This window comes from Equus przewalskii, chromosome X (genome assembly GCF_037783145.1).
Source record: "Equus przewalskii isolate Varuska chromosome X, EquPr2, whole genome shotgun sequence".
NCBI lineage: Eukaryota > Metazoa > Chordata > Mammalia > Perissodactyla > Equidae > Equus > Equus przewalskii.
This window is the reverse complement of record NC_091863.1, coordinates 83,921,540-83,984,922: the sequence shown is the minus strand read 5'-3', so window position 1 is coordinate 83,984,922 and position 63,383 is coordinate 83,921,540. Positions and strand designations below refer to the sequence as shown.

The following is a 63,383-nucleotide window of genomic DNA, read 5'->3' as shown; positions in this document are numbered from 1 at the left end:
AATGAAGTTTACTTATTCTTCAAGTATTGATTGATTCTATGTGCTTTTTGTTCTATGCATTGTCTGTCCTCTTCCCCACAGTTGGGATTATACTTTATCAAATAATTGTGCTTATAAAGAGTTGTCTATTCTGTTCTTTAGATTTGATTTTATCTTATTTTAACTCGGTTAAAATCCAGGCTGAGATCAATTGTGCCCTATAGTAGGAGATGTGTGGTTCTAAGTTAATTTTTTCTGTCTTGCTATCCAGTTGTTCCAAAGTGCTGATTTAATATAAAGGACTTTGCTCATTGTTTTATGGTGCGTATTTGACATCTGTTAATGTTATATAGGCTAAAAGCTATTTCCAACCTCTGTTTCTTTGATAAATATCTCACTTTTCAGCCAGCATCACAGCCTTAAGGATTATTGCTTTGTAGCTTGCTCTAAAGTGTGGTGAAACGAATCTTTACTTATTTTTTTAGACTATTCTTTTGTTTTCTTGCTTATTTTTCCCTTTTGATAGAAATTGTGTCAAAATTAGAAATTGACAAATTGAAGAGCAAATTGTTGTATTTACAAATATGCTGTCTTCCCATTCAAGAGGTGGTCGATAGCGGGCCATTTTACAAATAACACATGAATCTTACAGTATTGTTGAAATCCCACAACTATCCCTAATTTATTCTCTTTTTAGTAACAAGGGCCAATTCTCTTTGTAACATTCAGTAGCTGTGGTAAGCAGAATAAGTCCTCCAAGGATATCCCTGTCGTATTCCACGGAACTGGTGAATATGCCATGTTACATGGCAAAGGAAAATTACAGCAGAAGATAGAATTAAGTTTGTTAATCAGCGGATTTTAAAATAGGGAGATGATCTGGATTATCTGGGTGGGCCCAATGTAAGCACAAAGGTCCTTAAAAGTAAACAAGAGAGGCAGAAGCGTAGGTCAGAGTGATGAGATGTGAAAAGGACTCGAATGGCCATTGCTGGATTTGAAGATGGAGGAAGGGGACCATGAGTCAAAGAATCTAGGCTGGAAAAGACAAAGAAACACGTTAGTCCCCAGAGCCCCCAGAAAGGATTGTAGCCGTGCTGACACCTTGTTATTTTTTTTTAAACTAGTTTAAGCTAGTCAGTGTTTTTGGTTTTTTGTTTGTTTGTTTTTTGGAAGATTGGCCCTGAGCTAACATTTGTTGCCAATCTTCCTCTTTCTTTTCCTCCCCAAAGCCCCCCAGTACATAGTTGTATATTCTAGTTGTAGGTCCCTCTGGTTGTGCTATTGGGACACCGCCTCAGCGTGGCCTGATGACCGGTGCTAGATCTGCACCCAGGATCTGAACTGGTGGAACCCTGGGCCACCGAAGCTGAACACATGAACTTGAACCACTCAGCCACGGGGCTGGCCCCTGCCAACTTGCGCTTAACCTAGTGAGACCCATGTTGGACTTCTAATCTACAGAGCTGCAAGATAATAATTCTGTGTTCTAAGCCGCTGAGTTTGTGATAATACCTTATAGCAGCCATAGGAAACTAATAATACATTAGCTCAGTGAAAGCTGTACAAGGATTCTCCTTACACTGACTCTCGTGCTCTCTATCCTTAACCTTTCCCTGAGACCAGTAAAAGTTACAGGCCCGATCTTGGCCCCTGCCTTTTCTGGCTCCCAGAACATAGGAGACATCTTTCTAGAAATTAGTTACTTCTGCTTGGTACGTTCTGTACCACTTTGTTTAGTCCCGCCAGCCCACTTTTGTACTTCTACCTTCATCCCTAAATCACCTGGGAATCTGTAGGTGCTCAGAAATGGGGGAAAGGGAGCTGGGGAGCTTGAAATCACACTTCCATTATATAGCGCCCCCCCCCCGGGGTTGATCAGATTTGTAAAATTTTCACACCATCTCAAGACTTTCTCAAACACTCATTTTTCCCTTAAAAGAAAAGAAAATATTTGCCAGAATCACTTGGCACTAGTTTTCAAGATTCTGGTAAGTTAGCTCTTAGGATGAAAAGCCAAGATGCCATCCAGCTTGTGGCAAACTGGATTTGGAATTTCCACATCATACCCATTCTGCCTTCACCAATTAAAAGCTTTAGAATTAGAATTAGAGTACTCTTTCATTTCAAAGTAAAGTGTACTTTCATTTTATTTCATGCACCAAAATGTATGGAAACACCAATCATGAACCACATATTGCTAGGATAATGTAAGATGGGCCTCATCTAAGGAGCTGGGCAGAGATGGAATAAAATTTCCTTTTGCTGGGGCACATTGATGGAGATAGTATTATTATAAACCATCCCCCTTTTGGTACCTTTTATTTATTGAGCCTTTACTCTGTGCCAAGTGATATGCTAAATAATTTAAATAGATGATCCCATTTGATCCTGACATTAACCCTAAGACTTAGGTACTGTTATCCCCACTTAAAGATGAGGAAGATGTTGCCCCCAGTCACAAAGTGAATAAAAGCTAGGATTCGAAGTCAAGCCTGTCTGACCCCAAAACCCTTGCTCTGTCGAGTTTAATACAGTGGGAAAGCACTAGGATGCTACTGCTGGAGTGATCTGGCTTCCAATCTCAGCTCTGCCGGTTGTTTGTTCCAGCTGTTTTTACTTGGGCAAGTTCCCTAACCTCGATGTCTTCTGCATCCTTGTCTATAAGATTGGAATAATAGAGAACTGATGAGAGGATAAATAATATAACATAACTTCTGTACCTATACAACCCCTAGCCACAGAGTAAGCACTCAGGAGACGTTCGCTCCTGTTACTCCCTACTGTCTCCTATCATCATGTTATCACCTGTCATGCCACCTTTCATATGTGGCACAACAGAAAAAGGCCTGACTGGGAGTCAGGTGGTCTGGGTTTTTCTCACCACTCTTTTGCTATCTCTGTAATTTGAATAAGCCACTTAACTCACTGTATCTATGTTGTTTTATATAAAATTGTGAAAGCAAAACCCTGCCCCATGTATACAAAGTGGTTCTAGGGACCAAGTGAAATCAGACATATTTCCAAAAAAAATCAGAAAAGTATAAAGAGATAAAGGTGTTATACAGACATAAGGAATCATTCCATCTATTACTTTCTAGGGATCAGAATAGCCTATTCATATTTCTACTTTCTTCCCCCTCTCCCAGACCAATCCTTCCCATTCTTATTTCTCCCCAAAGAAAGAGAAAGGAAAACAGATGAGGCAAATAACATGGAGAAGAATTAAAAAGTTAGCAGAGTGGATATGTGATAATAATAAATAATTGCCATGTTTTGGTCATGTCTTGGCTGTGATGATGATACTATGGTTCTGTTTATAAAAAGGGCCTATCTTTTGGAGACCCACACTGACGTATTTACTGATAAAATGATATGATGTCTGGATTTGCTTCAAAATAATCCAGGGTGGGGGGTAGGGTTTTTGCAGAATGGGTGAGAGCATTGATGTAACAAAATTGGTGATGAATGACAATTGTTGAAAGTGGGTGATACATGCATGAAGGTTCATCTCTCTCCTTTTTTTTTTTTTTTTTTTTGGTGAGGAAGATTGGCCCTGAGCTAACATCTATTGCCAATCTTCCTCTTTTTGCTTGAGGAAGATTGTCCCTGAGCTAACATCCATGCCAATCTTCCTCTATTTTGTATGTGGGATACCTTCACAGCATGGCTTGATGAGCGGCCTATAGGTCTTCGCTCAGGATCTGGACCCGCAAACACAGGCTGCCAAAGGGGAGTGTGCCAACTTAACCACTACGCCGTTGGGCCGGCCCATGATTCTCTCTACTTTTGTATATGTTTGATATCTTCCATAATTAAACTTAAAAATAATATCAAAGGTTGCAAACTCAAATGCCTACGGAGCCAGGAAGAGAACACAAACGAGGGAAGCAAACCGTCTGGGGACTGTGGAGAACTGAGAAAGAATATGCCTCATCCACAGGGGACGGCCGTACTCAGCTCCAGCTGACTGTTGCTAGGTGGGAATGTGGGGCTGGGCTGCCAGATTGTCCAGTTTTTCAAGAGAAGCCAAAAAAAATTTATATGAAATCTTCCAATCCTTAAGGGTCAACTAATTCAAATATGTTTTATCAACACTATGCTGGCCAACTAAAATGAGTCTGAGGACCAGATTAAACCTGCAACTGCCAGTTTCTAACCTCCGCCTAAAAGGCTAATTTTAGGCAATTTCACTACTTAGCAGCAGTGGAAAGTAATGGAAAGCCCTTCTAAAATCAACAAAATTTGAATGCCATCGTTCTGCCCTGATATTCCTCATTACAAGTTCTGCTCCTTCCTACGTATGCTTTCTTCTCCACCCTCCATCCCTACCTGTGAGTTTCTCTAACTTTATCTTTTATTCTTATTACCTGGTTCTGAGCTCAGATCCCTGACCACTGAGGACCAAGACACCATGAGGTTTCAAGACAAGAGGCCTCCCAATAACAAACCAAGCTTTAGCACCCCCTCCCCGACCTGACCCTTCTTTCTGGCACATTTTACTGCTCTTCTTAATGATAAGCAGGTAACTTGGGAGAGTCTTAAGAAACATTATGCCCCAAGGGGCAAGGGAATAGGCTGGAAAGTGCAGGGCATCCTAGGGAAGGAGCAGCTCTTGTGTTATCCTTGAAAACCAAGGTAGTCACTCTTGACAGACAGCCCATGGGGCAGGCACTTAGTGTGTGTTTCCTAGTCATGGAGGTGGAGGGAGAGGGTGGGTCTGTGCTGAGACCTCCCTTCTCCCTTGTTCACTCCTTCCCCACGATTGTGAGATGTCTGGTAGGCTGCTAAACATATAGTTTTTCTCTGAGAGGTCAGGGCAGGCTTCCTTGAGAAGTGATGTTTTAAGCTAAGAAGAGAAGGATGAGTAGGAGTTAACCAGATGGAGAATGGTTGAAAAAGCATTTCAGCCAGAGAAAACAGTGTAGGCAAAAGCCCTAAGGTAGGAAATCACTAGGTACTTTTGAAGAATTGACAGAAAGCCGGTATAGCTGCAGAAAGGAGGAGAGTGGCTAGAGATATGGCTAAGATTGCAGGGAAGGACTAGATGAGGCAGAGCCTTGTCAGACCTGAAATGGAAAGCCTGGTCAGTCCATGACACTGCACTGGGCACTATAGAGGCTATAGACACACCCTGCAGACCTGATCCCTGCCCTCCACCAGCAGACAGTAGCCAGCGGGATATTAGGCAAGTGCCACCAGGGTTGCTAAAGAATGTTATTGGAGGGGCTGGCCCAATGGCAGTGCAGCAGTTGAGTTCATATGTTCCACTTTGGCAGCCTGGGGTTCACTGTTTCGGATCACGGGTGTGGACCTATGGACCACTTGTCAAGCCATGCTGTGGCAGGCGTCCCACATATAAAGTAGAGGAAGATAGACACGGATGTTAACTCAGGACGAGTCTTCCTCAGCAAAAAAAAAAAAAAAAAAAAAAGAGTTGGATTGGTCGCAGATGTTAGCTCAGGGCTAATCTTCCTCAAAAAAAAAAAAAAAAAAAGAATGTTATTGGAAGGTACTGAGGAGGAAGCAGTTACTTTTGAACAGAGGGATTGGGAGAGGCTTTGGAGAAGAGGTGACCATTACTTGAACCTTGAAGGATGAATGGTATTTCAACTGATAGAGAAGGTGGGCAGAGAATTGCGGGCAGCAGGAGCAGCGTGCATGAAGGAACAGAGGCAAGGCAATTCAGAGCATGTGTGGAAGGAAAGAAAGGCAAAGTTGGGGGTGGGAACAGCGTTTGAGAAATGACACTATCATCCAGTCTGACTTTGGGGAGGCCTTGAATGCCTAGCTAAGAAATTTTGTCTTCATTCTGTTGGTAACGGAGAGTTCCTGCAGGCTTTCGAGTAGAGGAGGCCTGTGTTTCAAGAAACTCTCTCTGGCAGCAGCATGGACAGGGAGGGAGGCCAGAGCATCAGGGCTTTTCTAGCAAAGTAACAATCCTGGACGTGGCTGGCAACAGGGAATAAGAACTACTGATAAGAGGTCTAGATCTAATGGCACTTTCGGGGAAAATAATACTTTTTGTGACTGTTTGTGATGGTTCAGTTTGGGGATAGTTTACAAATAATGAAATGTGGTGACAGGAACACAGTCTATTCTGTATAAATGACGGTATTTTTTTTGAGGGGGAGAGACTGGAGAGAGAATGAGAGCCTTATTTTACCCTCTGTCACAAAAAAGAATAATTTGCCTGACTTTTCACAGGAACATCTGCCCTGGCTGGGAGATGGGGTTAGATGATCTCAGAGGGGCCTCTCCCAACTCCAGGATTCTCTGAATGTGAAATGGGCAGTGGGACCAGTGATATGAGAGTAGAGCAAATGCTAGAAAACATACAGGAGAACTGAAGCCGGCTCTTCCAACAATTGAGCTGAGCTAACGTGGTCCTTTTGGAGGAGGGAGGAGAGTTGATAGTGAGGAAACGAGCTCCCAAAGGTACCAAAGACGGGAGCATCCTATCAAGCACGCCTGAGAGGAAGCCAGAGGCTCGTGTGTGGCCAGCAGACTTGATCAAGGGAGGTTTGGAGGGCTCCTCCCGCCAGAGACAGACTCCGTCTTGCCAGCTCTCCAGGCCAGTCAAGCACTAGAGAACCACTGGCTGTCCTTCCTTTCAGAGATGGCATGTAGTACAGAACTTGACTATCTCCAAGCATTAGCCTAACCATGTTAAGCTCACCTAAGGGTTAGGGGTTAGGTTTGAACCCCCTCTTTACTCTTTTAGTTTCTTTAGAGACAATAACAGTTCCTCCAATGAAGCGATTGTTGGCTCCTATAGTAAGTCAATGTCTAGGATAAAGTGATGGACGTTCCTCCAGGGCCCTGTGCAGCCACCTTCAGTGGAAGAAGCTGGCAGAGGAAATGAACCTGGAGGGTAGTGTAGTCTCATCTGGAGCCCCATAAGCGTGCAGTATAACATCTCCAGATTCCTGTTAGCCCCGGGCTTCTGGAAAGTGACTTGTGGCCTTCCTTTTTGGCAGTTTCTTGTTGGTACTGGCAGATACCCAGCCAACATGTACCTACTTCCTGTGGGATTATTATTTTCATTGATGTTTATGTTGCAGCCTTTTTGTTTTTCTAGAAGAAAGGTATACTTTAGTAAGACCATCTTTTTTTTTTTTTTTTAAAGATTGGCACCTGAGCTAACAACTGTTGCCAGTCTTTTTTGTTTTGTTTTGTTTTTGTTTTTCTGCTTATCTCCCCAAACCCCCCCTGTACATAGTTGTATATCTTAGTTGCAGGTTCTTCTAGTTGTGGGATGTGGGACGCCGCCTCAGCGTGGCCTGATGAGCGGTGCCATGTCCGCGCCCAGGATCCGAACCCTGGGCCGCCACAGCAGAGCACACGAACTTAACCACTCGGCCACAGAGCTGGCCCCTATGTTTCAGCCTTAATACATGCAATCCACCTGTCCACTTGTAAAGGACAAGCCCATCTGCCAGTGGCTGGCTTGGTTCTGCCCAAAGGAAGATGGAAAACACTTAGAGCTCCTAAAGCTGTTAGAGCTAGTGGTTATAATGTGAGATATGAAGAATATACACACTCCAACCTAAACAGCAACGAATTCTACCTTTCTCTGTCTAGCAAGGTGATCGATGCAAGTTTATAAAGCTTAAATGCCTCACGAATACACTATAACTATAATTGGCTCATTATTTTATTTATTCTGCTAAGCAAAAATCAGAAGTAACTTTATGTTTCCATTACTAATAGGACTCTTTCCAAGTATATTGACATTTCAGTTGGTTTTGAATGGCTCTAAAGTATTCATCACCTTAGACTGATATGCATATGTATACAACATATATACATAAGCATAACATACTCATATATGTATATAAATACACATGCCTGAAAACACACCTACATGCAATCATACACATGTATACACATGCACACATTCCTATGCAAACACACAGGCAGATAGATAAATAGATCTAAATGTAGGTACACACATATAGAATACAGATGCATATACACAAAGACGTACGCACCTAAAACCAATACTGTGAGGAATGCTAATTGTATAGGAAGGAGTAATTAGCAAATTCATTTATTTTCTTGTTTATCTTGACAAATAAATCTTTTCTCTATGGTTAGAATTTTGTGAGGGCCAGCCCATGGCCAAGTGGTTAAAGTTGCATTCTGCTTCGGCGGCCCGGGTTTGGATCCGGGCGTGGACCTGCTCCATTGGTCAGCCATGCTGTGAAGGCCTCACATGTACAAAACGGAGGAAGATTGGCACAGATGTTGGCTCAGGGCTGATCTTCCTCAAGCAAAAGAAGAGGAAGATTGGCAATGGATCTTGGCTCAGAGCGAATCTTCCTCACCAGAAAAAAACAATTGTTACATGTCATTAGTGATAATAATGAATCCATTGTGAATTTTTCAGGTCTTCTTGAATTTCACGAGTCAAATTCAGGTCAAAATGTGTTAAGATGAATGTTCAAGTAAGTTAACGAATATTTCTCTTTGGGAGTTGAAGTATAAGGCAAAGGTTAATTAATCTATTTTAAAATACTTTTTCTATTGTGAGATTATCCAACATAATATTAAGTCCAATTTTTAAAACAAAACCTTTCCCATTCAGTCCCAAATGTATGAACTGATTTAGATATAAAAATATAGGGACCGGCCCCATGGCCGAGTGGTTAAATTTGCGTGCTCCGCTTCAGCAGCCCAGGGTTTGCCAGTTCGGATCCTGGGCACAGACCTAGCAAGCCATGTTGAGGTGGCATCCCACATAGCACAGCCAGAAGGACCTACAACTAGAATATACAACTAGGTACTGGGGGGCTTTCGGGAGAAGAAGAAGAAAAAAAAAGAAGATTGGCAACAGATGTTAGCTCAGGTGCCAATCTTTAAAAAAAGAAAAAAAAATATATATATATATAATTGTTCCGATAAGAAAGTTGGCTGCTTTCTTTAAAAACAGGAGGGAAATGTGTGAGTGAATATACGGGCAGTAAGTGAGGGGCTGTGTTCAGAAGGTGTTAGGATCAATTATCTATGTGCTATATTTCCCCCCAAATGGAATACACTCTGAACGAATTGCTCTCTAATCTTTATGCTATAATGTGAAAGTTGTAAAAATAATGGCAAATATATTTTCTCCTGCTCAAACAAAGTAGCCCAGGAATACCCCGTAAAATCTACATGCATACCATCTAACTTGTTTTAAGTGCTGCAACCTGGAAACAGGGTTTCCTAAATGCCAGTTTTTTCTTGTGCATGATGCTTTAAAATAATGCTGAGTTCAACCAAACAGATTCCAAAATTGTTTGTGTATTTTCCTACCGCAGATGATCATGACTTACTATTTTCTTATAGAATTGATTTTTACATAACTTAAAATTATACTCTATTGTCAAAAGTTAGAAAATACAGATAACCCAAATGTAGACTTTAAAAATTACATATAATTCTACAACCAAGAGATAATGACTATGAACATTTTGGTGTATATTTTTCCAGTCTTCTAATCTAAATATATATATATATATATATATATATATACATATATATATAATTTTAAATAAAAATTAGATCATATTATAAGTTTTGTTTTGTAATATCATTTTTCCTTAATAATATATCATGAACATACTCATTTGGTGACAATAAAAATACATCTAAATCATTACAATTTTAGCGGCTTCATAGAATTCTAGTATATGAGTTGCCATAATTTATCTAACCAGTATCCTATTGTTGGACATTTCAGTTATCCTCATCATAATCAACACTGTGATGAACATCTTTATATTACATTGAACCATATATAATTGTCACTGTTGTAGGCCAAAAATGGTCAAATATTGGCAATTTCGTACTATTCAACTTAATACATGTGTATCTATGCCAAACTCTGATTATTTCATTAGGATAAATTTCTAGAAGTGGAATTTCTGGATCAGAAGACATGCACGTTTCCAAAGCTTGAAACATATTACCAGATTCAAAATTGATCTTCATTACCTTTTTTTTTATTGAGTTAATGATAGGTTACAATCTTGTGAAATTTCAGTTGTACATTAATGTTTGTCAGTCATGTTGTAGGTGCACCACTTCACCCTTTGTGCCCACCCCCCACCCCACCTTTCCTTTGGTATCCACTAAACTGTTCTTAGTCCACATTTTTAAATTCCTCATATGCGTGGAGTCATACACAGATTATCCTTCTCTAGCTGGCTTATTTCACTTAACATAATTCCCTCAAGGTCCATCCATGTTATTGCAAATGGAATGATTTTGTTCTGTTTTGCAGCTGAGTAGTATTCCGTTGTATATTTGTACCACATCGTCTTTATCCATTAGAAAATTGATCTTCATTACCTTTTACATCTGAAGCATCTCTTCCTTGTTACTGGGGTTTCTCATGATATTGTAGCGAGAAATACAGATTAACTAATGTAAGAAGTGTTCACGTAATGTTTGGACAATAGCTTACTATGACAAAAACAAAGCATATATGTTTTATAAAGTAAAAATAAACTCTTATGAAAAGATGTTGTCTCATACACTTATTTCCAAAAGAATACCATTTTCACCAAAATCTCACTGCAGCCAAACAGTCTTGGTTGCCCTGGAATCTACTCTTACTGTCTAGCAAGGGTACTTACATTCTTTATTTGAAGCATCAGATGAAAGTCCCAGTTGAACTATTACAGTGAGAAATACTGGAGTCAGCCAACTTGTCCTAAATATTGTGTAGCAGGCAACTTTCACCTGTTTTCATTTCTTGAAAACCGGTACTGGAGGATGTGTCTTGAGAACATGATCCTTTTTAAAAATGAAAATTTTAGACCATTTTAGCCAGGTGTTGCAGAGAAAATCCAAGTATGCAAAAATAATATCCAAATAAAAAAATTAAATTAGCATAGATCTTTATGCAATCTTTAAAAGGGAAGGGAAAAGATGTAAAGTTATCTAAGTGTTGTTTTCAGGTATGTGCACTGAATATCACAGTACAGTAACAGTAATGGCCAGTTGTTCTAAGGTCTTTGAATTAGCCCTAGAACATGAATAAATGTGAATTAGAAGAAAAGGAGGAAAGCTTAGGGAGTGTAGTAGGTTAAACTATTGACACAAATTCTTTACTCACCTTGCATCCACGTCCTTTGCCCTGTGATTTTGCAGTTCCTCCTAGTAAAGAGCAAGTGTACTTCCCCACCTCTTGACTTTGGGCTCAGCCATATGATTTGCTTTGGCCAACGGAATACAGACAGAAGTGACAGTGTGCCCGTTCTGAGCCTCGACTTCAAAAAGCAGTGTGTATTTCTGTGTGTGTTTACATTTTTATTGAGATATAATTCACATAACATGCAATTCACCCGTGTAAAGTATACAATTCAATTAACTCAAGGATGTTTAGTAAAACACAGTTGTGCAATGATCACCATAATTAATTTTGGAATATTTTCAACACCCCAAAAAGAAACCCCATATTTTATTTATCCATTCATCAGTTGATGGACATTTAGATTGTTTTTGTATTTCCATGGCTATAGTGAATAATGCCGCTATGAACATTTGTGTAGATTTTGTGTGGACATGTGTTTTCAAGTCGCTTGGGTATATATCTAGGAGTGGAATCGCTGGGTCATATAGCAAATCTCTGTGTAACCATTTAAGGAACTGCCAAACTGTTTTCTAAGGTGGCCACACCGTTTTACATTCTGACCAGCAGTGTACCATTTTTTCACATCCTCGTCAACACTTGTTATCATCTAACTTTTTGATTATAGCAATCCTAGTGTGCGTGAGGAGGTATCTCACTGTAGTTTGGATTTGCATTTCCCTAATGACTAATGATGTTGAGCAGCTTTTCATGTCCTTGTTGACGATTAGTATATCGTCTTTGGAGAAATGTCTATGCAGATCCTTTGTCCACTTACCCCTTGTGCCTCTGCCATGGATGGAAGAGCTTGCCTTGGGGAGCCAGTGCACTTTCATTCTGAGCCCCAGAATGAACACACCTGGAGCAGATCAGAACCAACCAGCAGCGCTGAGCCAATCCCAGTAAGACCGCTAGCTTGAAGCATAGCCTCCCAACCCAGCTGCCTAGATTAGAAAACCCCTAATTGACATATAAGAAATAAATAGTTATTATTGTGTTCTACTGAGATTTTGTGCTTGGTTGTTACTCAACAATGCTTGATTGATACAAGGGTGAAAGAAAATAGTTGACATTACTAATTACAGATAGCAACGTCTGTATAGAACTGCTGATAGTAGTTCTTTGCCTCTTACTTCCCCTCTGCCTCCCAAAATAAAAGAGGGACACACCTTAGGGACCTCTGATGGCTCTGGGTACCTTTTCAATCATCTCATCCCACACTTATTACTACATTGCTAGTATTTCCTTTCTAGAAGTTCCTGAAGAATGAAATTAATTCTATAGTAGAGAATATATAGTTATCAGAATCTATAATAGTAATCTATCTGCTTTTTACCATCCCATCACTGTTAGTACTTAATTATGTCTTCCTTCTGCCCATCCACTCTTATGACTTACCACTCCTACCCAATCAAAAAGAAAAAAGATATTCTAGATGAGAGAAAAGTAACATTTCTCCTTTGCTATTTACTATTAAGTGTCACTGGATGTTTCCACCAATCAAGAAAAAAAATTAAAGAATTTGAAGGAGATTTTCATAGTCAGATAATGCTGGGTACGATAGCAAGTCATTGCCAAATATCCTCCCCTTGGCACAGGCATTGAGTAAACAGGAGACCTGAGGAGAGGGATGGAAAATAATAAGACAAGCAAGCCAGGTAACTTAAAAAATAAGTTCACCAACGCAGTCTTTTTCAGTGGGAGGAGCTACTCTAAAACGCTCTCCACTGGTAGCTTTACTTATTAACCTAAAATTAAGGCCCAATCAACCATGAAGAAGAAGAGCCATTAAATAGAGTGAGCAAACTGACACTGACCACTGAACAGCAGGACCCTTACTACATAACTAAGGTTAATGTCCCAAGAGCAGCTGATCGCTATGTCTAACACTTTCTCACCTCTCCGGCTAAGAAAGAGCTGGATGTCACCTACAAGCGCAGCATAAAGCAAATAAATAAATTGCAATATTATCTCCCTAGATACTCAGATAGTAAATGGGGAAGTACTTAGAATTCAGTAAAGGAGTTAAGAATAATTTACTGAGAGATCATCTCTTTTGGTCCTAAGATTTGTGCCTCCTGCAGTACAAACAATAAAACTAGGTTTAATAGAAAATGGGCATGATAATATCACTCTTTCACTAGGGTTAACAAAATGGAAATACAATCAACACAGATTACAAGATATAGAGCAAACAGTTCCCCAAAGCATTTATGTTTTTATACTGTCCCAAATCATGTTAGCTTTTCAGTCTCTGTTAATACAAAGAATGTCACTCTTTAAAAAAATCAGCAACAACAACAAAACAAACAAAAAAACCCTTTAACTTTTGAGATCATCTCAGCAAATAAGTTAGGGCCAAAGCTAGGCCATTGTCTCTGGTTGAGAATATTTTGTGTAAACGTTTGGAATCTTCCACGAGTTGCTGAAACCCAAAGTTTAAGCATTCAAAAATCAGTGTAATTGTCATATTAACAGACTAAAAAAGAAAAACCATTTGATCATTTCAATAGATGTGGGAAATGCACTTGACAAAATCCCACCTCCATTCCTGATTTACAGAAAAACAACTTAGCAAGCTAGGAATAGCTGGAAATTTCCTTAATCTGTTAAAGCACAACTGTGAAAAATCTACAGGTAATATCATAATAGTAATAAACTGAATGTCTTCTGCTTAATAACAGGAACAAGGCAAGGAGGAAGCTGAGAGAGTTGAAGCTGTCATCTCAGTTTTCCCTGTGAAGGAGGTAACATTCTCTGCCTGTGCCCAGTTTTCTCAGCCTATCACTCTGATATTGTTCATAGATATTGAAGAACTAACGGAAAAGGAAAAGAAAGCCAAAAACTCAGCTTTGGGTGAGTAATGTAAAAGCCAGTCATTTATTAGAAGTGCTTGCTCTGCAATAATTCAGTGAACATCACTGTGCCAAGCACTGCACATGCCATGATAGGCACATCAAGGATTTCTGCTCTAGGGAGGCGCTAATGCTCAAACCTGGGCATGCATCAAATCACCTAGGAGCTTATTAAAGCACATAGTCCTGCGCCCCATCTCCAAAACTTCTAATTCAGTACGTCTGAGGTGGAGCCTGTGAGTCAAGAAATGCATGTTTTCAAAAAGCTTTACCTGATACTGATGCAGGTGGTTCCTAGACTCCATTCAGAGAAATACTGTAGTAAAGGTTATAAGACATCACGAATATGGCAGCTTATGTTTTCTGTAAGTGCATTGGATGACAATGCTAACTCTCTCCTAGTGCTTTAGCTGCAAGGTCATCTGTTTATAGCATCCTAGGCCACAAAGACACACTTCTCTGCCCCTGCCTCCCATGACACCACTCTATTCTAGGCTTCCTCCCTTTTCCCAGCTGACGACTTGACAATTTTGATAAGGACTGGCTCTGTATTGAGATGTGTGAAATGCCCAGAGGAAGAGGCATTTTGTGGACCACTTCCTGCTGAAATCATATTTACTTCTGCTTTTTGGCTTGTAGCTTCTCTCCTCAGTCTCTGAAGGTGTCTGACAGAGCAGCACCTGCTGTTGGGATCCTCTCTCCTTTTCAGCAGGAATATTTATGTATAAAACCTTGGACTACATTATATATGTAATTAAGATCATTTGTCAAGAGCAATTATATGCAGTGAAATAGTACACTGGTAAACTGGCCTAAATTACAGTGCTTTCTATCCACATTAATTTGCTTTGTACATGCAAAGTGCAATTGAAAGAGCAGTGTGATGTCTGACAGGCCCTGAAGGGCAGCACTTGCCATAAGTAATTCAAACTGAGCCCTGTTATCATTTACAGATTTATTTGGTTTGGAATCAATGAGAAGGAAAGGCCTGAAAGCTTTAAGCTGATGCTGATCACTTTTGGTTTGGTAACTCCTTGTAGTTAAGTTAGATATTTTTTCCTTTGAATCTTAGTCATTATAGCTTCTTAGATGGCAAAACACTTAAATGATCTTCAAATATTTCACAAATTCTCCTTTCTTTCCTCTCCCTTTCTTCAAATTTAGCATCTATAAATTTCTTACCCTAGAAAACTTTCCTTGGAGAGAGTTGATCACATAGGGCTGGTAACTAAGGCAACTTTATCATGCCCTGTTGACATCCTCTCCTTCAACACCAGTCTTAGAATGAATATTGGCCCTGAGAGTACCTTTAAGCATCCTCTGGTTCTGTCTCCCCTTTTTGGATAGGAAAACTGAAGCCATAGAGGGAAGTGGCTTCCCCAGGTCCCAGAGATTCAAGCCTCACCTTTCTTCTGCCCTCTGCCCCGCCCCCCCCCCCCCCCCACTAGCCTTCACTTGCCTTGAAGCCAGCCTGGACTTTAAAGTTAGCCATTTAAGTCATGTTATGTCTAGAACCTGGGAACTTCTGACCCCTTTGACCTGCTTTGCCAGCCCTGAAAACTGGGGAGCCCCACTGTTTGCATTTACTGAATCTCGCTTGACTCATTCTCCGGGTCTTGCACCAACCTACTGCCAGATCTAGTGATTCTACTTTTAGCAGTATTTTCCAAATCACTCCGTGTCTTCCTAATTCCTACTGCCAACAATCAAGTTCAGGTGCTCATTGCCTTTCCCCTGAATTATTGGTACAGCCTCCTAACTCTTCCCTACCACCAGTTTCTCTTTCCAGCCTCATCTCCACTGCCACCCTCTGTACAGCTGGAAGGCTAACATTGCTAAAACCAAGTCACCCTATGATACCTTTGCTTGAAAGCTGCCAATGGCTCCCTAGAATGGACAACATAAAGTCCTGACTCCTTGGCCTGGCATTCAAGGCCTGCTAGGAATTGGTCCTCACTTATTTATGCAGCCTCTTCTATTCTTTTTGCTGTATCATAGTCCCCAAACTAGACTACTAGCTTTTTTTCAAATGTACCCATATTTTCCCTCGTCCTCACCTTCACTGTTAATCTTTCTAAGACCATCTTAAATGCTCCCTCTGCCACATAAAACACTACAAAGTCTCTCTTCTTTCTTTCATAGCACTTAATTATAATGCAATTTTGGAAACAAATATTTGGTTCTTATATCCTTCCTACTCAAACTGTCAGCTTCTTCACCGTGTGAACCATCTGCTTAACCTCTGATTCTAGCAGATGTCATGGTTTAACATGCAGCCACTGGAGCAGATGTGTGCAATGAAAATATAATATGATCCACGTATGTGTTTTGGTTTGGTTTGGTTTTGTTGGTGAGGAAGATTGGCCCTGAGCTAACATCTGTTGCCGATCTTCCTCTGTTTGCTTGAGGAATATTGTTGCTGAGCTGACATCTGTGCCAGTCTTCCTCTGGTTTTGTATGTGGGATGCCACCACAGCATAGCTTGATGAGCAGTGTGTAAGTCCACACCTGGGATCTGGACCCGTGAGCCCCGGGCCACCAAAATGGAGTGCACGAACTTAACCATTACACCACCAGGCCAGCCCCAAATATGTGATTTTAAATTCTCTAGTGGCCACATTCAAAAAGTAAAAAGAGAGGCTGGTTCCATGGCCAAGTAGATAAAGTTCTGTGCACTCTGCTTTGGCAGCCCAGGTTCATGGGTTCAGATCCTGGGTGTGGACCTGCTCCAGTCATCAGCCATGCTGTGGAGGCATCCCACATACAAAATAGAGGAAGACTGGCACAGATGTTAGCTGAGGGCTAATCTTCCTCAAGCTGAAAAAAAAAAGTGGAAGATTGGCCACAGATGTTAGCTCAGGGCCAATCTTCCTCACCAAAAAATAAATAAATAAAAGTAAAAACACAGAGTAAAATTAATTGTAATCATATATTTTAACTCATATCAAAATCTTAGCATTCTAACATGTAGCAATATAAAAATATCATTGAGATATTTTATATTCTTGTTTCATACTAAGTCTTTGAAACCAGGTGTGTATTTTCAACTTACAGCACATCTCAATTTGGACTAGCTGAATTTCAAGTGTTCAATAGCCCCATATGACTAGCAGCTACCACATTTGGACAGTGAAGTTCAGGATTCTTGCTGCCAGGCTTCAAATCCCGGTTCTGTAACTTATTGCTGTGTGATCTGGACTATGAAATTGCTTAAGACCTCTGTGCCTCAGTGTAAGTATCTGTAAAATGAGAACAATAATAGTACCTACCTCATAGGGTTCCAGTGAAGATAAATGAGAAAATGTGAGTGGAGAGCTTTTCACATAGTTTAACACACAAGAAACAGTGTCATTATTACCCTCATCTTTGTAGTCACTGCAGGGTCCAGAGAACATCCATGGTCACCAACTAATGCTTATTTATTGAGTTGGAGTGAATTCTGCTCAGAGATCCTCAGGTAGCAGAGGGATCAAAAAGTAAAGCTTAAGAAAAATTAGCCTGAAAGTGTGAGGGGTCTTAAAGTACAAAATCACAATGAAATATACTTGTCTTTTTAATGTGTTTACTTTCCAGCCCCTAAGATTCTCTCCGCTTCTCCCTGACACCTGGGGAAAGGACCTCCTGTCGCTCAGATCACTGGTTCTCAACCTTGGCTGCATGCTGGAATCACCTGGGGAGTTTAAAAATCGGCTGCCTGGGTCCACTCCCCAACGGTTCTGATGATTTCATTCGTCTTGCGTGAGGCTTGGCCACTGAGAGTTTTAAAACTCGCCAGCTGACAGGCAACCAAGGGGCCCCAGATCACCTTACTTTGAACCGTGTTTCTCACAGTGCTCCACAGACCAGCCAAATCAGGAATGTCTGAGGCACTGGTTTAAAAGGCAGATTCCTGGGCTCTATTGCAAGCGTCAGTCAAAAATATCCAGGAGTGTGAACCTCCAGTCTACCTTTATAACAAGTTTCTCAGATGATTTTTCCTTTCGGGCATTCTTGCCAGCCCTCCTTCTACACACAGCTCCCCAGCTACTGTGTCATGTAATGCTGTTCCTGCTGCATATCCTCAGTTAGAGGGTGGCCTCCTGTCCTTGGTCTCTGTACAGAAAAGGCCTCATTCCTGTTCAGTGGGGTGTTCCCACCTCCACTCACCCTCCCAGAACATGGCTGTTGTGTGGTTGAAATTCTAATCCATTGCTCTGACCCATCAGGGGCCTGGTTTTCCCATATCCTCCATCTCATAGCAACAGGAAGGCTGACATATATTAGAGATGGGGAGCATGAAATCAGGGAAGGCTTCACAGAGGAGGCTGCATTTGAAATGGGCAGGATTTTCTCAGACAGAGATGACGGAAAGAGGCAACATCTTGAGCAAAGACCTAACTTACTGTTAGAGATTCAAAGCATGTGCTCTGGAGAGGGTCATAGGTTCAAACTCCAGTCCTGCCCCTTCTTAGCTTGAGTTGTGACCCCACCCCTCTCACTCCAACATCCATCTAGTCTTCCCTGCTTTATAATACTACTTTTTTTTCTAAAGGTTTTTATTTGCTAAATCTTTTTAAAAATTATTTTATGGAGGTCATATTGGCTTATAACATTGTGTAAATTTCAGGTGTACATCATTATAGTTCAGTTCTTGTATAGACTGCAATGTGTTCACCACCAAAAGTCTAGTTGCCATCTGTCACTGTACACATGTGCCTCTTTACCCTTTTCACCCTTCCGCCATCCCTTCTCCTCTGGTAACCACCAATCTGTTCTCCTTATCTGCGTGTTTGTTTGTTTGTCTTTCACATACGAGTGAAATAATTTTTACTTTATTTTCATAGCTACACCTTCTCAGTAAGTATGTATGCTCCTTTATCTCTGGGCAGGAATAGCCCCTCTGGGATTGATAACCATCCTCGCTCTCCACATCCCCCCTTCTATATATGTGCAGTTGTCTAGTGGCAGCCATTTTGTCTCACTTTCCTCCCCCAGCCCTGACATGACTTCCAGTGCTCTTCCTCAAACGTGGCTGCTAAGTTGTTAGAAATCATTGCTCTGACCAATGTGTGCCCAGTGTGGCGTATTTTGTTGTAGATGATTTATCCAGATTCCAGGCCTTGTAGCAACCTCAACCCAAATGCAGACTCAGCTGCAGACCTCAGTCCCAGTTGCCCCCGAGTCATCTGTCTCACCTTAAATCAGTGATTCTCAGTGTGGTCTGAGGAAGACAAGAATCAGAGTCACTTGGAGGATAGTGTTAAAATATAGATTCCTAGGTCCCCCATAGGAACCCAATCTGCTGGATCAGAATCCCTAGGCATGGAGCCTGGGGATCTGATTTTTTTCTTTTTCTAAGTAAGTCTCAATTGAAGTTTGCTTTGGGATAGAAGGAAGGGTAGTGAGAGCATGGAAGAGTCTATAGAAAATGTAGGTGATAGTGTCAAAGGGAAACTCTGCTCATCTCACCCTTTTTTTTAACTTATTACTCTTCTGCCCCCCCTCAACCATGAAGGGCAGAGCTTAGGCAGTGGAAGAAGTGTTGCTGGTTGTTCTGAACCTGCATTCCAGAGCTGACTGGGAAGCCTGGTCCCGTGCCCAGATTGTATCATCTTAGGACAATTTGGCTAATCAGGTTATGGTAATATGATAAAAAGAAGTAATGGAATGACGTGTTCTCCTCCTAGGGCTATAAGCTTTTTAACAGAGATTCTAAGAAATAAATCTTAAATGCAGGAATGACCTATGATAGAATTTCAATCCTGCCGCAGGCTGGTGGAAAGAAGAGGCGGCTACTAAGAGGTGGAGACAGAGAGAGAGAAGATAAAGGAGAATCGTAGCAATTCTGCTGATACATCATGTTGGCAACTAACCTATAAAGGGACTCATTTTCTGTGTTGCTTCCTGAAAACAACCCTCTTAGGCAATCTCTGGGTGCTGCTGGGTGGCATCGTTGTTTAGCCTGAAACCCCTGACCTAAAGAGCATCACGTTCCTAGGAAGTGGGTGCCCCTGTAAAGTGCACTGTGCATATCATTGTGCCTCCAGGAGTCCAGCTGGACCTTGGCAAGGCACAAGGCTTGGTTAGCAAATCCAATGAAAGTGGCTGGTGGCCGGCCAGATCTGTTTGGTAGCCTTAGCAGTTCTCCCTTCTCTTGTCTCAGTGGGTATTAAGTTAAATCTAGCATGATCAATTACAGTGTTTGTATGGGAAGGAATTGTTTTTCTTAATCATAAACCATTTTGCCTAAAGAAGGAGTAATCACATTTTAACTTGAAAAGCGATGATAATAAGCAGCCATCCTTCTGTGTTCCACAGGAATCTGCTAAGTGCCTGTTTTGTATGCAGTACTGTGTTCTGTGCTGTCTCTTTCCCCTAGTGGGTCCCTTTGCCAGAAATACATGACTACTTCCTAATCTTGCCTTTTAAGACAAAGCTTAAATTTCTCTTCCTCAGTCTTCCTCAGTCTTAAGTGACCCATCCACCAATCACTCTCCATCATGTTACCTGATTTCATCTTCTTCATAGTGTTTTGAGTACTTGAAATTATCTCATTTGTTTCCTTCCTTCCTCTCTCTCTCTCCCTCTCCCTCCTTCTCTTTCTCTCCCTTTCTCCCACCTTTCCTTTCTCCCTCCCTCCCTCCCTCTCTCTCTCTCTCTCTTCCTCCCCCACTGGCTAGAATGTAAGCTCCAGGACAGAAAGCAGGTCTTGTCTGTCTCTCTCATTTCAATACCCCCAGAGAGTAGCCACTCAAAAAATATTTGTTTAATAAGTGAGTGAGACACCTGAAAGACAGGGATCTTCAGCCAGGTCTTAAAGGACATGGCCGTGGATCCGAAGGGGAACCAGCTTTCCAGGTAAGGAGACTAGAGTAGAAGGATCAATCACCTGAGTTTTCCTGGGGCCAGAGGCAAGCAGCCAGCTCATAACCCTGGGGCCCAGTTAGGCAGCTATGAATGCAGTCATTGGAGGAATGGGAAAGTCTGGAGGGAACAGGAAAGAGCAGGTAGGATGCAAAGCCACAGATGCTGGGATGAGGATGTACATGATCCACAAATCAGTGAGAAAAAAATCGTTTGGTTACTTAGTAGGGAGTAATGATGCAAAAGGTGTTTAACAGAGAAAGCTAGAGCAAAATCCAGTCATGTTCCATAAGTGCAATTCGTCCTCAATTAAACCTTGTTGGAGAACACAATGTAAAGCAGAAAAATGCCTTACTCCTCTCATGCTTCTCCTTTCCTTTCTGTAACACAGGAACTTAAGGAACGTCATCAACAATAATAATACAATGACGATTCTATTGTCAGACCCGTAGCAACCTTATGCAGTAAGTACCATTATTAGCCCCACTTTAGACATCAAGAAATAGAAGTTTGGAGAGGAGATTACATAATAAGCCCAAATTCAAACCCAGATCTGGTCCAGAGTTCTGTTAAGCACCATCTAGAAGATGGAGGTTTCAAAGATAAAAATCCTATTTGTAAATTTATTGGGAAAAGATACCATCTTGAAAGAGGCATAATAATGTTGGAATAGGAGCTTTCTGAGCACCAAAGCCTGTAATGAAAATGTTGTATTCGTACTCTGCTCTGACAGGAGGCGATCTAAATGTATTATGATGTACTACGTACCTATGTACCCTAAATGTATTATGAGGTACATCATAAATGTGTTAGGGTGTAGTGTTAAGAGCAATGGCTTTAAGACTAGGGAAACCTGAATCTGAATCACAGCTCAACACTTCCTTTGTGTGAGCCCCTCGGAGCCTCAGCTGCCTCATCTGTAAAATGGGGATGATACTAGTCCTGAGGTCTTCAAGATGTAGTGAAGATTAAGTAAGCTAACACAGGTAACCTGCCACTGGAGAGGACAGAAGCACCAGCTTTAGAATCAGATGAATCTGCGTCCAAACCTAGCCCAACAATCTAGTAGCTGTGTGACCTTGGGCAAGATACTTTACCTTTCTGTGTACTGGTTTGCATATGTGTAAAATGGGAAAGATAATATTTACAACTCATTCTTCCAACAAATATGTATTGAGCACCTGTGGTACCAGGCACTCCACTCAGTTTGGGGATAAAAAGATGAATAATCTTTACCGTTAAGGGATTTACAATTTTGTTGTAGGAGACAACAAACACATAAGAATAATATATTATTACAAGTGTTATGATACAGTAAGGGCCCAAAGAAAGGAGTCTACAGTTCTATGTGGAGGAGTTAGAAAAGGCCTTCTAGAGGAGGTGAGGAAGTTGTGGAGAGCAAAACTGGATATATTCTAGAGTGTGAAACGAACAGTGAGTGAACGTTGGTTAGAAATGGAAAATGATGTATAGAGATTTAATTTTTTACTGTAAGGTATAACATAAATAAAAGTGCGCAGGAAGTAAATGTAAAGCTCAATGTATTGTCACAAAGTCACTACAAATGTCTAACCACCACCCAGGTCAAGAAATAACACCTCACCAGCACCCAGATGCTCCCCCATGCCCTCTCCCTATTACTACTTCTTTCTTCTCTCCAAGGGCCACCATCACGCTCACTTTTAACAGCAGAGATTAGTTTTGACTTTCTGAGCTTCATATAAATGGAACCATACAATAGGTGCTCTTTTTACGTCTGGATTCTTGTGTCCCGTATTGTAACTGTGAGATTCATCCATGTAGTTATGTGCATACTACATGGTACAGTATGCTATTGTCTGAAGATAGCACATTTTTTATTTTTCCATTCTGCTGTTAATGGAGATTTAGACTCCTTTCAATTGGGGATATTGCAAATAATGTGGCTCTGAATATTCTTGGTGCACATTTCCATGTGTCTCTGTTGGGTATATACCTAAGGGTAAAGTTGCTGTGTCGCAGGGTAGTATATGTTCAACCTTAGTAGGTAACAACAAGCACTTTTCTAAAGTGGTTGTACCAAAATACACTTTCCCAAGCAGTGCTTGGGAGTCCCTATTGTTCCACATCCTTCTCCAACACTTGGTATTGTCAGTCTTTTTAACTTTAGTTATTTGGAGGAGTATGTAGTGGTATGTCATTGTTTTAATTTGCATTTTCCTAATTACAAATGAGGTTGAGCACCTTTTCATATGCTTATTGGCAATTTGGAAATCTTTTGTGAAGCACCTGTTCAAGTCTCTTGACCAATTTCTGGTCTTTTTCCTAAATTCTCAATCTTGCCTTGTATCGCCTTTAACATATTAAGAATAGTTATTTTAAAGTCCATATCTGATAGCTCCATTACATAAAGTATAAGAGTTTGGGGCAGAGTTGCGAGGCCTTCCTCTCCTTGGTGAGCCCTGGACTACAGCTTTTGTACCCCCTTGCCCCTTGAAGCTATCAAAGCACTGCTTGGCTTCTCAGTCATTCGGCAGTATCTTCTGGAATAAACAGGGGCCTTATAGGAAAAGTTGCCCCAAATGCCAGACTCACCTCTCTGAGTTTCTGCCTTTTCTTGGTCCTCTGGATCTTGGCCTCCAAAATTCTTCATTTCTTTGAAGCAATGTATCTGTGTGTGTGTATCCACACACATACAATTTTCATCGTTTCCCTCCATGAAAGACTTGTCCATATTCCTAGTCCACTGTTACCAGAGTGGAAATCCTGCTTGAAACATTTTTTTAAAAACGTTACCTCATGTAATCCTCACAATAATCCAAATGATTTTCTCAGCATCACACAGCTAAAAAGTGGGAAAGACAGCAGTGGTAGCCCAGTCTCTCTGATTCAAAAGGATAAATAATAAAACAAAGGGCAGTGTAGCAGTCTGCATGGTACGTGATTAGAGCTGGCTAATTAGTCTTGTTAGTTTCATCTTGTCTCTAACTTTTAATGCTAATTCAAGTATTACAGGAAAAGAAAAAAATCTCTTTAAGTGAATTATATATTTGAGAAAGAAATACATCAAGATAAGGATGGCTAATACATATACATCTCAGAAAAAATAAGTTGAGGTAACTGGCTTCTACCCAGTGAAGAATGTGCTTGTCCCCGCTTTCCGTCCTCATTACCATTGCCTTAGTTGAGACTCTAATCATCTCTCATCTGGATTTCTCCCTGTAAGTTCTACTGCAGAAGAAGATAAGGAGGATCAGTCTTCCTAAAGCGCTAACAGGGTCACCACCCTGCTTAAAAACCTTCAAACAGGCTCTAGTATTTCCCTTGACTCCACATTCCTCTCCAACTACTCCTTCAATTCTCTGCTCCCTTTCACAGTAAAGTGCCTCAAAACAGTTGTCCCTTCACCGGCTATTTTCATTTCCTTACCTCCCATTCTCTCTTATACCCATTTCATTCCAGCTTCTGCTCCAGAACATTAAAACAGAAAAAAAAACCTGCTTATTTTTTAGGTCACCAATGATCTCCATATTACCAATTGCAATGGACCATTTTCCTACCTCATCTTAGTCTCAGCAGCACTCTACATGGTTGTCCACTGCCTGTTTCTAGAAACACTAGACTAGACTCCTCTTCTGACTTCTCTTCCTCTCCCCAACGTCTTAATGTTGGTGTCTCAAGTGTTGGTCATAAGAAACGCCTATCTATATTTTCTCCTTGTATGATTCCATCTCATCCTAGCTTGAAATACTACGTATATGCTATCTCCCAAATTTACATCATCAGCCAGACTGTTTCTGAACTTTAGCCTCATTTACCTAACATTTGATTTGATGTTTCCACTTGGATACCTCAAATTCAACATGTCAAAAACAAAACTTTGACTCTTACATTACTCTATCCCTTTCCTTGTTTTCCTCATCTGAGAAATGTCATCTTTCCCTTTCTACCACTATCATCCTAGTCCAAACTACCATCATGTCTTGCCTAGATTATACCAGTTGCTTCCTGACAGGTATTCCTGCCTTTATCTTTGCTTTCCTATAATACAGTCTCCATAGCGCAGCCAGAATAAACCTTTAAAAGCCTAAATCAGAACATAGAACTGCCCTTCTTAAATCCCTCGGTCTATACACCCAAAGCACTTTCATGTAGTATGAGGAATAAAAGTGTAAGACAGTGCTAGCATCATAAGTACTTGTACATCTGTCTCACTCTTCCTAAAAGATGGTTAACTTATTTAATTTCGTAGACTCCATAGTGCCTTGTATATTATTAAATATATACTAAGTCAGGAGTCTGCAAGCTTCTTTTGTAAAGGGCGAGTTTTAAGGCTTTGCAGGCGATATAGTCTCTATCATAACTACTTATCTCTGCCATTGTAGCGTGAAGGCAGCCATGGACAAGAAATAAATGAAAGGATGTGGCTATGTTCCTATTAAACTTTATTTATGAAAACAGGTGGCAGGCTGCATTTGGCCCATGGGCTGTAGTTTGCTGAGCCCTGTACTGTGTCCTGAGTCTCATCTGGACAACATCAAAGAAAAATGGATACTGTGGTAGACATGCAGGTGCACCACTCAGATCTCCCTTCAAGAATCCGCCTCAAGGGGTGCAATTATCTGACAGCTTCTGGCTGCAGGCTCCTTTAGGACCTGCTGTTTTTGAGCTGAGGCCATGTGCTTCCTAGGCAGCCCTCAGCCTATGACTGAGCATGATGGTGGTAGAAAGCCTCACCATTTCTTTTGCAGCACAGGACAACCTTTGCACATGAGCAATCTTTGCAGACCTCATTCAGCTGGTCAAGACTTTCAGCGCTACCCTGCAATCTGAGGCTCTTCCTCCCCAGTCCTCCTTCCTTCCCTCTCTGCTTTCACACGTGTCAGACTTGTATCACAGTCTAAAGACAAGTAATGTGATGGCAGCTTGGACCTCAGTGGTAGCAATGATGGTGGTAAGAAGTGGTCAGATTCTGAGCAAATTTTGTAGGTAGAGCCAACAGGGTTTGCTGATAGACTGGGTGTAGGTTGTGAGCTAAATGAAGGAGTCAGGGATGATGTCCAAGATGATTCTATCTAGTGTATCTTTGTTTTCTAGTTCATTCATTTCTGCTCTTTTTATTATTACTTGCCTTCTCTTCTCTTTAGTTTTGTCCTTTTGTTCTGTCTCTGAATTCTTAACTTGTACACTTAATAAATTAATTTTTAAGCCTTTCTTCTTTTTCAATGTAAGCATTTAAGGCTATAAATTTCCCACGAGTAATATTTAGGTGCACACCATGAGTTTTGATGCATAATGTTTCCATTGTCATTCAATTTGTTAGTATTTTTTAATTTTAGTATTTCTTCATTGACTCATGAGTTGCTTAGAAGTGCATTTTCAAACCGCCAAAGATACAGGTTTTTCTAATTATCATTTTTTATTGATTTCTAATTTATCTGCAGTGTGGTCAGAGAAAGTGGTCTGAAGATATTTTTAAAAAATTGTTCAGACAACTTTTATAACCCAATATGTGCTCAAATTTCATCAAAATGTTATGTTGGTTTGCTGAGAGTTCTGTAATTATTGGGCATAGTGTTCTGTATATTCCATTAGGTTAAGCTTGGTAATTGTGTTGTTCAAATCAATATCCTTATTGAATTTTTATCTGCCTGACCTAAGAAATACAGGGAAAAATATTTTTTAAACTCCCACTATGATGTGGATTTGTCAATTTCTCCTTGTAGTTCTGTAAATTTTGCCTTATATATTTTGAAGCTATCTTGTTATGCATATTCAAGTTTAGAATTGCTATATTATTATGGTGACTTGAAACTTTTATCATTACATAGTGACAATGCTCTTTATTTGTAGTAATGATATTTGCCCTCAGGTCTATTTTGTTTAATATTAATACAACTATACCACCTTTCTTTTGATTAGTGTTTGCCTCATACATCCCTCCCCATTGTTTGATCTTCAACTTTTATGGGTCCTCATGTCATAGACCTGTCTCATGTTTGTGAGATTCATCCATATTGTTGGGTGTAGTTATAGATCATTCATGATCAGGATTGCATAATATTTCATTGGGCGAATATACTCCGATTTATTTATCCATTCACCTGTTGGTCATTTGGGTATTTTCCAGTTTGGGGATATTATAGTGTTGCTATAAATATTCCAGTACGTCTTTTTGGCAAACATAAACTTTTCTATAGGGTATATTTCTAAGAGTGGAATTGCCGAAGATTAAGGTATGCGTATATATTCAGCTGCAGTAGATACTGCCAAACAGTTTTGCAAAGTTCTGGTCCCTCCACCTCCTCACCCACACTTGAATATACGCTATTTTTAATCTATTTGTTTTTGCTATTTTTTAACCCCATAAAATAGATATTGTTATTATTTTATACTGTTAATATTTTAGATTTACTCATGTTTTCCTTTTGAAGCCTCAGCACTCCTTTTTTTCCCACTTTTATTTATTCAGTATAATTGACACACAGTGAAATGCACAGATCTTAAGTGTAATCGTCCTTCCTTCTCGAATATCAGACTTCTATCTGGGATTATTTTCCTGAAGCACATCTTTAGAAATTTGTTTTGTGAGAGTCTGTTGGTGGTAATCTCTGCTTTTGATTATAAAAATTCCTTTATATTGCCCTCATACTTTTAAACTTTTAATTATTAAAAAATCCAAACATATTTAAAAATCAAGGTAAGAATATAATTAGCTCCCACATACCTACTACCAAGCTTCAACAATTATCCAATCATGCCAACCTTCTTTCATCTTTACCTCACATACTTTACCCCCACCTGGATTATTCTGAAGGAAATTCTAGACATCGTATGCTTTCATCTGTAAATATGTCAATATATATCTCTAAAATATAAATTCTTTAAAAAGTAAAGATAACAACAGTACCATTATCACCAGGAGAAATGATAATTCTTTAATATTTAAGATCATTGAATATCGTCAGTGTTCACAGTTTCCCTGATTGCTTTTTTAAAACAATTTGATTGGTTCAGGACTCTAATAAGTCTACACATTGGAATTAGTTCATATGTTTCTCATGTCTCTTTTAATTGATAGGATCCCCCCTCCATCTTCTTGTTTTCCTCGCAATTTTTTGTTCAGGAAATAGCATTGTTTGTTTTGTTGGGTTTCCCAGAGCATGGATTTTGCAAATTGTATGTATCCCTTTGGTTTCATTTGAGTTCATTTGAACTCAAACCAACTAGCTACATACAATCCTGAACCAAAGAACACATATAAACCAGGTCATCAAAATTTACACTTTATTTCTTCTACAGACACGTAAACAAGGATGGCATCATCTCCATCCAATGTGAAGTGCTAGGTAATCAGGCATTCTCCGTGTTTAATTACTATTCCTTTATGTGTTTTATATGTATACCAAATAGTGACTTAAAACAACTAACAGAATTTAAATGAGGGGCCAGCCCCATGGCTGAGTGGTTAAGTTCACACACTCTGCTTCAGCGGCCTACGGTTCACTGGTTCGGATCCTGGGCACGGACCTACGCACTGCTCAATCAAGCCATGCTGTGGAGGCATCCCACATAGAAGAACTAGAATGACCTAGAACTAGGATATACATCTATGTACTGGGGCTTTGGGGAGAAAAAAAAAGAGAGGAAGATTGGCAAGAGATGTTAGCTTAGGGCCAATCTTCCTCAAAAAGAAAAAGGAATTTAAACAAAAAGATCAGATATCAGATAGAACTGGTAGACAATTTAATTTTAAAAGTGAGGATAACATCAAATACTTTAAGAAATGTAGGTGTTAACATGGGAAGGGTAGATGGAGAATTTGATTTTTTTAACTGAAAAAATATTTCTTTCAAAAATTAAGGAAAAGTTTGGCGTCAAACTCTTTTGCTACAAATGATGGTGTTTTAAGTTATATAATAAAGTATTTACTCAATCTGAATTCTTTGGGGAGGTTTTTAAGTGGTCATACTCGCAGTGGAAATAAATCTTTTAAATAATTGTCTTATTTAGATAGACTCAGCGCACTGATGACAAGCCAATTTTCTGAATGTACACGAGATAAATGGAATTAATACCACTAAGCAAACATGACATTTTTGTTGTACCACAATCATAGATGAGTCACTAAGTAAAATGATTAATCACAAATCAATGTTAACCAGGCTCAAAAAGCAACTATTCTTCCCTTGCAAGGCAATTAGAAGCTCTAAGTTTATAAGCGAATGAGTTTATTTTAGCTATAAGCACACACAAGCATCAGAGTATTCAGGAAATTAGTGTGCAATTAACCTAAAATGAGGACCACCTTATCATATATTTTGGCATATTTTTATCATATAGGGTATTGTACAAATATATAAAATGAAATCAAACTGGAGATAAATTTTGGATAATGTAATACTAAGAGAACTAGTCTAGGATTTTAATACGTGTCACTACGATACTGAAGAATCATAAATATCTTCATTTCATCAGCCTATAAATGGCTTTGCTTCATTTTGCAATGATTAGAACTTATAAATTTAAAAAGTAGCATTATCATGATTTGTCATTTTGAAATGAACAGGAATTTACAAAGAAACAAACAGTATTCGTGCTCTCAATAAATATTCTCTTAAAACAGGAGAAAATGAAGAATGATGGTGCTTGGATTTTTAAAATAACTATTTGAATTGAAATCTCCATTAATCTCAGATTAACAAAGCTATTATTAATATTAAATTAGCAAAGTTCTTTGCGCATGTGCAAGGAAGCATAGGGATACAAAAACGAAAATGAGGACTGGTGGGGATGACAAATAAATCTCCCTAATTGTAAAGCAGAATGGCATGCAACCCAAGTAAAGGTACAATAAACATTTCAGTAGTGCCTAGAAAAAGTAATACACCTTAATTGAGAGGAATTAGGGTTGCCTTAAAATGCACTGGAACTAGGATTTGGGAAGTGCTTAAATGCCCATGCTAGTCCATAATGAAGTTTTCACTGGTCTGTAACAAAATGACAATGTGGAAAATTTTATAAAGCTTATCTAGATTCTTTCCTATTTTCTCGGCATTAAAAATAGCTTTCCTGTAATGAAATGCATCATGGTTTCTTCTTTTGTAAAATTCTCAAAACCAATGCAAAAGAATGTAAGCTGTGTGAGGGCAGACTGTGCTTGCTGATTTACCACTTGTCCCCTAGTGCTTAACACAGTGCCAAGCATATATTAGGCATCTGGCAAGTATTGCTAAATGAATGAATGAGGAAGCAACATCTGAGTTTTCCTTTGCAGGATGAGAAGGATGCAACAAAAGTTATTTCATTGTATATTTAATAAATAATGTATTAGCTATCTATTGTTGTATAACAAATTAACCCAAAATTTAGCAGCTTAAAACAACACACATTTATGATCTCAGCTACTGTGGGTCAGGAATCTGGACGTGACTTGGATGGGTGCTTGAGCTCAGGATCTCTCACAAGGCTGCAGTCATCTCAAGGCTCCACTGAGAAGGATCCACTTCCTAGCTCGCTCACAATTGTTGGCAGGATTCGCTTCCTCATGGGCTGTTATACTAAGGCCTCAGTCCCTCAGTTCCTTGCTGTGTGGACCTCTCCACAGAGAATATCACAGCATGGCAGCTTGCTTCATCAGAGTGAGCAACTTTGAGGACAAGAGAGGGTACAAGCAGGACAGAAGTCACAGTCTTTTGTAACCTAATCACAGAAGTGACATCCCATCATTTTGGTGTATTCTGTCAGAAGCACGTCACTAGGTCCAGCCCACACCCAAGGGAAGGGGATTACACAAAGGAGTGAATGCCGGCGAGCCTCAGGGGCCACATCAGAAGGTGAATACTACAAATGTCGAGTAGCCTCATTGGTTCGAGTGCAGGATAAATGAAGAAATGTGTGGAAGATGAAGCTGGAAAGCAGACCGGGGTCAGGCAGACCGTGGAGGCTCTTGAAATGTCTGAAGTTGTCTGGTCTTTGTTCTGACGCTCGCTACTCAAAATGTAGTTCATGGATCAGCAGCATTCATATCATCTTGTTACTTGCTAGGAATACAGAATCTCGGGCTCCTCCCCAGGCCTACTGAATCAAAATCTGCATTTTAACAAGATCCTATGTACATTAAAGTTTTAAAACTGCTGCTCTGGTTGTTGAGAAGGAGAAAACAGTTTTGGTGAAAAGATTGTACGTGAAAGGAAAACGAGGAATGAATCAAGACGACTAAATCTTTTGAGGGGGCAAGACAGGATTTGGTTTGATCATGGCATTAGGAGAAGATTTACAGAATATGCTTCACCCTCAATATCAGTGGTCCCGCTTATTCTGCATTAGAATCACCTGTCAAGCTTTTAAAGAGGTGCCCAGCTCCTAGGAGATATGCTGATTCTAGGCCTGGAGCATTGTGTAGTGCCAGAAAATAAAGTGCTCAAAATACAAAAGGATAAGGATAGGTCAAGGGGACACCGGGCCAACCTTTAAGAGTGCCCCATGTCCAAAGCTGGAAAAATTTGAGCAACCAAACAAATAACATAGTATTGAGTTATAACCTAAAGTATAACATAAATATCCATAAATCCCTACTGATATAAATGACTGAATAAATAAACGGAGAAGAGCCAAATCTTCCAGAGAGAATTCCCAATAATGTATGTAGATACTTCACTCTCCAGGAGGCGGAACCTATTTCCCCTCTCCCGCCTTGAGTGTGGGCTGGACTGAGTGACTTGCTTCCAAAGAACAGAGTACGGAAAGGGAAAAATAGTAGCTTTGCAATGAAGAGCCTGGCAAACACTAGCCAGGTGATCGAGGTTAGCATGACCAGTGTTAAGTCATGGTGATAGTACGTACTCTTCAGGATGATGTGATGAGAACGGCAACCCACCTTTGTGGTAATCCTCCCCAAATCTCAAAACCCCAATCTAATCGTGAGAAAAACATCAAACCCAAATTGAGGATTACATTGCACAAAATACCTTACCAATTCTCCTCATAGTTGTCAAGCTCATAGAAAACAAGGAAAGATTGAGAAACTGCCACAGACCGGAGGCAGCTAAGGAGACAATGATTAAATGCAATGAGAGGGGCCGGCCTGGTGGCGCAGCAGTTAAGTTCACACGTTCCGCTTCGGCAGCCCAGGGTTCACCGGTTCGGATCCCGGGTGCGAACACGGCACCGCTTGGCAAGAGCCATGCTGTGGTAGGCATCCCACGTATAAAGTAGAGAAAGATGGGCGTGGATGTTAGCTCAGGGCCACTCTCCCTCAGCAAAAAGAGGAGGATTGGCAGTAGTTAGCTCAGGGCTAATCTTCCTCAAAAAAAAAAAAAAGTGCAATGAGAGATCTTGGATTGGACTCTGGAATAAAAAAAGGACATTAGTGGAAAAACTAGTGAGATCTGAATAAAGAATAAATCAATAAATAAATCTGAATGCGTAGTTCAGTTAATAGTAATGTACCAATATTAATTTCTTAGTTTCAACAAATGTACCACGGTTATGTAAGATGTTAACATTAGGGGAGGGGTAACAGGTATACAGGAACCCTCTGTGGCAACTTTACAACTTTTCTGTAAACCTAAAATTATTCCAAAATAAGATGTTTATTACAAAACACTAGATGCCCAGGCCTCACTCTGAGATTCTGATTTAATTTGTTCGGGGGAATGAGGCGGCGGTGGGGGTTAGGCACCATTATTCTCCAAAGGTTCCCCAGAGGATTCTGACGTTCAGCCAGAGTAGACAATCATTACTCTATACTAGTTGTTCTCAATCTTGAGTGTGCATCACAATCCTCTGGGGGGCCTGTTTAAACAGACTGCTGGGCCTCACCCCCCAAGTTTCTGATTCAGAAGGTCTGGCACGGGGCCTGAGAATTTGCACCTCTTACGAGTTCTCAGGTGATGCTGATTTTGCTAGTGCGGGGTGCACACTTTAACCACTGCTCTATCCCAAAATCTTAAGGTGGTTTCTCCCAAACCACTGTGAAAAGTAGTGGCATGATAGAAAGCAGTGTGACACAGTGGAAAGAGCGCCAGTCTCAAAACACCTGGATTCTAGTCCTTAATTTGCCATCATTCAGCTATAGGACCTGGAAGAAGCATTTCACCTGCCTTGGCTTCAAGCTTCTCAACTGTAAAATAGACTGGTTTAAGGACCATTAAATCAAAAAGTCAAGCCTCTTTCAAGTTTTCAGATTACCGTCTAGTTCTGTTATGTCAGATGTGACAAATGATTCCATGAAATCAAACCCAGTATTTCTAAAACATTAGTGGAAAATTTTTCTCTAGAATATGTTATGATTATGAAGTAATGAATACTTGAATCAATAAGCCAGAGCTAATACATTCAAATTAAGAATATCCCCATTCCATGTTATCACCATAACCTAGTCCAATGAGGCTGTCACTGCCCAAAATATTTCTGGAACAGTTTTCTTTAATATACATCAAAGCCAGTTTTTAGGCCACAAGAAAACCAGTCGTATTACTTTTAAAATCACATCTCCTTGACCAAATGTAGCAATTTCTAGTTTGCTCACCCACATTAACCACCAGAAAGCCTCTAAATGACCCTTGGTTATTTCCAAAAACCAAAATTGCCTTGAAAGGACAGTCTTACCCATTAGGGGGAAGAAAACTCATTTGAGAACTTGATAAAAGACATGGAGCCCTCTCCAGAAAAATACATCAGCATGCCAAAAAATTTTGCCAACGATTTTAATCCCTAGGCTCCAATGTAGAAATCCCTGATCTCAGGAGATAAGACTCACCACTACCAAGAACACCCAAATATTCAGAAAAGACTGAGAAGGAATCATTTGGAAGCAAGTACTCTGAAGGCAACAAATGCAGAATAGGAAAAGCAGCGGACTTGGGGTGTGAATAGGCACCTCAAGATTTGGATTCGGATTTGGCTATGTCACTAACCAGCTTTGGGCAAAGAAGTCACTTTGCTCTTACTGTACATTTCCTCATTTCCAAAATGGAGGCAAGGAGAAAAAGGGATTGAGCTGTATCAGTGGTTCTCCGTGTGTGCAGTGGACCAGCAACATCAGCATCCCCTGGGAACTCGTTAAAATGCACATTCTCAGGCCCAACCCTAGACCTAGTGAATCCGAAACTCTGGGAGCGGGGCCTGGCCATCTGTGTTCTAACAAGCCCTCCAGGGGATTCTGACGCACACTCAAGTTTGAGAACCACCAAGCTAAATGAATGATCTCCAAAGTCCCTTTAAGCTGTTAAATTCTACGATTTATTTGGAAAGTATAAACTTCCTAAGTTAAAATACAAAACCAAAACCAATAGTCTCAATCACATCCGTTAAAAAAGATTTCTTAAAATTAACTCTAAGGGATAAATGAGTAAGACTCTCTTAATTTTTCCTTGTCTCCCACAGTCCCTTTGCAAAACTCTCCCTAAATACTAGGTATTAAAATTCTTACCTTGTGGGCCACTTTTGGCTAAAAAAAATTTCTTGGACCCAGAGGTAGGTGAGACAGAAAATACCTGGTTCAACTCAGCTTGAATAGTTATTTCCCTCCCTCCTGCCTGCTACCCAAATTATCCCGTGGCTTTATTAACAAAGTAGTAAGGAAAACAACCGGTATTATTTTGCTAAAAGCAATAGATATCTCACTTTCAGTGAAAATGTGCTCAAGACACACCATCAGGACTTATCAAGCAATAATAATTATTCTACCTTAGTGCCAACAAAATGCAGAATGATTTTGAAATCAATGAGACTAATGGTTATGGTTTCGATTTCAAGCAAGTAAACCAGATATTTGATATTAAGGAATTATTTTTATTTATAAAGATATGATTATCATAGTAAAGTATAAAATAGGACTGTCTTTATCTTTTAAAAATCTGATACTGGAATGTTTAAAAATGAACTCTGTCACCTGGGGTTAGCTTTAGTATCACTGGGTTTGAGGTAAGGTGAGTGGGTGGGGGGAATGAAAGAAACAAGACTGGCCATGACAGAAGAGTTGAAATAGATATGGGTATGTGGGGATTCCTCTTACTGTCCTTCTTGACAATTTTTCTAAGACAAATCTGAAAATATATAAATTCAGTTATCTGCTGTTTTTAAGAGAAATGAAAAACATATAATGGGATCCTGGCGACCAAATGAATAAATTGGAATGTTAAAAATGTTATTTAACCATTGCAAAGAGAAAAAACACTGTTCCTCAATCTAGTATCTATGAACCTATTACTAAGGAACATGGATAAAGCAATATAAACAGGTCACTCACCATCAGATGCAAAGTGATAGCGAGAGGGTGGAGGACTGTCAAGACCCAAGTAACAGTGACTCCATTAAGGCTCTTGCATCGCAAGAACAAAGAAACATTCTGAGGGATGATTCTGAAACGCACACTTCTACGTAGTTGTAAGCACAGTTTTAAAAAATGAAGTCTTTAAAAACTTATGCCCCAGCACTGTCACTTAAGATTGTTTTTGCATCAGAGAAGGATGAACTGAGAGAAAGCTGCATGGTAGCTCTCTTCGCAACATAAAAACTGAGAAACTGGCACCAAATTTCCACATTATTCAAACATTAAATTTTATTCATAGTCAAATGAATAGTCAATATTTGAGAAATTTCTCCATTAAACCAAGTTCCCAACTTGGGTAGTGGCTTTAATGAAGTAGAAAATGAAGTCCAGCTTGCTCTCCCTCACATGCGAATCACCTCCAACGTTCACTGTGGTCAGCAGTTTGAAGTCACTGATTACTGTTAACTGATAGAACATCCATAGTGGTCACTACTACACCAGCAAATCTCTAGATCAGTCTGTTCAAGAGGACTTTCTGTGATGATGGAAACATTCTGTATCTTGTGGTTTCTAATATAGTAACCTCTCACCTTATGTGGCTACTGGGCACTTGAAGTGTTGCTAATGGGACCAAGGAATTAAATTTTAAATTTTATTTAATTTTAATTCAATTAAATAGCCACATGTGGCTAGTGGCTACCATAAGGGACAGCACAGCTCTAGAGTACCCAAGAGAAGAAGAAAACACACACACACACACACGTTTCACTTAATATCTAACTCACATTTATTAAAAATTGAAGATTGCAGGAAAGCATGAATAAGACTGGCTTTATTAAAGAAGCTCAATTAACTTACCTTTGACTAATCAATGAAAAGATTTAATATCACAAAAGGAATTTTGAGAATTAGGTTGATTCCAACCTCTGAAATTAAAAGAAAAGCCGCTAAAACATTTTCCAAAGGAGAGAGCAACTGCAGCCGCCCTCTAGTGGCAAGAGAGAAAGTTGCTGCTGACGAGCTGAGCTGCTTCTGTATCTATACAGAAAACTGCTCACAGACATTTTTTATAGAATTCTAACTTAAAAAGACTCTAGGTTAATATGTAAGGAAAATAGAATTGATTTTTTGTAAACAAAAGTTAGACATACTTTTCACTTACTATGAATGCTAATCTCTCTAGAAATCCGATCTCTCCAGAAAAAAATGATTTGCCAATGACATTTGGGAAACTGGGGCTTTCACAAAACAGAAGTTTATGGAGCCTTAACCAAACTGTGAGCAAAAGAAAAGAGAGCAATTCTTCTGTGGTGACAAATGTTCTGGGATGGAACATGAAAAGAGTGGATTTAGAAGTATAAAGTAATGAGCAGCAGTGGGGTTTGTAAAAATTCATGATACATCAAAAGAAACAATTAAAATATTACAATTGTTCTTAATAACCAAAACAACACTTTTCATTCTGATATTCAGTTTCAAAAGACAGCTCTGCCACATTGCCAGTTTTAATTACAACCATACATACTCATTTAGATTTAACTACTGAACTACTACGTTCAAGTACAGGAAGGAACTCAAAATAGAAACGACTTGTGTTACAGCTATTGTTTTTCCCTCACAGCTTCAGGAAAAACAGCTTTTATATACACTGTAGTAAGTACAGAATGTACAGAAGACAGTTATATATACAAAAGTGCATTAATATAGTAATACATTTAGCAGAAATACAGGAAAATAATCCTGGTTAACAATCTGATACATTACAGTATTTAAGACTACTTGAAGATTCTCCAAACCAACTTCCTACTTGCTTTGGTTATGATATTGATGCTACAGAACTAACCTTTGAAACTAAAACAAAAAAACTGAAATGTTGAACCATCTGTGAAATGTTTTTACATATACCTGTGTTTATTTATCTTTAATAGTTGGTGACAACAGTCCTATTAAACTCCCAACACAAAGATTTCGAATGGATAACACCTATATCTAAATTAGAATATTCAAAGAGGAAATTAAATTGATACACTACAGGAACAGACATGGTCTGCTCCATTCCTAAAAGCCTCAGCTAGATAGCCTAACCCCAAAGTCTCAACTTAAATCCAATTGGTCAGCTACTATTAAAGAGCAAGCAGCTCCACGAAACAAGCCATGGCTTCAGGCCACTGTTCCTTAGAACAATTCAGAATAGGTAAGTGTTAACTTGTCATTTATACATATTAATTCTACAACTACCTTTATATAGTCAAAATGCATATGTATAATTAGAGCAATTTTCTTTTCTACCCCCATCCCTCACCACAAGAAAAGAACACAGATTTCCACAGGTTCCATTGACCACAAAGATGTAATAAAGAAATTTGACAATAAAGAAAATGTACTGCATATTGAAATCAGAGAAGACCAAAGCAGTTTGTCTGAGTTCAGTATGAATGTCAAATTAAAAATTAATTTACCATCATGTGGTCTAGGTTAAATCATTAATAACCTTAATTTAAAACATAATTGTGAGGGGGGCTGAAAACAATTTTAATTTAGAAAAAATATGAAAATACAATTTTAGTGAGTCAACTCAGATCTTCAGCTATACCATGCAACTTCCTTACTCTTAATAGCCAGTTAATTAGAGGAACTGTCAGAATTCCTTCTAAGCCTTTTGGAATAAGTAAATTATTTGCCAAAGAAATAAGAATTAAGCATTCTAAGGAGCTATGTTCCAGATACCACGCTGACAGAGATGCCTAGGTCTAATATCTCAGATGCTTCTCACCCACTTAGCATAATTTCATTGTAAAGATAAAATTTATCTTACTTTGTCAGACTTAAAACGAATCCAAAGTTACCACAGTACATGTGTATACAAATACTTATTTTCTAACTTCTAGTCCTCTTAAGGATTAAATTTACCTCTAAGTTTAGCTATGTTGAATGTCACTGTGCTCAACATCAATACTATTATTTGAATGCAACTGGGAATTTTCCTATCAACCATCTCAAACTATAAACTGACTTTAACACCCTCCCAATTCCAAGCAAACATTTTCCTTGAAGATAAAAGTGCTGAAAGGTAATTTGTTAAAGGGGAGGGGAGTCTTCCAGCTATCACACAAATGAATGCAAAGAATCCCTAAAGTTCACGAGGAAATCAACTTGCTATATAATCTCTGTTCTTGAAGTACTTTTGCCTTGAAAATTCTTTTCCAGATACTGAGAGTTACCTGGTTTTACGAGTATTCTGGCTTATAACCTTTTTCAGGGAAAAAAATTAAAAGAATACATTAAGCTATATTTTAGATAAATATCAATGTTCTTCAATGACCTAGCTGGGCCAAAAATAAAGTTATGCAAATGAAATTTAAGATCTGAAGGGTGTTTTTTTGTTTTATACTCTACTACCATTGACTGGTTCAATTTAATGGCTTTGCTTACTGATATCCAACAGCATGGGCATTTTATAAAACGAATTACAACATCTAGATTATTTTTGAGTTGGGAAAAGCCTGATATGGACAAAAAGTACAGAGGTCACCTTTAAGGCACATGCGGCTATAGAGAGTAAGCCACGAACAAAAATCTCTGCTAGAGAATCTGGAATAAGACTTCTATATTTGTCATGTACTAACATTTTTGGCTTAATTATGAAGACATTTGATAAATTTCACAATTTTTAAAGCTCATCAGAATCTGGATACCTTTATATAGTAGTTTCTTGGAATTTTTCCTTTATGAGGGGATTTAGCACTTTTAAGAGATTTCTAAATAAAATGAGATATCCATCTAATCCACAGAGTCATTAAATTACAAGTCAGTTTCTGGGATTAATTCAGCAATATCAGTTAACCCAATGGAAATGGACAAAACTGCCACAGCCTAACAAAAAACGACACAAGTCTCATGGAAAAAAAGTGTTATTTTACTCTAAGTTCTTGTGACAGAATGTATTAGCCCTTCATACTCCACTACACATTATACTGCATTGCCTTACTTTCAGTTGCAAAACTGTAGAAAAAGACATGCCATTTTGTTTAACTCAAGGTTCGTACTTTAAAAAGCTGTGATGGAGACTGACAGACTTCTAGAAAAATTTTTTGCCCCCAGTTTTATGGAGATATAGTTGACATACATACAAGATCTCTAATAACATATTTCTGGATAAATCTGAGGGGACTTTATCATGCCCTCAATTAACAAGGTTTATTTCTAAAGGGACAGACTTATTTGCTCCCGTGTCCATTCTCCACAGATGAGAATGGACATTGGGACAAATAGGTCTCACATTTTTACTAACTGGTCAGTTAGGGTTTATATTTAAAAAGAAAAAATATTGAGTTGGATTTGTTTTAAATTGAACTCAGAGATATACCAGATTGAATAAATTATTACTTATGCCAAGAAAGACATATCTCAAATTTGAATTATTTACACAAAGCATTAAAACAGGAAAAAACTACATCACATTAACAAAGGCAAGAGAACTTTTTGTCTTTTTCTGCTGGGTTTTTTCTTGGGGGGGGGATGAAGAAAGACTGTAATCTCCCTCTTTGATCACAAGCAAACCCAAGTTGTTTCAATTTTTTTCTTTTATCAGAGGAAGTATTTTCAATCTCCTCCAAACCAACTTTATGGACTCTCTCTAATTTGTAGTACCGTAAAGACAGTGCATCCAGATTTACACAAAATTTCATGGTGCACTTTACTATAAACACGTAAACCTGGATAAACTTTTTAAACTGGCTTTGTGGCGCTTTGGTAAACTTGTTTAATAGTGACTTAAGTTAAATCTAAGGTAATAAGACTATGTGATTGTTGAGAGAGTGGAGAAATTCATCTTATTACATCATGACTCCCTGTTTCGGATCTTTTACTGGTCACCGTCAAGTAAATTGTTGCCACGTATTTAAGAGATCAGTGCTGCTCTATGGTCTTCAAAAGTGGCCTGTTTTCCTTGAAGAGTAGGTAAAGAGAACTGACAGTGATCCTCCAGAATTTTGCTTTTGCTAAGAGCAGCCAGAGAATTCAGCTGTATTTGCTCTTCTCTCCATTTACACTTCCTACACTTGGAAGGGAAAACACAATGAGGTTGACCCTTCCCACCTTCCTCAGAGTATTCTGGGGTCTATCCCCAAGCTCTCCTTGGGCCCTCTAAGCTGGTTAGGAGTACCAAAGAGGGCGTAAGAGAAAAGTGAGAAGGACTGCTCCAACGGAAACCTTACAAACATATATACTTTTATTTTAGTAAAATTTTAGAGTATGAATTTAGTAGTCTTCAAACTGTTACAAGCATACCACAGACCTCAGCAAAGCTGCAATATATCAATTTTATCCTCAGTTTCAATTCTTTAACCTTCAAGGAATCAAAATGAAATCAAATTTTCAAAACACATGATTGTAAGCAAAGGTTAAGCCTTTATATCAACTGAGAATTAAGAATTTAAGTCGTTAATCTTGTTCTTAACGAGTTACTTGATATGATAAAAAGTTTAAAAAAAAGTAGAAATCCTTTCAAACTGTGACGCTATAGTTTTAAAAAATATTGATTACAACTCCTCCTACAGAATCATGATTACCTCTCAAAAGTTATCCACAATGAAAAGAAATTAATTATGAAAGTCAGAAAGCAGCTTGATTGTCAGTAGTATCAGTTTCCAGCTTCTTTAACCCATGTGAAAGGACATATGGTAGAAGAAAAGGAATCACACTACTTCTAATGTTCATGATAACAAACTCTCTATGAAAACATTTAAAGAAACTCCATGATTTCACATTTAAAATTAGAGTTCTACTAACAGCCAACAAGCTAAGGTTTTTTTTCTATTTCTCACTGCTTTGTGTATTTCTAGCGATTAAGTTTAGCAGAACTGTAAGGGTTTGCTTTAGTTAATTTTGAACATTTACCTGTTCACATGCCAGAAGCTGTTATGCCAAATGTTTTAAAATTAGAGCTGTGCTGAAAAAAAAAATGACCTAGAAAAAGAACTTGAGACAGAGACTTTCTGCCTTTGAGATAGCTTCACAGCCTAAAATTTCAGAAAGCAGTGGAAAAGTAGAATTTGTTGTTTTGTTTAATTGCTTTCTCCATTTGAATGGAGCATCAAGTCTAAAATTCAGCTACTAGTAACATTATTTCTTCAGTAGTTATCACTTACAGAAAGGATTCTGAATTTACATAAAGTGAAAAACAAAAACAAACCTAACAGGAAAGATATTAGGGCCTGCTTTTACACCTCTGAGTTAATAATGAATAAAAACAGAACTAAACCTAATGAAGGCACTATTGTAAACAGCAATCCACACCCCACTCCTACAACATCAAAAAAAGATGTCCACTAGGAATTGAGAATTACGCTATGGCCCTTAGGAGAGTAAACTAAGAACTTGTAACATTAAAAAGGAAACTGAATTATATCTCTACACATGTACATATACTGACACAATAAACTACTTGTCAGCAGTACCTTGAAATCTTCTAAAGTGTAAAAGTACTAGTTTTTGAAAAAGCCCGCTTAACCACCCTAAAGTTTAAATAGTCACAACATTTACTTAATCAGTGGTTCTTAAAACTAGAGTGTGCGGCAGAATAACGTGGTGCTTGTTAAAACACAATGCTGGGTCCCGACCCCAGAGTTTCTGGTTCACTAGGTCTCGGGTGGGGCCCAATACTATGTATTTCTAACAACTTCTCAGGTGATGCTGAAGCTGCTAGTCTGGGGACCACCTGCTGAGAACCACTGGCCTAAATTATTAATGGTACATCAGCACAGCCCTAACCAAAAGTTTGGTCAAGATGCATGTAAACAAATAAGGATAGAATACTTTGATGCTTAGAAAGAACGCTGATAAATTCACCCTTATTACATCAAAACATCTACATCTGCTTCGTGGTCTTCCTCAGTCACTTTCAAGGACAGCACTTCTTCATTAAGGAAGAGCCCACTGAGCCTCTCCTTCCGAGCCTGCCTCTGCTCTTTCAGCTGCCTCTTGCGTAAGGCCTTCTGCTGTAACTTCCGCTGCTTGGATCGCTTCTGTCAAAATAAAAATTTCTAAATCAGTGAAGTTCACTTCTGTTATATCCACTCCAAAGTATTTTATGGCTCAAATTCCATATTTTCACAATTCTTAGAGATGTTCAAATTCCTCTGCAGTATGATCCTGGTTCCAGTAAGTGAGCCATTGGCTTAGATTTGAAAATGATTCTTCAAGATTCGATTTTTATGCTATTTGAGACCAGTGAATCTTCTGAAAAGGGTTGAAACTTGATCATTTTGGCTACTTATGGATAGCCAATCATTTCAAAGACTTTTTGAAATCAAATTAAGTTACACTGGTGTCAGTGCAGAGTGAACACATAGTGAACAATACTGAATACAAATGTAGAGAACATTGCCAAAATCTCTAATGCTTATGCTTTCAAGGTGCCTTTCATCCAAAAACACTAGGAATTTTACAATGGCTGGGAAAGAATCATGTCTTTTTCATATTAGGCAAATACCAACTTAAAAGCCCATTTAGAAACTCAGTGGGTACTCTATTCCGTGTCACTGGTGCCAAAAAGGAATGACCACATATCCAGAGGAATCCCTTGGCAACCAACAAAGCTGGCTATGTTTCTGCTACTTCGGTAAGAGCCAGAGAAGGAATCATTGTGTATCTTCTAGTCACCAGTGGTTCCCAAAGAGTTATAGAGACACCGTTATCATCCTTAAGTTGGCTCCAGACTGTCGCTACTGCAAGGAATTGAACTCTCCTGCTAAGCATCACAGAACCATTCTATATACACTTACACCTCCTATTTTTTACGTGCTCAATAATATTGTACAGCATTTTTCCAATTGTGAAAAGAGTAGACAGAAATTAGAGAAAGCATTATTACATTTTTGAAAGAGTTAAGAAGAAACATTCAAGATTAAAACATTAAGAAAACATTTAACACACACCAAAGACATGCAGAACATTCTTAGGAGCTAATAGACAGCAACATTAGCAACATAGTGAGATCCGCTCAATAGTGAGTGGCAGTCAATATTGCAATCCTGAGACTCACTCATTATTTCCATCAATTTACCATACTCAAAACAGACACAAAAATCAGGTAAAATTGAATGTGATATGGCTGTGGGTCAAAACAGTATTTCAAAGCACTCGGCCTAGAGGGCTTTGTCCAAGAGCAGAGCATTCTGCTTATTCAATTACAACCAAAACCCACAGGCATCTAGATAGCAGGATAATTTTAACTCTTCAAGAAATTCATCTGAAGGAGTACTAATGTTAATAGAGAAAGGGAAAGTTTTGTATTGATTAGACGTTTTACTTTTGAATCCCGAATCCGCTCTGCTGCACTTGCAGACAGGTTGCTGTCACTGTGTGCTCGACTCATGTTGGCACTGGAGTTTGAAGCAGAGTTTCCAACACTGGACCCACTGCTGCTTGCAGAACTGACCATGCTGGCACTGCTGCTGCTGGCGCTGGCACTGGCACCGCTCACTCCACTGGTGCTTGCACAGCTAAAGTTGCTTCTCTTCCAGGCCTCTCTTGCGGGCCGTTGACGAGGGCTATGCTCCTTGATATAGTTCCTGACCTTGGAACGCACAGACAAAAACCGGTTAGTGCTGTTCCTTGATGTTCTAGCCTCAAAATACTGGAGGAAAGAATAAAAGAATGTTGTACTTAAAGACGGTCAAATATGTACATAAGTAGGGCATAAGGACAAGAGAATCTCTAAATGTACAAACAAGTACCAGAAAAACTGACAATGTTCAAAATTCTACAATACATATAATGGAGCTAGATTTTAAAAGCATATAAAGTATCAGTAAATGGAAGGCTACTCGCCTCCAGAATTTAGGATTATAAGAAAATAACACTCAGAAACAGAAACTAACAATAACATAAAATAAATGAGATCAGGCATTTTTTAAAGGACTCCACTTAAGATGACTGAAGTAAGTTGCTGCTTATATCTAAGATTAGGGTGTTTCCTAAATCTTAGCTAGGGGCCCACAGTACCTGTCTTCAAATGCAAGGCATCAATATACCATACTAATGAAAAATGGGCTGGAATGTAGACAATTTTAGTACGTCTGTTGAAATACTAAAAGGAGAGAAATTTCTCACAAATGATGATAAATGCAAAAAATAAAAAAAAAACAAAAGTAGAACATAAGTATTCGTTCAGCTATGTACCAGAAAGAAAGAAAGCAATAAAGACTATATTTAGAAGATACCAGAAATGTGTATTTCAGAAGAGCAGAAAGAAAATTCATTACATGTTATTTACCCTAGCCAGGTTCAGTTACTCTCTAAGACCACTCAAATCCCTCAGCTCAGATGTGCACTCAAGCATAGCCCTCGATAATCAGTATTTTGATTCTGTCTTTCTAAGTTGAGTTAGAATAAATCCATACCTTAGTGTAACCACCCCTTAAGTGGTGACATTAAGTTTCAAAGCCTACACACCGAAGCAGTAGGTTCTAGATCCACATGATCCCAGAAAAGTACTGCCAGGTGAAATGTACATAAAACCTCTTAAAATCATGCATTCTCAAATATTGCCATCATTTTTTCTAATATGACATTTCACAGCAGTGCTTTTGACTGTAATTATCTATGTGGTTACATACGATTATTCAAGTCTACATGTTATAAGACAATGGTGTTTTCAATAGCTGTACAATCTGTATTTTCTTTACATACCTGCTTCAATTTTTCATCTGTGAGACAGTTAAGTTCAATAATAAACTCACTGTCTGTAGGGGAGATTTGAGCAGAAGGATCAATTATTTTAATAATATCAAGTTGCTCCCGAAGACCCATCTCAGTACTGACTTTACGACTCAGATATTCAATATATTCCACCTATGTGATGAAAAATTATAATAAACAAGATCAATGCCAAAATCTCAGATCTTTTAGTGTGCCACTTAGGTGTTTTAAATATCAGAAGCAATTAATGTTATATTTGTTCCCTGCAAAACAGTTAAAGCTCAAAGTCAGATTGACTAAGCAATCCACATTTACCCAGTAGCTTTAAATAGGCAATAAATTGCACTTCACATATTCTCCACAGATATCCTTTTAAATAAGAATGTCGAGATGTCTACCTGCTCATCATTTGTCATTGCACTCCAAGGAAGTTCATCTAAATTCCGGTGCTTGTTTTTCTTTTTAGGAAGCAGGCAAGGTGAACTTGGAATACTGGGTATGACATCAGAAAGTACATCACTCCCACTGGCAATGTCACTGCCCGGTAACTTGATAAACATAAGGAGAAGGGGATAGGGAAAGCAAGTTTTTAAAAAAATATACATTTTAAATACCACAGCGTGTTTCATACTGATTAAAAATTACTTTAATAAAAGACTAATAACAAATACAGAATCAGAAACCATTAATTCTGATTCATTCCTATTTTAGACAAAGCAGCAATATCAGCATACTGTTTGTATACACTTATTCAATTAGAGATATTTCCCAAGAGCTTAAAATCATCAGGAAGACTTGTTAAAGTGCTAACTTAAGAGTCAATCATCATTAAGGTTTTTAATTCATAATGTGAATGTAGGCTAGGGCCTACACAGCATAATGAATAAGGGTACTGGTCTACTCTCAGGGGACCTGAGTGATCTCCCACTCCCTGGCTCTTTGCCAGACACTGTGCTAGTCAAACTGCCAATATGGAGACAAATAAATCATGGTCCTTGTCTTCAAGTCTGTATTAAGAACCTTGAGACAATCAAAATAATTTAAAATGTGGTGTTAATATAAAGAAAACCACTTTAAAGACCATAAGTATTAGAAAAGAAAAATTTTTTAAAAAATGGTAAGAGACAATGTATAGACAGAGGAAATAGAAGTAAGCCTAATACACAGAAAATCACATCAGTTTAAAGTGAGATGAACAGCAAAAATATTTGCTATATTTTATATTGTCTATTAAAACCCAGTTAGGATGGATTTAATATTTAACAGCTTCATTGAGTTATAACTGATGTACAAAGAACTGTACGTATTTAACATACACCATTTGATGACTTTGGACATACGCACATACCTGTAAAACCATCACCACAATCAAGGTAATAAATATATCCATCACCTCCAAAAGTCAGAATGGATTTAATTTTAAATAAATGTGCTTAAGTCACTCATCAAGAAGATAAAATATTTTCTTCTACAAGGAATACATAATAATTTTCAAAGATAATGCTTTCGTTTTTCACAAGGCACAAATCAACAACTTTTTGGTTTCGTATTGTTTTTTTGGTTCTATAGACTTTGCAATTACACCTGAACTCTGGATGATTACTAGGTTTTTGAAGCTACCAAAAGAGAAAACCTCCTTTAGCTGTGAAGAAGATTGCAATCACGTGTATTTGGCCTCCTACTGTACCCAGAGCACTTTCATAGGTACAGGGGATTCAAAGGAGCGCAAGTGATGGTGCTCACACAAGGACATTATGCTCTACTAAGGAAGATAATGCAATAACACAAATATACAATTATACAACATAGCAAATGACAAATGCTAGGTTTGAGACGACAGGTCATCAAAGGAAATATCTAGCAGTAAGATGATGCTGCAGGATTACAGCTTAGGAGAGCTACAAGGGGGCAGGTATCGGGGATTCAATCACATAGAAGAGACGAGTGAAGACACAAAAATGGAGTTAATCACTATGCAAGGTGACCATGATGTTTAGAATAAAATTGTCTAAGTTAGTTACTACTCTTAAAACCACATTTTCATTTTGACAGTCATTGATGAATCCAAGGGCGTAAGTGACTTCCAGCAATTTGTATGACTTCCTTTAAAATCTCATTAACTAACACTGAATTGTTCACCCTTAGCCCTAACGTTATCTAGTCAGTGTCATGAAAGGATGATTGCCGCCGAATGCACAGATGAAGGCCATCTCTTTTTCAGCCTTTAACGTCAAAAAAGAAAATGTTTTGCTACTTTCCCCTTGAAAGACTTCAAATCACAATACTATTACATTAAAGATCTCCCTGGGGTTCCTAAAATAAAATGAGACACTACTTTTAGATGAAAGGCCTCCCCGACTTCAAGCTCCTTTGACAAATTAGGTAGAGAAAGGAACTCTCAAAATATCACTACTCTCAAAATTTAAGAAAAATGTTCATCTAAATCTTTAGCAAATATCTGCTAGATGGCAGACTACATGTTAAGCACTTAAATTTACGCCTTTAATTCTGTTTGTGTTTATTGGAGGAGGGGTTGTAAAAAAGGGCAATTACTGGTTCTTTGGCCATTTTTTCAGGGAGAAATAAAAAGATCCAAAACAGAGGTCCAATCCAGTTGCACTGCTCACTAGCCGGGTGATCTTGTGGTGGTTAGTTTGCTTCTTTGAGCCTCAGAGTCTTCCGTAAATTATGGTTAATGCCACCCATCTCAAAGGACAGTTGAGAGGTTTAAATGAGGTAACATGCCTGGCACATAGGTGACAATAAATCGATGTATTTTCCTTTTCCGCTCCCTTGCCACGGCTTTGAACCCTTAGAAAAGGTAGCATAAATCCTCAGAGAATACCACGTGTTACTAAAGCGGCTGGGTTAAGTTTCACGAGGTAGTTTCTCAAAATGACAGAATGGGGAAAAGAAAAAGGCATTCAGGTAAGGAAAATAATTTAATCAAACCATAGACGAAAAAAAAAAGGATGAGTTAAGGAGACCACTATGATTAAAATACGAAAACAGTGCTAGGGATTTGAAAGCTTAGCAAATGAACCAGAAGCTGTTACGTGATACATAGTAGTAGGCCAATAACATTTTTCTAAGGAGAAGCAACTTGATGAAATTGGTGTTAAGGGAAGATGAGTTAAAAAGCAGTATGGGGACAAAGTAAAGTGAGGAAAGACTCAAATTAGACAGAAAGTTCTTATGATCTAGGCCTGGACTAAGATAAGCAAAAATGGAAAGAAAAATGGCAACAGATAGGGAAAATTTTGAATGAAATACACTTAACAAGACTATTTAATAAGTGAGTGGATAAGGATAATAGTCTGATGACCACATGTGAGACCAGAAGAAAGCTGGTGACATTTCACAATCATACAACCCATCCAGGGTGATGCACTTAAAGACCTTAATTTTTATAGCAACAGACCTAAAGCAATGTTCTAGATCTTCTAGTCCAACACTCTCGTTTTACAAATAAGGAAAAATGATGTCTAGGGAGGGTCATATGGTTAGTGGTAATATCCAAAGTAGGACACAAGCCTAGTGCTTTCAACTTGCCAGGCCGTCTTGCCTTGCAGGTAGTTTGGAATGAGAGAAGAATGTATTTTGGGATATGGAGAGTTTGTAATGAGAAAAGCCAAGTACAACTGTCCTTTGAAATGACAGTAGTCATTTTTCACTACACTGTAAGACAGGTCTCAAAGCAGAATCTATTTTTTTTCCATGGAAACACTGTAATTGAAAGTTGCATTACTGATCAAGGACTCAGCATAAGATAATGGGTTAGCGTTAAATAATAAGGTCATTCGAGTGGAAATGTCAAGTAGTCAATTGGAGAGATGGGATTAGAGCTGCGGATGTACATCAGAATTAATTGTATGGGCTCCTGTATATTTATTAGACCAGCAATTTTCCACTTTATGACTGATAATATATTTCAGGATAAAAATGCTTGATAATTCTCACCCCATATTTTTCATGAGCAACAATATTTGGTTTATTTATATTATAGTCAGTAATTGTGACAAGTAGGGAGAATTAAATCAAACCTCTACCATATTTTCTGCAGTATGCAGCAAAATTTTATGAGTAAGCTCATTTCTGTAACAGCTGATGTGTAATTTCAGATTGCACCTCTAGGTTTCAAAGTGACAGCTGAATTACTCACTCTTTAAATTTTCTATGCTTTCCTGCTCAAGAATAAAATAATTTCTCAAGCTCTAAGAACAGTCAAATACATCTTTAATAATAAAAGGACTGCAAGCAAAGAAAACTATCAGCACAGCAAAATGCTTTGATGCTACTTCAAATGCTAAGATGCTGCTTCATTCTCAGGTAACATCCTGCCTTATGAAGTAGTTAGTATTTTTCTTCCCAGAGAATCTATGAATCATTTATATTTACTTTAGTAGTAACTGAAATATCTGTTAAAAAGAAAGACTTCAAGAGATGCGGTTTTTAATCAGAACAGAGGTAATACAAATTTTTAAACTACAGTCAATGATTGTTAGTCTATATGAATCCTAACACATAATTTGTAATTATCTTCTTGGATAATTTACTGCTCATCATTATGAGGTCCTACAAAGACAAGAGAGCGTTTTAAACCTTTCAGCATATTTAAGTAGCAAATATCCATGGTAACAGAGTACCCACACTCCAATTTGAGAAGCGGGAAAACACATTACTAAGGCAGGTCTTATTTTTGTTCAGTATTGTAGGCAATGTTGTAGTCAGTCATGCACATTAACAGTGAGTGGTTGGGGACAGTTTTCCACTGTAATTCCTCATGAAATGAGTGAAAAAGTCAGCAATTAAAATAAGAAAAAACACCTGCCACTTGGCAACATTATGAAAAAGAACTCTAAATAAAACATATGAAATAAGCATAAAGAATTTTTCTCAGAATTATCATGAGTCCATCTGACTACACTTTATTAAGAATCCTTGTAGTCTGATTTTAAATACAAAGCATGCATTTAAAAAAATGAGGCACTGAAGAATAAAAAGGTACCCAGATAAACATGCTCACTGCTGTATCTATAACAGAAAAAAGACTGAGGCAGATGTAAATAGGGGAATGGTTTCACAAGTTCTGGCACATCTAGTATCCGGGATATTATGTAGTCATTAAAAAAGTCATTATGAGGGCCAGCCTTGTGGTCTAGTGGTTAAGTTCAGCGTGCTCTGCTTCAGTGGCCCAGGTCTGCAGGTTCAGACCCCAGGTGTGGACCTACACCACTCATCAGCCATGCTATGGTGGTGACCCACATATAAATAGAGGAAGATTAGCACAGATGTTAGCTCAGGGCTAATCTTCCTCAGCAAAAAAACAGAGTCATTATGAAGATCATGAAAAAGTTTACATGTTAAATGAGAACAACTTATTACAGTATTTTATCCAGAAGAAAGAGGAATACTTCCTAACTCATTCTCCAAGGCCAAAGCGATACAAACACATCACAAGAAAACTACAGATCAATATCCCTTATGAATACAGAAGCAAAAATCCTCAACAAAATACTAGCAAACCAAAACCAGCAGCATATTAAAAGGATTGTATACCATGACCAATTAGGATTTACTCCAGGAATGCAAGGTGGGTCAGCATACAAAAATCAGTCAATGTAGTACATCATACCAATACAGTCATGTGCTGCATAATGATGTCTCTTTCAACGACGGACCATACATACAACCGTGCTCTCATAAGATTAGTATTACAGAGCCTAGGTGTGTAGGCTATACCTTCTATAATACACTCTTTGCTGTTCACACAATGACGAAATTGCCTAATGAAGCACTTCTCAGAATGTATCCCCACCGTCAAGTGATGCATGAGTGTAGAATAAAGGAGAGAAGCTGCATGATCATCTCAATAATGCAGAAAAAGCATTTGAGAAAAATCTAATACCCTTTCAGATAAAAACACTGAACAAACTAGGAACAGAAGGAAATTCCTCAATATGATAAAGGGCATCCATGAAAAACCTACAGCTAATGTTACACTCAATGGTGAAAGACTGAAAGTTTCTCCTCTAAGATCAGGAAAAAGACAAGGATGCTGCTTTTGCTGCTTCTGTTCAACATCGTATTGGAGCTCTAGGCAGGGTAATTAAGCAAGAAAAAAAACCTATCCAGATTAGAAAGGAAGAAGGAAAACACTCTCTCTTCACAGATGACATGATCTTTAATATAGAAAACCCTAAAGAATCCACACAGAAAAAAACTATTATGGCTAACAAATGAGTTCAGCAAAGTTGCTGTATACAAAATCAATATACAAAAATCAGCTGTATTTCTATACACTAGCAATAAACAATCTGAAAATGAAATTAAGAAAACAATTCCATTTAAAACTGCATTGAAAGAATAAAATATTTAGGAATAAACTGAACCAAGGAAGTACAAGACTTGAACAATGAAAACTACAAAATATCACTGAAAGAAATTTAAAGAGACCCAAATAAATAAAGACATTCTATCCCATGTTGATGGAGTGGAATATTTAATATTGTTAAGATGGCACTATTCCCCAAATTTATCTACAGATTCAATGCAATTCCTATCAAAATTCCAATTGCCCTTTTTGCAGAAATGGACAACCTGATCCTAAAATTAATATGGAACTGCAAAAAAAAACCCCAAATATCCAAAACAATCTTGATAAAAGAAGAACAAAGTGGGAGAACTCATACTTCCTGGTTTCAAACTTTACTACAAAGCTAGAGTAATTAAAACAGTGTGGTACTGGCATAAGGACAGACATATATAGCAATGAAGAAGAATTGAGAGTCCAGAACTAAACCTATACATCTATGACCAATTCACTTCCACAGGGGTACCAAGATCATTTGATAGGGAAAGAATATAGTCTTTTCAACAAATGGTGCTGGGACAACTGGATATCTACATGTAAAAGAAAGAATCAGGACTCCTATCTTACACCGTAAATCTAAAATAACTCAAAATGGATCAAAGACCTAAATGTAAGAACTAAAATTCTAAAACTCTGAAAAAGAAATGTGAAAATCTGCATGACCTTGGATTAAGCAATGGTTTTTTAATTATGACATCATAAACACAGCATTCAAAGAAAAAACAGATAAATTAGACTTCTGTAAAGTTAAAAACATTTGTGTGCCAAAGGACACTATCGAGTGAACAGACACTATCAAGTGAAAAGAACCCACAGAATGGCAAAGATTTTTGCAAATAATTTATGTGAGGCTCTAGTAGCCATAATATACAAAGAACTCTTACAATTCAACAATAAAGGACAAATAACACAATTTAAAAATGGGCAAAGGATTTGAATAAACATTTTTCCTAAGATATACCAATGGCCATTAAGCACATGAAAAGATACTCAACATCTTTCATCATTAGGGAAAGGCAAATCAAAACCACAATGAGATAGCACTTTACACACAGTAGGATAGCTATAATCAAAAGACAGACAATACCAAGTGTTGGAAAGGATGTGGAGAAATTGGAACTTTCACATATTGCTGGTGGAAATGTAAAATGGTACATCCACTTTGGAAAATATTTTGGCAGTTTCTCAAAAATTAAACATAAAGTTATCACATAAACCAGCAATTCTACTCCGAAGTATATATTCAAGAGAATTAAAAATATATATCCATATAAAAACTTGCACCTGAATGTTCACAGCAATATTATTCATAATAACCCCAAAGTGGAAACAACCCATGAGCTGATGAATGGATAAACAAAATGTGATGTACCCATACAATGGAATATTCAGCCACAGAAATGAATTGTTGTGGACTGAATATTTATGTCCCCCCAAAGCCATATCTTGAAGCCCTAATCCCCAATGTGATGATATTGGGAGGTGGGGCTTTGGGAGGTAATTAGGTTTATATGAGGTCATGAGGGTGGAGCCCCCATGATGGGATTGGTGACCTGATGAGGGGATGAAGAGACCAGAGCTCTCTCTCCCCACTCCATGTGAAGATACAGCAAAAGGCAGCCATCTGCGAATCAGGAATAGGGTCCTCACCAAACCTGACCATGAAAGCATTCTGATCTTGGACTTTCAGCCACCAGAACTGTGAGAGATAAATATTTGTTATTTAAGCCACCCAGTCTATGGTATTTGTTTTAGCGGTTGGAGCTAAGACAGGAATGAAGTACTGTTAGAGGCTACAACATGGATGAGCCTTGAAAACATTATGCTAAGCGAAAGAACCCAGACACAAAAGGCCACATATTCTATGAGTACGTTATATGCAATGTCCAGAAGGGCAAATCCATAGTTAAAGTAGATTAGTAGTTGCCAGGGCACCGAGGTAGAGGGGAATTGGGACCATTTGCTAACAGGTATGGGTTTCTTTCTGGAGCAATGGAAATGTCCTGGAATTAGATAGAAGTGACAGCTGCACAACACTGTGAATATATTAAAAGTCACTAAATTATACACTTTAAAAATTATTTAAAAAGTGAATTTTATCTCAATTTTTCTAGTTAAAAATTTTTTATAAGTTTTATCCAAATCATATTTACAACCATAAATAAAATAGAAGCATTTGAAATGAGACAAGATATAAAAATAGAAGGGCTGTGGATGTTTTTTCCTCTTTAAAAGCTCTTAGTTTTCAGTGTAGCATTGTTTATAAAACAAAAAAACTGAAAACCAATCTAAACATCCATTATTAGGGAACTGATTAAATAAATTATGATGCAGCTATCAAAAAGAATGAGATACATCAGTCGAAAAGAAGCAAAGAGCCAAACAGTGGCTGAAGTATGATCCCATTTGTGTGTCTGTTTTTGTTGTTTGTTTGTTTGTTTTGGTGAGGGAGATTGGCCCTGAGCTAAACATCCTTTGCAGATCTTCTTTTTGCTTGAGGAAGATTGTCCCTGAGCTAACATCTGTGCCAATCTTCCTCTATTTTGTATGCAGGATGCCACCAGGCATGGCTTGATGAGCGGTGTATAGGTCCGGGCCTGGGATCCAAACCTGCGAATCCCAGGTCGCTGAAGCAGAGTGCATGAACTTAACCACTACGGGACCTGGTCAGCCCCTGTGTGTGTGTTTTTAACACTATGCAAACACACTTGTATCTGCACAAGCTCTTAATAGTGGTAACAAGAGCAGAGTGGGACTTGGAGATTTATTTTTAATTTTATGCCATTCTGTATTATTTGATATTTTAATAAAAAATTGTTTGAAATAAAGTAATATTTGATTCCTCTTTTGGAATACAACTTCAAGTATTTAGATGGCTTTCAAATATAGCGGGCATTCAAGTAACTGTTACATCATTGCTGTGTGCAAGCAAAGCTTCTTTAAATGTTATTGTCTTTTACAACCAGAAAAATAGATGTCACAATAACATGATCTACATTTTCTGATAGATTGCACTCATTACAAGACAGCATTTTCAAACAATTTGCCACAAAGCCATTTTACACGGGATATGTGCCACAAGAAGAAAAAACATTGTCAGGCGAAAAACATCTCTTCATATGAAGAGAATACAAATGAGAAATTATATTGTATTTCTGATAACAGAACTAAAAATTATGCATTCATGGTAATAGTGGTTTGTGATCTTAGATCTATAACGTGACCCTGATGTAAAGATATTGTGCCTATAAGGACACAAAGACTATTTATTATAATGTAGGAAGAGTAAATTTGCTTGCATTCATGAACAGAAAGGTACTGATGATATATAATAATGGAAACATTATACAAGTATTAAATTACATGAAAATCTACAAAAGGATATCTGTAGCATCAGAAGCCTAAAAGGTACATTAGCAAAAATAAAGGCTACATATTCCATCTAATTCTTACTGCTGTCAGAGAATCTGCAGGATTGGATAAATGCTAGAGAAATTTACTTTAAGGCAGAGATGAAAATATCAAAATAAAAATCCATACTTCTACTTATGGAGTAATGATGGCAATATAAGAAAAAAAAAAACACGTACCTGCCACTCAAACTCGCTATCTGACCAATCCCAGTATGTGCTAATTGAAGAAGAGACATCACTGCAGACACTCCCCTCAGGGAATAAATCAAAAGAAGTGAAGTCTTGATCATCTAACAGAGAATAGCAATCATCTTGATCTCCAACAGAAACGGATGAAAACAGCTCCTCACTGCATTCTGAGCTGGCAACGCTTGTTCCACAAGAAGTTAAGTTCCACCTTAAAAACACAACACAAAAGAAATCACAACAGGAACTACAGAATCCACACAATCTTAAGATATTAATAGGATACTTCTATGACATTTATGAGGAATGTGGGTATATTTTTAGGCATGATAATGATATTGTGATTATTTTCTTAGGAGCACTTAGGACTTATACTAAAATATTTATGAATGAAATATGTCTGGGATTTATCCCAAAATAATAAGGAAGGGTTTGGGGAATGAGTAGGGGTAAGATAAAACACACCACCACGTGCAAATAATTCCTGAAGCTGCATCATGGGTATATGGGGTTCATTACACTATTCTCTCTACTTTTGTATCTGTCTAAAAATTTCTATAAAATACTTTAAAAGAAAAATGTATTTAAATTAGGAGTAAAGTAAAACCTTCATCCATAAACAAAACATAGCTTAGTGGTTGTGAGTAAGCTCTGGAGTCAGACTGAGTTCAAATTCTTGCTCTGTCACTTACCTGCTGTTTATCTTAAGCAAAACACAGCCTCTCCAAGCCTGCGTCCTCATCTTTAAAATGTGCATACTGTGAAGATTACATGAAAATGCAGACAGAGCACTTAGCATACTGAAAAAGTGCTCAAGACATGGCAGCTATGATTATTATTATTATTATTATTATTATTAAAGGAAGAGGGTAGTCATTGCAGGGCAGCGAAAAGCACCAACAAAGTACACAGGTAGAAGCTCAAAAAGTGTTTCTTATATTTAAGTAACATTTACATATCAATGTTATACAGGATCATTACAAAGATGGTGGAGTAAGAAAGGAGTGATGAAGAAGATTAAAATGACCAATAATTCCATTACCCAGCAATAACTAATCCCTAATATTTTGGTACTTTTTTCTACATGCATACATATTTTTTTACAGAATCAGCATTCTGCATAGGTATATTTTAGTATCCTGCTTTTTTTCACTTAACATTATATACTGAACATTTCCCCAAGTATATTACTTGAAAACATTCTAATATCTATATAATATTCCATTTATTAAGTGTATCACAATTTATTTAACCTTACCCCCTCAATTATAGATACTTTGGCGGTTTCCAGGTTTTTTTGGTATTACAAATAATACTGAGATGAACCTTTTTGTTTAGAATTATTTATCCAGATATATAATCTCTCAGGCTAGATTACTGGAAAGGAAAGTACTGAGTCAAAGAATATGAACACTTCTAAGGGTCACAGTATACTTAAACAGCTTTCTGAAAGGCTACACCAACTTACACTCCCCAAAGCAGTATCTATAAGTGCTCATTTCACCACAACCTCAACAGCACTGGAATTTTCATTTTTAAAATTTTTACCTATCGGATAGGAGAAAAACATTTTTATATCAATTTTCTTTCTTTGATTACTGGCAAGATCAAAATTAAAAATACTTATGAGCTATTTTACTACAGCATTTTTCTATGCGTTAATGCTTCCCTTACTGATTTTCTAAGAGTTCTTTCTGCATTTAAGGATATTAACATTTTGTCTGTAGTATTTGTTGTAGGGTTATATATTTTTTCTTTTTTTGATCTTGAAATCTACAAATCTGTTTTCTTTTGTAAATTTCCACTAGCTTTATACTATTCACAAAATAATCTTCATTGCTTTGGCAGTAGCCTAGGGAATTAATCCTTAAGACAATGATTTAGTATATCCGATACTAATAAGGTACTGAAATAATGACTTCCTGAAGAAAAGCCTGTTATTTACCTATTATTAGGTTGTTTCTCATCCTTCATTAAATCCAGTTTTTTCTTGACTTGTGTACTTCACTTTTTAACTTCCCCTCTTATTTTGTATGGCTAATCTTAATTCCAAAGTTCTTGATTTACAAAATTTGGGCAACTTGACAATTTTACGGCACCTTTTCCTTTGAGCTAAAGGTAGAAGATTTTAAAGCACTGAAACACACACACTCTAAACTAGTATAGTTCAGTAAATACAAAAGCAGATGTCAACAAACTTTTATAAACAGGCGAAAATCTAAAATTCATCTAAGAATCCTAGAATACTTTGTAATATGACCTAGTTTCATCACATGCTTGTTAGGTAGGCAGTATCCTCATTTTTAAAAAATCAACAAACCTAGGAGAATTAACCAAACTGCCCAAGTCAGGCAATATCAAAGCTGTGAATGGCAATCGCAAGTTTTGTTCTAGACACAGTAAACCATATCTACACTGTGTCCGGGGAAAACTATTTTTCCTCTGGTGTCTTTAAATTGTATATGACTTTTTAAAATCTTTATTCATTCACTCACTCAACAAACATTTAGTCAGTATCTTCTATGTGCCAAGTACTGTGTTATATGCTAGGAATAGCTATTAGACAACTGTTTTTAATAAGAATTTCTTTTCAGCTTGCAAAAAATAGGCAGAAATCTGTTTCCCTCCAGGAGTAACAATGGCTTTTCTTTTGAAAAAACTATGCCAAATTTAATAATATTGATTAGATCACTAACAAGGGAGTCAGGAATTTGCATGGTTTTGTGCTCTTACCCTAGGGCAAAACCAGTATATTCCTCAGTTTTCCAGATCCATGACAGGGTTCTGGGTATTCTTAGAAGCCTTTGCTCTTTTTTCTTTCCTTTTTTTAATTTACAGTAGCAAGGAAACTGGGCTCATACTTGAAACAAATCATTTATAAAATAGAACAATAATGCTTTTTACTATTAGAGATTTTTTTAAGTGCTATTACCTTCTAATTTGCAAACATTATTTTTATTATTATTTTAAGGCAATATGGATAAAAACAAAGTTGGAAGTACTTTTATCCACTGCTGGTGGGAAGGCTGAATTGGCATAATCTTTCTGAAAAGCAATTCAGTAGTGTATATATAAGAGCTTTAAAGAGGTTCATTCCTTTGGATTCAGTAATTGCTCTTCTAGTAATCTATCCTCTTCCCCAAAGAGAAATTTGGAAAACAGATGTCTGTACAAACATGTCCAAACAATATTATAATAGCCAAAAAAGGGAAAATAAATGCCCCCAAACATGTGGAATAATTAAGTAATAATGGTGTTCTTATAATCATTATAAATGTAATATATATTTATATAATACATAAAGTTATTTATAATCATTAAAAATCTATTTTCCGGGGCCAGCCCTGTGGTGTAGTAGTTAAGTTGGCACACTACGCTTCAGCGGCCTGGGGTTCACGGGTTTGCATCCTGGGTGTGGACCTACACACTGCTCAGCAAGCCATGTTAGCTCAGATGTTAGTTCTGGGACAATCTTCCACAAGCAAAAAGAGGAAGACTGGCAACAGATGTTGGCTCAGGGCCAATCTCCCTCACGTCCCCAAAACAAAAAAAATCTATTTTCTGACTATTTACTGAAAAGGAAAACACTCACAATGTAAGTGCAAATACCCTGGTCACGATTTATACACACAGCCTGAGCTTGATTTTTAAAAATTGTATATAAACATAGAAAGAACATCAAAATGTTGACAGTTGTTATCTTTAGTGAAAGGGATGATGAGTGGTCTTTATACTTCTGTATGTGCCCACAATTTTCTATAATGAGCTTTTTAATAAAAATTTAAGTGTGATTCTTTTAGACTGTTCTGTTGGCTTCAAAAGTATAATGAATGACCACTGTGTGCATATGCTCAGCACTGAACTATTCAAATTTACAAAGCCCTGACATTTTATTCCACTAAGAGAAAGCTACCGAACACTAAGATCCTAGCTAGAACCCTAAAATTATTCACAAAGACTCTCTCTGTATCTTAAAAGAAAATTGTTGAAAAGAATCCCAATGAAAGGGGGTTTAACTCAATAACTAGGCTTGCTGCCCAAATGTTAATTAAAAAAAAAGTAAAGCAAGAACATTTACCTCTAAGGCTTTTCAGCAAGAATACACAGACAAAGGACTTTCAGTAATATTTTGGTAAAATTAAGAAAAGCATGTACACCATATACACATTCTTCTGCAGCCCTCTGTCTCTCAGGCAGACCTAAATATTAATTCTCAGGATGAGAATCCAGCCAAGGAGCATGGTGGAATAAAGTCCTACTGTCACTGATGAAAGTCATTCCAAATCCACGCCATGCATTCATTCTCAGGGAACAGTCCACTATCATCTATTGTATTCATTACTGACTCCCTGCCAGAATCCCGATACAGACACCCTGACCTCTGCTACTCCTCCAGAGCCCAACAGGCCATCGGGGTCCCAAGTTAGAGCAGATGACACAACCCCCCTACTCTACTCACTCAAATTCCCAACCCTCCTCCCAGCGACCTCAACTGTCCTGGGATGGTTATCCATGCCTCCCGCCCCCTTTTACAGTCTTGGAAGTAAAAACCATCCTATGTCACTTCTAGGCTAATTCTTCCACGTGGGCTTCTGAGTTCATCCCACCCATTTCCTGTCATCCCACCTGTCTTGTATTTTCAATTTCTCCCTTTCCTGTGGGCTGCTTCTAGGGAGCTAAAATCTCTATTCTTGGAAAAGAAAGACTAAACAAGGCAAAAAACAAACGAAGAAACCTTCACTTTTTTTCAAATTATTACATCTCCTCTCCTTCCTCTCCCTGCTAAATTTATTGAAAAGTTTCTTCTACTCTCTCAACCTTTGTAACCCACAGCTCCACTCCTATCACGCTACTAGAATTTGTTTTGATTAAGCCCAAATCCACATTTCTAGCCTGGATAGTTCTCCCAAGCCTGCTCCCCACTGTCAGCTTGTCTCAACAAGTCCCCCAAGCAAATGCCTCCTGCCTCTGGAACCTATCTCACTTCACGAAACGTGGTTCTCCCACCTGCAGCTCACAGCAATTCTGCATCTCTAATTCTACACTGAGATAGGAAAACTGTGGGTGGCACAAAGGGCACACAGCAGTCTTGGGGTTTTTCTGGTTAATGGTGACTGAAAATGGGGCTCTAAAAAATCACACAACTGAGTAACTGCTTTATACAATAGTTCATTTCGTATCCTGCCAAAAGGGTGTACAAAAGTGAGGCACTGTCCTCCTACACGCTTTTCAAGATTGCTCAAAGTACTGATGTACTCCTGAAAGATGAAGAGAATAACACATCAAGTAGTTCATATTAACTTCCTTCATCTCACATTTTAATTATAGGACCTACCAATAGCATTATAATTTTTTCAATTTGCTAAATGACATCCTTTTTTGATGACAGTGGAGGGTTACAGTGGACAAAGACAAAACCCACAATTACATCAGAAAAATCTTGTCCCCAAAACCAAAGAAAAATGTCTTAAACACTATATATATTCCATATTGACATCTCAATTAAAAAAATTAAGCTTTTTGGCTTATTGAGATTAATTTTATTCTCCCCAAGTTCTAGACAAACCCAACTTGGTCATAAAATCCTAAAAGATACTCCTGGGAAAGTGTGAATTCTTAGGAAACTGGCTGTGTTCGTGTAATTTATCTTCAGCTGAACCTAGACCAATGACACACCGACCTAAGTCACAGGTGACTAATCTGAACACTATAAACATTCAACCTTAAGGATCATAAGTACTAGTGCCCTGACTCTCTTGGTTAACGACAACTGCAAATAGCGCCCAGAGTCTGGCAAAGGAGCAGGCCCAAAATTGTCATCATCACAAGACCCTTACATGGCGTTAAATACTCTTCACAGTTTCCTTATCAGGTAACAACGAAAAAGCAAAATAATGGCAAATCAAGTATCTACCCACTGGCAAGCTTTCTACTCTTAATGAAATTTGTTTTGTAATGACTAAACCCAAAGCAGAATATCCGTACTCAACTATTCAGATTGATTTTTGGATTGGTGCTTGAATTGGTGAATGATGTGGTATGAAGAAAAAAGTGACACATACAAATTCAAAATAAAACAACTCCTTAAACTAAACTTTGCCCCTATACATGATTTAGCTGTTTGCTTCTCCCTAAAATGACCGGAAGCATATGGTCCTCTCAAACACCATCTTGAGGAGGGGTAAGGCGGCAGAACATTCCAGGAGAAAAGATTTAAAAAGCAAGGTAGCCTTGGGCAGAAACATCATCCGGAGTAAGTGCTGCTGATTCTGCTTCCCCGAATCTCTGCTGAAAAGGGTACAGAACAGGATACATTAGACCTCCCACTGCCGTTCCAAGCCTGCGAAAAGCAGGGTAGGAGAGGGAGGTTTTAGAAAAGCAGGCTGTAACTAGGAAAAATAATGCTTGCCTTGGAAAACCTGGGGCTGAACAGGAACCTCCCCCTCTATCTTCACTGCCCCATTCTAGAAAACAACCTTGACTTACCATGGTCTCTAAGAAAGGGGTAGAAAAACAAGGAAAAATGGGGAGGAGGAGAAAGAAGAGAACAAGCAGTAAGAAATGTATTCTTCTCCTTGCTTCACTCCCCATGACCCCCACCCTTTTTGGCAGGGCGCTCCCTCTGTCCCCACTCCCTTGCCCTCATCAACAGCGGGCTAATTCTGAAATCGTTTAACTTTCCTGCATATACGACTTGTTCCCAACCTGCAAAACTTAAATATCAAATATGTGCAAAAGTATTTTTTATATTATTTTCCAGCGTAGACAGCCCTAAGCACACTTGGTTTCGTGAGTATGTTACATTCGTGTTATAGTCACATCATCATGAGTTAAATAGGCTTCTGGGAGTTAGTCTAAGAAACTGTAACAACCATTTATAACACTGGAGCCATTAGTGCTGTTCCAAGTTTCATCACTGGTTCCAAAGGAGTAGTCCTGGCTTTGCCTAACTCGGTTTTATGACCTTGTACTCAGTCTTTTCTCTCTGGGCCTCAGTTTCCTAATTTTTGCAATGAGGATTTGGAATAGTCATAACAAATTTACTACCACTTTTCAAATATGTTATACTGATGTTCTGCATAATTATTTAACTACATCACCTTGCTTCCAGACTAAAACTTTCTTTCAAGTAAGAATCATGTTTTATACTTTCCTTGTACCTCAGAAGCTCAGTAAATCTGCAGACTGATTCAAGAGGCGGGGGGCACATGCAAAAGACATTAAAATGTTGAAGAACTTGTTCACGCTCATATTGTAAATTGGATCAGAAATCAGAACTAGACTCCTTAATTCAACTTCAGTGTTTTCCATAGCTGAACCCTTCTCCTCCTCCCTTGTCCACACACCCTCCCAGGCCTTTGTATATGCATCTCAAATATCCACCTATATTAAAGGTTGGAGCTACGTGTAAAACATCTTCAAATTCCCTACATTTGGTATAACACTGAAATGCCTGCATGTGAGAATTCTCCAGAACACTCTACCTTCCAATAAAACCAGTTAGGGAATGCATCCTCTGAATAAATTTGTTTAATCAAGCCCATCCCAAGCCTCACTCCATCCCTCCACTGGGGGAGCAAACCAAGGGATACGCTACATGAAGGAACCTTCCAGATTTAAGCTTATACATTTTGGCAGGGCCTAACGCGCTAAGGCAGGGAGTTAATAAAGGAGAGGGAGAAAAAACAATCGTCTGGTTTGCTAGAGCTTCACTAAAAAATGGGGGGGGGAGGGGAATAGGGCTGTGAGACAGGTTAGAAATTGGGAAAAGGAAGATTCTGGCTTTAAAAGTGCCACATTTCAAAAGATCCATGGGTTGATTGTGAGCCATCCGAAAGCCACTCTAATAGCGTACCGGAAATGGAAGGGGTTAAACTTTTGCGGCTGGATGGAAACAGGGGAGCATCGAAATACCAAGGGTGGGGGTTTGGGATTCGCAGGGCACAGAAGGGGCGGGAGGGGGAAGGGAGGAGTCGCTGCGGTCAGAAGATGAATGGGGGAAGAGAGGGAGAGTAAAATGCCGGCCAAAAGAAAACCAGGAGGGCGAGGGTGAAAACGGGGGGGGGGGGGGGGGGGGGAGGGGGGCCGCCGGGAAGGAGCGCGGGTCGGGGAGCGTGGGGGAGGGGCGGGAGGGCGCAGGGCCAGGCTCTGGGCGCCCGGCGACCTGCCGCTGGAGCGGTGGGGGTGGGGGGGGTACCCCGCCCGCACCCTCGGCCGCGGTTCGTACCTGTTGGTGTGGAAGCGGTGGAGCGGGTCGGTGCGATGGCAAGAGGAGAGCTGGCAGCCGAAGTCGCTGATGTCCAGGCAACCTGGCTCCTCGCTGGGGCAGGTGCCCACCCCGCGAGGGGCTCCCAGCAGCGGGAAGGGCTCCTCGGGGGTTAGAAACTTCTCGTACGAGGTGGTGGCCGACGCCTCGTCGGACATGGCTGGAGATGGCCTGGCTCGGGCTCCCTCTCTGCCCCGGGCTGCGCCCCTGCCCCTACGCCAACCTGTCCGCTGTCGCCGCCGCCGCTCCCTGGCGGGCTGAGCACCACTGCCCGGGGACTGAGTGCCCGGCCGCCCGAGAGGCTGCCCGAGGCCACCGCGGCCCGCCGGCCACCCAGTCCGCACCTCGGGGGCCTCCGCCGCCGCCGCCTCGGTCGTCGCCGCGGCCCGC

At 38.7% G+C, this 63,383-nt stretch overlaps 1 protein-coding gene across 2 annotated transcripts; it reads right to left on the bottom strand.

The window, feature by feature from the left end:
* Positions 1–35,816: 35,816 nt before the first annotated feature.
* On the bottom strand, positions 35,817–63,151 carry FAM199X (family with sequence similarity 199, X-linked). Of its 2 annotated transcripts, none has more exons than XM_070605105.1 (6): positions 62,955–63,151; positions 54,719–54,938; positions 45,154–45,303; positions 44,747–44,908; positions 43,365–43,631; positions 35,817–42,078 (listed from the first exon to the last, which is right to left on the bottom strand). In XM_070605105.1, exons 1-6 carry the CDS (start codon positions 63,149–63,151, stop codon positions 41,908–41,910), a joined length of 1,167 nt encoding a protein of 388 aa, XP_070461206.1. In that variant the 3' UTR covers positions 35,817–41,907. The 2 variants fall into 2 exon arrangements, with proteins under 2 accessions (XP_070461206.1, XP_070461205.1); XM_070605104.1 differs by having other exon boundaries at positions 43,494–43,631.
* Between the last annotated feature and the right edge of the window lie 232 nt (positions 63,152–63,383).

Coding starts and splice junctions, on each gene's coding strand:
- FAM199X (XM_070605105.1), bottom strand. CDS start 63,151: ATGTCCGACGAGGCGTCGGCCACCACCTCGTACGAGAAGTTTCTAACC. Junction 45,304..54,718: donor ATAGCGAGTTTGAGTGGCAG/GTACGTGTTTTT, acceptor ATGTTTATCAAG/TTACCGGGCAGTGACATTGC. Junction 43,632..44,746: donor CAGATGAAAAATTGAAGCAG/GTATGTAAAGAA, acceptor GTGCGTTCCAAG/GTCAGGAACTATATCAAGGA.